The sequence below is a fragment of the Pistacia vera genome, unplaced genomic scaffold (genome assembly GCF_008641045.1).
Source record: "Pistacia vera cultivar Batoury unplaced genomic scaffold, PisVer_v2 Contig393, whole genome shotgun sequence".
NCBI classification, from domain to species: domain Eukaryota; kingdom Viridiplantae; phylum Streptophyta; class Magnoliopsida; order Sapindales; family Anacardiaceae; genus Pistacia; species Pistacia vera.
In genome coordinates, this window is record NW_022196216.1 from 654,730 (window position 1) to 719,316 (window position 64,587).

General features: G+C 34.5%; 6 protein-coding genes, 1 long non-coding RNA gene and 1 pseudogene across 9 annotated transcripts in view; 7 read left to right on the top strand and 1 right to left on the bottom strand.

The window, feature by feature from the left end:
• The window catches only part of LOC116141149 (DNA topoisomerase 6 subunit B), a 6,703-nt gene extending 4,184 nt beyond the window's left edge, over positions 1–2,519 (top strand). The window contains exons 13-20 of the mRNA XM_031426676.1: positions 51–136; positions 311–383; positions 829–920; positions 1,047–1,185; positions 1,262–1,356; positions 1,455–1,629; positions 1,752–1,894; positions 2,078–2,519. Of these exons, the coding sequence (XP_031282536.1) occupies positions 51–136; positions 311–383; positions 829–920; positions 1,047–1,185; positions 1,262–1,356; positions 1,455–1,629; positions 1,752–1,894; positions 2,078–2,081 (807 nt within the window). The 3' untranslated portion in view covers positions 2,082–2,519. The remainder of the gene's footprint in view (positions 1–50; positions 137–310; positions 384–828; positions 921–1,046; positions 1,186–1,261; positions 1,357–1,454; positions 1,630–1,751; positions 1,895–2,077) is intronic.
• Positions 2,520–3,259: 740 nt separating this feature from the next.
• LOC116141151 (uncharacterized protein YMR315W) lies at positions 3,260–15,134 on the top strand. 2 transcript variants are annotated; one of them, XM_031426681.1, is made up of 13 exons: positions 3,260–3,470; positions 3,574–3,714; positions 10,546–10,594; positions 10,875–10,892; positions 11,961–12,076; positions 12,144–12,257; positions 13,065–13,115; positions 13,610–13,698; positions 13,796–13,856; positions 13,940–14,017; positions 14,202–14,306; positions 14,579–14,707; positions 14,823–15,134. In XM_031426681.1, the coding sequence occupies exons 1-12, from the start codon at positions 3,351–3,353 to the stop codon at positions 14,705–14,707; spliced, it is 1,071 nt and encodes a 356-aa protein (XP_031282541.1). In that variant the 5' UTR covers positions 3,260–3,350; the 3' UTR covers positions 14,823–15,134. The 2 variants fall into 2 exon arrangements, with proteins under 2 accessions (XP_031282541.1, XP_031282540.1); XM_031426680.1 differs by having other exon boundaries at positions 14,579–15,134.
• A 5,926-nt stretch (positions 15,135–21,060) lies between these two features.
• LOC116141165 (FT-interacting protein 3-like) lies at positions 21,061–24,870 on the top strand. Its single transcript, XM_031426695.1, has 4 exons — positions 21,061–21,152; positions 21,403–21,426; positions 21,710–22,461; positions 22,858–24,870. Exons 3-4 carry the CDS (start codon positions 21,909–21,911, stop codon positions 24,621–24,623), a joined length of 2,319 nt encoding a protein of 772 aa, XP_031282555.1. The 5' UTR covers positions 21,061–21,152; positions 21,403–21,426; positions 21,710–21,908; the 3' UTR covers positions 24,624–24,870.
• A 5,358-nt stretch (positions 24,871–30,228) lies between these two features.
• LOC116141141 lies at positions 30,229–31,288 on the top strand. The gene is made up of 3 exons (XR_004129740.1): positions 30,229–30,328; positions 30,420–30,502; positions 31,170–31,288. It is a non-coding gene; the product is annotated as an uncharacterized LOC116141141 (long non-coding RNA).
• A 1,158-nt stretch (positions 31,289–32,446) lies between these two features.
• LOC116141125 (long-chain-fatty-acid--AMP ligase FadD28-like) lies at positions 32,447–35,204 on the top strand. The gene is made up of 4 exons (XM_031426661.1): positions 32,447–32,663; positions 32,742–32,920; positions 33,011–35,143; positions 35,193–35,204. Exons 1-4 carry the CDS (start codon positions 32,447–32,449, stop codon positions 35,202–35,204), a joined length of 2,541 nt encoding a protein of 846 aa, XP_031282521.1.
• On the top strand, positions 34,230–38,739 carry LOC116141154. The gene is made up of 2 exons (XM_031426683.1): positions 34,230–35,962; positions 36,045–38,739. The coding sequence occupies exons 1-2, from the start codon at positions 35,225–35,227 to the stop codon at positions 38,619–38,621; spliced, it is 3,315 nt and encodes a 1,104-aa protein (XP_031282543.1). The 5' UTR covers positions 34,230–35,224; the 3' UTR covers positions 38,622–38,739.
• Positions 38,740–48,614: 9,875 nt separating this feature from the next.
• Positions 48,615–49,814, bottom strand: LOC116141127 (annotated as a pseudogene).
• A 4,395-nt stretch (positions 49,815–54,209) lies between these two features.
• Positions 54,210–58,836, top strand: LOC116141143 (ETHYLENE INSENSITIVE 3-like 3 protein). Of its 2 annotated transcripts, XR_004129742.1 has the most exons (4): positions 54,210–54,584; positions 55,095–56,875; positions 56,979–57,051; positions 58,611–58,836. XR_004129742.1 is itself a non-coding variant. In XM_031426670.1 (3 exons), exons 1-2 carry the CDS (start codon positions 54,550–54,552, stop codon positions 56,863–56,865), a joined length of 1,806 nt encoding a protein of 601 aa, XP_031282530.1. In that variant the 5' UTR covers positions 54,210–54,549; the 3' UTR covers positions 56,866–56,897; positions 56,979–57,051. The 2 variants fall into 2 exon arrangements, 1 of the variants encoding a protein (XP_031282530.1); XM_031426670.1 differs by lacking the exon at positions 58,611–58,836 and having other exon boundaries at positions 55,095–56,897.
• The last annotated feature ends 5,751 nt before the right edge of the window (positions 58,837–64,587 follow it).

Below are 64,587 nucleotides of genomic sequence, written 5' to 3' on the forward strand. Positions count from 1 at the left end.
CATAATTATGTATATTGTGGTATGGCATGTTACTAAGAAACTGTTTTCAGTGTCTTAGTCCTGCAGGGGAATACAATCTCCGTCTAGGAATTATAAAGGAGCTGAATCCGGACATGGTTGCAACTTATTCAGGCAGGTTGTGTTTTGAAATCCCATTTAGTTAAATCCAGTTACTTATCATATATTGTTTTAGGATAATAATTGATATTTAATTAAAATAATTGTAATTGCAGCTTGAACTTCATATTTATCTGTTATGCATGAACATTCGTTCCTGAACTTCTCTTCTTTGTTTTAATAATAAATACAGCGCTCAAGTTTTCGAGGGACATCCATTCATTGTGGAAGCTGGTGTTAGTCTGGGTGGAAAAGATGTTAAGCAAGTTAGTGCTTCTCTAGTTACTCCTTAGTATTTGTCATACTTGTGTGATTACTGTGTGAGAGGAACAAGGGGAGACACCGTGCTAGAGAGCCTTGACAGTAACAGAATGAAATTATTTTCTAGGAAAGAAATAATGGCAGACTACATTGGTGAATGAAAAACTTTAGGTAGCAGATCTAGGCTTCCTGAGTGCACGAGTAATAGAAAAAGAAAATCAGAAGTTACAGAAAAGCGGAGAAAGTTTGGAGTGGGGACACTTGGGAGCCCATTTAGCGGATAAAATTGGTATTTCTGCTTATGAAATGAAAAAAGGCCAAATTTCCATCTCATTCTTAACCACACTCTATTGCTTGACGATTGGATTGCTATAGTAAAGAGCTCATCAGAATTTTATTCTCCGCTCTTTCAGTGTTTTAAAATCTGTGATGTTTCCATATAAATTGCAGGGATTAAATATTTTTCGTTTTGCAAACCGGATCCCTCTTCTGTTTGAACAAGGCGGTGATGTTGTCACTAGAACTGTGCTAAAGAGAATCAAGTAAGAATATTAGGAATATATTATTTGCATTTCTATCTTGTGTTTATTTTTTCACTCTTGGTTTTGGTACTAAGATACAAAAATATAAATTTAACATTTTTTTGTCTTTTGCTAAAAAAATTTCAGTTGGACCAATTACAAGATCAACCAAACACAGGACAAAATTGGCGTCTTTGTGAGTATTGTTAGTACAAAAATCCCCTTCAAAGGGACTGGCAAGGAGTATATTGGGGATGATATCCGTGAGATAGCTGCCGCTGTTAAGGTGGAGCATTTTCCATTTTTATTAAATGTCATTTACTGATTTAACAAGTATGCTGACCGCATCATTGTCTCTCTAGACTGCCATTCAGCAGTGCTGCAACCAGCTAAAATCGAAAATAGTGAGGAAAATTCAGGCTCGGGAGCAGCAGGAGAGAAAACGGAACTTGAGCAAGTAACTCCAATTACTGTCTGTTTGCTGTGCCCAGTGGTAGGCTTAATTTTTTTCTTTATGTTTGTACAAACTGTGATAAAATTTCTGTCAACTGGCAGGTATATACCTGATGCTGCAGGTGCTATATACAATGTTTTGAAAGAAATGTCACAATTCCAAGTATCAAAGAAGCGACGTTATGAGGAACAAGACACAGATCTACTTAAACATGTACACTCTCGGATGGTTACGAAAGAGACTCTCATACAAATGCTTGGTCAACATGTCGAAAAGGTGAGTTCTTGTTTACATGGTGTGCAAAAATTCAAAAAACTTGTTTTGAACATCTTTAATATTAACTTTTAGGTATAACTTTTGACTAACGTCCAGGAATCTAACTTTTGATAAATTTGCAGGTGGATTATGAGATGGCAATGGAGTATGCTACGCAGAGTGGAGTAACCGAGGAGCCAAGGGAAACCATATACCTACCGGCACTAGAAACAGACTGCAATTTCATCGACCTCCACAGTTCTAACTTTGTCTTCCGACTCATTCAGTAAGATTTTTTTAGATACATTAGCGCATTAGTTGTGAAATAATTGTTGTTGTAGATTACGTCTTACAATTCATCCTTCATTGTATATCTTATAAAGAAAATGAGACAATTGGCGCTTACTGTAACTTTCAGTAGCAGCATTACACGATTATAATGATGATTATATGAATTCTTTGAATACAGTTGAATCCGGTTGGTTGCTCATCCGATGTTGCATTTATTGGCGTCTTAAACAAGATCTTGAAGGAGAGATCATGAATGTGTGAGGGTGTTAATGAAGAATGTGCTTGTTTGTGAAATTCGTTAGGGGTGTTTGTGAAATTTATTAAAGCCAAAAAGAAATTTCTTTGAAGCTTCCTGGGAAGCAAACCAGCATTGGCTTCTATTGCTGCTTTCAAGAAATTATTGCCAGAAAATTAGGTAGAGAGAATAGTATTGGCCAATTTTTATTTTCAGATTTGCCTAAAATAAAAATTAGTAAAATTCGTTCGATTTTCCAGAAAACCCACTCAAAAAGCAACTGGTTCAGACCAGTTAACTGGTTTTGAACACCCCTAGTTGAGAGAATTTATAATTTTAAGTAAAGACATTTATTTACATATATTGAAGAAATGAGTGAATTATTCTTTGTTTGATTTATGTTTGACAATAACTTTTGTAGTGAGCATATGGTAGTTCTAAAAATACGATCTTAACTTTTATTTTTGTCAAATTGTTAAGTTATTCTGTTTAAATTTGAATGAAAATGTTTTTGTCATAATCTATTGATAATGTTGAAAGGTTAATATGTTTTTAAGAGATGAAATTGATAAAATTTCTTATAAATTTGAAGGTTGAATAGGTGAGCATTTCCTCCACCACTGGAGGTTAGAGTCATTTTTTAAACCAATAGATGCTGAAGAAAAAGGCCAAACACTTCATGTTTTACTATTAAAAAAGCATTTTAAAATTGAAAAACATAATTTGAATTCTATATTAAATATACCCTAATTAACTATTTTTTTTTAATTTAGAGTATCTCTTTATAAAAAGTTTTTTTTTCTAAAAAGTGACGTTTAGATTATGATTTAAAGGTTAATATGAAAAATTAATTTAATAAATACAAATTAAAAGATATGAATGATAGTACTAGTAACATCTCACTTTGTATAAATGACTTCGTACAAGGTTTGAATTTTTTAATAAGACATTTATCGGGAGAGAAACTTATGCACGTGTCAATAACACAAAATTTTACAGATATTAAAATAAAATAAATAAATAACATTAACATTTTCTATATTTAAAACTTTCTGACAAAATAATAGCTTACTCTCACACTCAAGTCTGAAGTCTCTGCAGGAGCTGTAAGTTGCGTTCTCTCTCAATTCTCCGTACATTTTTTATTCCTTTTATAATTATCCTTTCGAAGCAACATTTCGTTCTAGATCTCGCAGCTGAAACAAACCCCGTTAACATGACAACTACGCAAATCGCGATTCTCGGCGCCGGTATCTTCGTCAAAACGCAGTACGTTCCGCGACTCTCCGAGATCTCCGACATCGTTTCCGTCAAATTCATTTGGAGCCGCTCCGAGGTACACTAATTATCCAATACAATCCTTCACTTCATTTGTTCCTTTCTTTCCTTTATTAATTAATTAATCTATTTATTAATGTGAATGATGATTGGTGGAAAAGGAATCCGCGAAAAGTGCGGTTGAGATTGCGCGTAAGCATTTTGGTGGTGTGGAGGCTGTTTGGGGAGATCAAGGACTTGATCGGATTATTAATGATGATTCGATTCTTGGCGTTGCTGTGGTTCTTGCTGGACAATTTCAGGTTTCTTCTCTTTTCAGTTGTTTTTTGTTACTTGTTTGGGAACATTGTGCGGAGTTTTATCTCTTTCTATTTATTCCATTATGTTACTGTTGTTATGCCTGTCACCAGTAACTCTACCGTTGCCACAATCGATCACAGTGACCTTAAAGGTGTCATAATCAGTGCCAGTAACATTGCTGTTATCCTTAAAAACAGTACCGGTAAATTTACCAGTGCCACACACAACTATGGTAATGTTACCGGTACCAGTAATGTTGCTGTTATCCTCTGCAGCATCTGTCGTTACTAGTGGTTTGCATGATCATGTTGATGTTACTTGTGTCTCATGGTATCCAGGGATGTAGGGATGTAGCCAGGATTCTTCTGAGTCAGTAGGTTCAAAACAGGTACGGAGCCACATAGTGACTTGTGGGTTCAATTGAATCTACTGAATTTTTCAAAAATTTCAAAAAAGTATTAATAGTTTATGGATTTTATAATTTTAATCCCACTTAACTTCATGTTGACCCTACAAAATATATTAATTAATATTTTTTAAACTTCTCTTTTCTTTATTTTCTCTCTTTTGCTCTCATATTATATTTGTCTATTAGTTGGATATTCAAGAAAGACTACTCCTTTGGATTACAAGGTAAGATGAAACTAATTTTATTTTCACTTTTTACTTAAAATTAATTATTTTCTTTTCGCTTTCTTAATTGGTGAAAGATCATGAGTTATGAGTTTTTGTTGAGTTCAAAAAATGGGTTGAAATAATTCATAGATTTTGATGTGGGTTTTGATTTAATCTTGTTTATGTTGAGGTATGAGTTAATTAATTGTTGTTTTAAGTTGGGTTTGATATATTGTGGTTAGTTATTGACTTAATTTTGAATATGGTTTAAAGAATTGATGAAACCCTAAGTTGTAGAGATTTGAGGATTTGGTTTAATTTTGATATATTAGCTAATTGCTTGATATTTAGAGTTAGATTTGATGAGTTTTCATGTATTTATGAGTTGAATTTTATTGGGTTAGTAGAAATTGTTTGAAAAATCTAAGTTAGTTGAATTTTGATAAATTTGTGTTGTTTTTTAATTGTGATTGCAAATAAATTATATTTCTGATAATAAAAATTCTTTTATTTTTTTTTTAGTTACGGACAAGATTTTGATAAAAAAAAAAGTTTTCTAATGAGGAACCATCAATTGAACAAAACATAAAACGTCACGATAGTGTTCACAATGAGCCTATGGAATCTAGTTCAAGACAAACATATGTTGAGCTTAACTTGAGTAGACTTCCTGCAGATCTTGGATTGAGGATTAAAATTTTAGAATATCATCTTAATGATAGAGACAAAGTGAGAAGGGCATACTTGCAAAAATGATCTTTGTTTAGATAACTTCACTAATTTCATTGCATTAACAATATCTTGATCTTTTTTTTGTAAGGCATTTGATAATTTATTTGTAATGCCTAACACAGTCTTCATCAAATGTAAGCTAAATATGAAATCAAAAGACTGTATAAACTCTAACAAAGTAGAAGCCTGAGCTCTTTGTTTAGAATCTGAACCATCCTCAACAACATTATCAAGAACATCTACACAGATGGAAACATAACAATCAAAGCTGCAAGCGTACCATAATGTGAACCCCTACGTGTATCTCCTGCTCTTTTAAGTGTAGCTTCTTGATTCAATCCACGTCTACTTGTAAGTTTACCAATAGATAATGCTTCAGAAACATGAGCAGCTTGACGTTCTCGAAGGATTCTCGTCGCTTACAAGAAGCCCCAACAACATTTACTAGATCAGCTACCATGTTAAAAAGACTTCCAACTTGAACATCATTTTTTGCAATAGCAACAAGTGTAAGTTGAAACTGATGAGCAAAACAATGAATATAATATGCTAATTCATTCTCCCTCATGATCAAACTTTTTAACCCATTGAATTCACCTCTCATGTTGCTAGCTCTATCATAACCTTGCCCTTTTACCCTTGATACACTTAATCCATGCTTGGAAAATAATGAATCAATTGATAACTTAAGAGAATAAGCACTTGTGTCATTAACATGAATTATGTCAAGAAATCTCTCAACTACATATCCTTTTTTGTCAACATAACATAACAGAACAATCATTTGCTCTTTCACAGATATATTGCGAGATTCATCCACCAAAATTGCAAAAAAATCATCTTCCAGATCATGAATAATAGCATTAACAGTTTTAATGGCAAAAACATTAATAATGTCATGTTGAATATCGAGAGGTTAGCTTAACATTACTGTGAGCGTTTTGTCCAACAACTGCATGAATTTCCTTTTTGCAAGTATGTCCTTCTCACTTTGTCTCTATCATTAGGATGGTATTTTAAAATTTTAATCCTCAATCCAAGATCTGCAGGAAGACTACTCAAGTTAAGCTCAACATATGTTTGTCTTGAACTAGATTCCATAGGCTCATTGTGAACACTATCGTGACGTCTTATGTTTTGTTCAATTGATAGTTCCTTATTAGAAAACTTTCTTTTGATAAAAAACTTGTCTATAACTAAAAGAATTTTTATTATCAGAAATATAATTTATTTGCAATCACAATTAAAAATCAATACAAATTTATCAAAATTCAACTAACTTAGGTTTTTCAAATAATTTCTACTAAACCAATAAAATTCAACTCATACATACGTGAAAACTCATCAAATATAACTCTACATATCAAGCAATTAACCAATATATCAAAATTAAATCAAATCCTCAAATCTTTACAACTTAGGGTTTCATCAATTATTTAAACCATATTCAAAATTAAGTCAATAATTAACCACAATTTACAAACCCAATTTAAAACAATTAATTAACCCATACCTCAACATAAACAAGATTAAATCAAAATCTATGAATTATTTTAAACCCATTTATTGAACTCAATAAAAACCCATAACTCGTGAGCTTTCATCAATTAAGAAAGCTAAAAGAAAAGAATTAATTTTAAGTAAAAAATAAAAATAAAATTAGTATTATCTTACTTTGTAATCCAAAGGAGTAGCTTTTCTTGAGTATCCAACAAAAGGATAAATATAATATGAGAGGAAATAAAGAAAAGAGAAGTTTAAAAAGTATTAATTAATAATTTATTTTGTGGGGTCAACATGAAGTTAAGTGGGGTTAAAATTGCAAAATCCATAAACTATTAATACTTTTTTGAAATTTTTGAAAAGTTCAGTGGGTTCAATTAAACCGACAAGCCACTACGTGCTTGATGGTATCTGGTACTGATAGCAAACATTTACTGTTATCCTTTTTTACAGGGTCGAAGTTAGAAAATTAAATTTGATGGTCAAAGTGTAATATTCAATGAATGAGATGAGGGGCTTGATAAAAAATGAATTTAGGAAGGTACATTTAGGGGGCCAAAGTGTTAATGAATAAGGGGGGCTGAAATTAGGGATAAAATAGATAATATTTATATTAATCTTTTAAAATTGTCGTGGTTCACTCTTGCTTCCCGATTATGGGAATGTTCCCGATAAAAGACAACCATGACAACATTATGGGTACCATAAACGTTATCATTCACGATATCAGTAATGTTGTTGTTGCTATGAGTTCTTGTTGAACAAATTCAGGTTTCTTTTTCCTTTCATTCTTACTTTGTTATGCTCTAGTGGGCTAGCGGCCTGGCCTTACCCATACTTTTTACTCATTCTTATTTTTGTACAATGTTATATTATCGTGTTATTATGCATTTTATATCACTTATAATTTACCTATGATATATGTTAGAAAATTAAGAAAGACGCAGACTCCCTAATTTGATCCCAAGATCATGTTAACATGTTCATCGTTGCAATCACATTAATATAATTAACGAATTGTAATGAAGAAAATCACTGCATAAATACTTCCTTTCCTTTGTCAATCCTAATTGAAGCAGAAGTGTAGATTGAGAGAAATCCAGAAAAAACTTTTGTATTTTATATTAGATAGAGTAACAATTTTATTCAAAGAAAACTTTTTTATATATGTGGCAGTTGCCTTCATTGCAACTGTAGTATATTGGGTGGTAACTGCCTTTAACAATTGCTACAAGTGGGTCTCATCATGGGTGTCCCAATTGTGACAAATACCAAAGGCAGTTACCACCTAATATATAACAGTTGCAATGAAGGCAACTGTCATATATATAAAGAAGTTTTCTTTGAAGAAAACTGTTACTCTATCTAATAATATACACTTTCACAGTAACATTATCGATACCACAATTGTGAGTATTTTAAATACATTCAAACAGGATTTAACACTTTATGTAATATAACAAGTGCATTTACAAATTTAATCACATACTAAAATTCATGCTATCAAAATAAAAGTTGCTTTTGCTGTGATGGTGAAATTGCTACAAGGAAAAATTTGTGAGGATTCATTCTTGGTGTAAAGTTGACACGTTAAAAGCATTTTTGTAAAATTTCTTCTTGTTAAAGAGAGTGGAAATTCTAAAAAAAGCTCTTCAAAGGATAACACTAGTCAGAAGCCTTTTAAGAAAAAATAACAACTCTACCACCAAGACTGAATCCTCGCCAGTTTCTTTCAGTAGCTTCACCATCACAACGATAATAACTTATCTTTGAAAGCATAGATGATGGTATATGATTAAATTTTGTTACTAGTGTATGATCATTATAATATGTTACGGGTGTCGTAACCTATCACTAGGGGCGGACTTAGGACTTATGAATATAGGCCCAGACCTACTCTTAAATTAAAAAAATTGGAGGGTCGACTTGGTCAATATCTCTTTAAATTTTTTTAATCTGAGGCCTACCTTTACAAGGCTTGGGTTTGCCCATGTACGTAGAGGCTGTGTGCATCTTTAATCTAGATGGTTTGAGTTTTGATTTTAACAGCTGGATTTGGAGTTATACAACTTGAAGTTTGACTGCTTCACTAGTGATTTTAACGGCTGGATTCTTGGGTTTGCCCATGTACGTAGAGGCTGTGTGCATCTTTAATCTAGATGGTTTGAGTTTTGATTTTAACAGCTGGATTTGGAGTTATACAACTTGAAGTTTGACTGCTTCACTAGTGATTTTAACGGCTGGATTTTAAAAGCATAGATGTTGGTATATGATTAAATTTTGTTACTAGTGTATGATCATTATAATATGTTACAGGTGTCGTAACCTATCACTAGGGACGGACCCAGACCTTGTGAAGGTAGACCTGACCTCAAATTAAAAAGAAATTGATTATAGCTCTTCAACTTTTTTTAATTTGAGGGTTGGCCTGGTCAATAACTCTTCAATTTTTTTTAAATTTTGGGGTAGACTTGGGCCCACCTTCACAAGGCTTGGTTTCACCCCTGTACGTAGAGGATGTGTGGATCTTTAATCTAGATGGTTGAGTTTTGATTTTAACGGCTGGATTTAGAGTTATACAACTTGAAGTTTGATTGCTTCTATGGTGATTTTAACGGCTAGATTTTGAAAGCATAGATGCTGGTATATGATTAAATTTTGTTACTGGTGTATGATCATTATAATATGTATGGGTGTCGTAACCTATCGCCAAGGGCGGACCCAGGCCTTGTGAAGATAGGGCCAGGCCTACTCTCAAATTAAAAAGTTTTGATTATAGCTCTTCAAATTTTTTTAATTTGATAGTCGGTCTAGTCAATAACTCTTCAATTTTTTTTTAATTTGAGGGTAGACTTGGGCCTACCTTCACGAGGCTTGGGTCCGCCTTTTACGCAAAGGATGTGTGGATCTTCAATCTAGACGGTTGAGTTTTGATTTTAATGGCTAGATTTGGAGTTATATAGTTTGAAGTTTGACTGCATCTCTAGTGATTTTAATACATCTCTTTGTAAACCTTTATGTATTTTACTTGTCTTAGAGTTGTGATTGAACTCTAAATTTGTGTGGGATATTTTTGGTGGATTGTGGTTGCTGTAAACTCTTTTGATTATACTGGATTTAAGTGGATTGTTAGATTTCTGTGGTTTTTTGCTGTCTTCACATTGAAGTGGTTTTTCTATGTAAATATTTTCTTGTATTTCTTTGTGAATTGGATGTTATTTTCAACACATTTGCTCAAGGTTTTGCTTCTCATAGATTTATTCAAATAGGAAAGTATTGTATTATTGCATTCTTTCCTTTCAGCTTCTTGATATTGTATTGTTTTCTTTGCTCAAGGTATGATGGTTTTTTAAAAGTTTTTGTTGTTATCCTCTGCTGCACCAATAAAGTTCGGTTAACCGTTTCGGCACCGGTACTGTTTCCTGTGACATACAAAATTGCGGTAATAATGCTGGCTTTTTTCATGCATGTTTTGCGTCAAAGCTGTGATCCCAGTAGAAGTTACCACCACTACTGAATTATATATACTGGTTATATTACCACTATCTTTTAGGTCACTACTAAATTAGTGGTATAATGGCAACAATTAAGTTAGTGGCATTGTGGCTCCAGTATAGTTTTTTTATATTGTTACAGTGATTTTTTTTTTTTTTGTGATTGGAGAAAGAAATCATTGTGAGGATTAAAAAGTGATGAAAGAACCGTGTTTCCAGCAAATTGAAGTGAATAAACATGTCTGTTCAGTACTTTCCTTGTAATATATAATTGGAACTCAGAGTTCAATGACTTAGAAGAGAATGAGCTGAAATCTATTGTTAAGTGTCAAATTGGAATTCTTTTAGGATAGATTTTAAGCACACCCTCTTTGGATGACCTTGTTCACCTTCTTTACTAAACAACAGTATTACTTACTACAATCTGGTTGGAAGAGCTATAAATTATAAGTAAAATGTCATTACTTCCTTTTAAATTGATTCTTGCAGGTTGATATATCACTGAAACTTCTGAAGGCAGGGAAGCATGTCCTTCAAGGTGATTCCTGCTAACTAACTCTAAAGGGATGTAGTTTGGGTATATTTTATCTTTGTAAAATCCGAGTGTTTGTACCAGTTAACCTTTTATGTTTACGGACAAAAGTAGAAGAGATAGGGAGTTTTGCAGAGCTTTCATTGTATATTAGTCCTGTGCATAAATGTCTTATCATTGAAATATATCTTTTGCTGCTTCTGAATTTCTCCTTTGCGGAATCTACTAAAATTTCTCTTTTGTTTGGACACGCCGTGTTTGCTTGGCCATCTTGGTGAATCTGAAGAGAAACCAGCAGCAGCTTGTAAGTTCAATATTTAATTGACTTTTTCATTGTCCTAGAAGGAATTTTTTTTGGTTGGTTCTTTTAATCTTCTGCATTGGAATGTACATAATGTTATCTCGTAATGATTGTCTTTTTCTTTTTATAAATGATGTGTTAATTATGGTTAGTCACTATCACCCAGACAAGTGGAAGTCATGCAATTTTTAAAAATATGGACCATTTTTTAGACAAAGGTTTGCTACAGAATTCAACTTCTTTAAAATTCTTGACTTTAAACTTTTCATCAGACAAAATCTGTCATAGTAATAAACAGATGTGCTAAGAACATGATAAAATGTTTCAATATCAAAGATGTATCATTAGATCTAAAATGGGGATTACATTTCCATATTAGTCTCTTGTACTCGAAATCAAGGCTGGGAGCTGGATCATGTCCTTTTTTCTCGGACATCAAAATGAAGTTGAAAACATAAAAAATGATACTTCTGTTTATCTTAAGGAAGTCTACCCTTCTGATTTAACTTGGAACCTAGTCTTATCACCATCAAAAACAAATTGGTTTTCCTTAGTTTAATATTTCCTAGAAAGTATTAGGCGTCACCACAACTTGTAGTCCTTTCTACTCCAAGTTTGATGCTGCAACCCTGCTGAAAATTAATTATCAATCTAGGCATATGTTCCTGTTTTATGTGTTTCTTATAAAAATTAAATAAAAAAGAAAGATAGAAGAGAGGAAAAAAAGTCATCAGTCTAGGAATTGTTAACCAATTTGAGCTAAATTTTCATTTCAGATTTATATAACAGGGTACTTGTATCTCGTAACTTTTCCTAAACATTTTTTCCGGTCTTTATAATCTTCTGAGATATCTCAATCCAGTGTCACCACTTTCAAATTATTTTATCTTTTATGCTTTTTTATGAATCTTCTTTAAACACTACAATGAAACTTAACAGCCATTTTGTGTCCCTGTCTCATCTTCTGAGTTAATGTTATATCTGTAATAAGTTCTCCAGATAAATCCCTTGGATTTATGTTATATTTAAGAAATTTACCTTTAAGCCAATGAACATTTGTTTCATATGCAGCTATAAGTGAGATAGAAAAGGCATTGTCAGGCTACAACTCTATTCGTGCCAATGTACGTGGTCAACCAATTTGGGCTGTGGCAGAAAATTATCGATTTGAACCTGCCTTTGTCGAGGTATTTGTTTATGGCATCTGATTTCGTTTTATTTACAATTTACTAGATGCTGATTATTTCTTTGCAGTCCAAGAAACTAATGGCAGAGATTGGGGATATGATGAGTGTCCAAGTTATTGTTGAAGGATCAATGAACAGTTCAAATCCATACTTCTCAAGCTCTTGGAGGCGAAATTTCACAGTATGTATTTCATTGTAATTTCTAATGATCATAAAAAAATTTAGGAAATATGAAATGTGACTTGGACTCAGAAATAGGAAACTACGGAATTAGAACTTTGACATTAAAATACAATATAAGAGATTGGGACTTGGGCTTTCACTATTTAATGTGGTAAATTGACCTCGAATTTAACATTTATTTCAATCAAATCAGTAATAAATCCAAGATCAATATTGTTCGTGTTTTAGTTCTCTCTTGATATAAGAACTGGATAAAATATGTAGGGGCTAGGGGGTCAGTTTACAGTACTCTTTCTGAATTGAATAGCATATCTAAGCCAAAATTAAAAATCATAGATTGTTAATTTACACATCTGTCTCTTAGCTGGTTCTGTAGGTTGAAGACTTTAGAAACTACTGAGATACCTTCGACTACCAAAAGATAAAGAAGATGAACAGAACAGAACAGAGACTTAAGTTATCGAAATATTAAAAAGCATGAATTGATGTATACCAAAAATATCTAGTTAAAATACCATTTAAGCCCTATATTGAGTCATGACTGTGTCTTCTTGACTATAAGATGAGATACAATATGTTTATGATACCAAAGTACACATGGTCAGAATGCTTACTTCTTTTCACTTGTTAAGTAGAAAGAGTGTATTTGTTATTCCTCTTTCATGTATTATGTTGTTGCACATCTTAATAGTCCAAGAAATTTCTTCCATACTTGTTTATTTATTATGTCTTTCTCTGTTCTTATCATATTTATCTTTAATCCTTTCGTGTTATATGTTGACAAATGTATATTGATTTTGGGCAGGGAGGTTTCATTTTGGATATGGGTGTGCATTTCATTGCAGGATTAAGGATGGTAATCAGGAAATTCTTTTATACTCGATGATTACTAAACTATAGTTTGGTTTATTTAAAACACCATGTTCTCCTATTCTTACTTAGCTAATTTTGCCTTTTATCAAACCTAACGGCCACCCCATGCAAAAGCCTTCAGCTAGACATTGTCAAATCACCTACCATAACTCCACTTTGGTGGGCGCAACTCTGGGTAAATATGAAGTGGGATTCTATTTCCATGACACAGCTTTTTCTTTTTTGTTCGTTTTCTTGCTGCCAAATTTCGTCTTACTTGCATAACTTATCACTTTAGAAACCACATACTCATGTTATTGCAACAACCTCAGTTGAAGTTGTTTGGAATGGGCATTAATTTTGATGAGTTCTAGGTTTATTTATTAATGAGAAAAATAATTGAGGTTTAATTTTTAGAAAAAAAGATAGATTTCTTTTTGCACGCTTAAATAGCCATACTTGAATTCTGAATGTGATTTTTCTTGCTTTTGTGTGAAGCTCGTTGGATGTGAGGTTGTCTCAGCATCAGCCACGACCTGTCACGTGGACAAAACTTTACCTCCACCTGACATTATATCATCCAACTTGTAAGTCGTCTCCAGAATGATATATGATTGTTTAAGAAAGTCTTTCTGACAAAAAATGGAATCCTAAATATGAGTATTTGGAATTTCATTGTCTCAGTCAACTGGAGAATGGATGCTCTGGAGTTTTTGTGATGGTTGTTTCCAGTAGATCTTCAAAGGCATGTGGTAAAGTTATAGTTTACTTCCAAACAATATTTGTGCTCATTCATTACTCTTTACCTATAGTCTTTGGTAACTTCAGATATTCTGGCGAGTTGTTGGTTTGAAAGGAACGATACAAATTGAGCGTGGAAACCAAAATGGACGCCAGGGTTACACGGTATATTGAAATATTAATTCTTACTCTAGTGATGGTAGTTTATATCGTTGAAAATCATAAGTTGAAGCCAAAATGGGCTCTTTCGAAGTTTTTATTGTTCTGTTCGCCTTGAGACTGAAAACGGTTTTCTAGATCAATTGGTGCGAAGAGATGCTCTTATATTGATGTCTTACAATTATCACAGGTTTTATATTATACTGCTGATGGGCAGTGCAAAAGTTTCTTCTACCCATTCAGTGGAGTGACTGATGAATTTAAAACTTTCATACATGACATTCAAGAGGCTAAGGTACAATGGACGCTAATTTTCATGCTCATCTTCATACATCATTTCCTTCTTTTATGTTATGGAGTCTGATACAAAGTCGCCACTCTCATTCTTGCATTTCAACTTCTTTCCCATTGTTATTTATCTAAACGTCTTTGTTGCCCGTTGAGACAATGTAAGATCCTGATTTTCATTTTATGGTCTCAAGCTGCATAAAATTAAGTTTCTAGGTGCTACATTCTTCGCATGTATGACAAAGCTATCATGTGATCCTATTTCGCGCTTTGTTGCAGAAGGGAAATGGCCATGAAGTCGAGCCTCGCTTATCTTATATTGAAGGTGCCAGAGATGTTGCTCTTCTTGAGGCAATGATGGAATCAGGATCGAAAAACGGAGCCCTAGTTCACGTTAAAAAATTCTAGGTTGACTATCGAATCCTCTGCTTGGCCAACATCATTCTGTCCAGCTAGGAACATGATTCTTATGCTCAATATTTTTCTCCAAATTTCTGAGTTCATTCTTCATTGTAAGATTCAGGTTCAATATTGCAAACTCGAAGGCAGGATACGGCTTCTCTGTTAGATTCAATTCTACCGAATAAGATCAAATGTACGAACTCAGATTGGGAATGGTTGGTAAGAATTTGTAAAGTTTTGAGGAAAACAAAAAATATTTCAGTGTTGTACCATGTGAGTGGATGGGCAGGGGCCAAGAGGCATGCCCTGCTGAGCAAGAAATCTGGCTAAATCTTTAACTACGTTGATGGGCCACATTATCACACATCACGTACAATAATTAGCCAAACATGCCCAACATGAATAAACAACTCTGAATTTCTTTGTTGGTGAATTTTACGTACAATAACTTTAAGGGAAATGACTTTTAGGCCCCTTAGATTGATCAGTATCCCCACTTTTTAAATATGTTTTTCTTTTGACAATTTTAACCTTAATGAAATTATAATTTTCAAATAAACTCAACTTTAATTCTTAACCCTAACTCTAAATCTTCTAAATCATTGAAACATTTTTTTATTTAAAAAAAAATTGTTTGACGAAAATTTATTACTAAACTATGGAGAAAAGTAATCACATAGTTAGATAAATTTGAATCTTAAGAAGAAAAAATAAGTTTCAAATTTGAAATTGGAAAAAATAGGTACAAACAAAAACCATAATTAAAAAAAAAAAAAATTGATGAAAAGTAGTATAAACAAAAATTCTAAGTTAAGTTTGAAATTGGTGAAAAGTGATGTAAACAATAACCCTTTTGAAATTGAAAAAAAGAGGTGCAAACAAAAACCATAATTAAACCTAATTAAACAAGGATATTTTTGTTATTAAACAGGGTTTAAAAAGATTTTTTTTTTTTAAAAAAAAAAAATTATAATAGAAGTGTATTTAGAAATTGAAGATACTAATCAATTTGAAGGGGTCTAAAATTCACTTCCCTTGAAGCTATTGTAACATGAATTTTCGACACAAATGTATAGCGATAAATAAACTTGTGTTATACTAACTTAACCTAGTTTTAATGTAGTAATAATATTATAATTACAGATTTTTTATAGATGACACAAGTAGATTGAGAGAAAGAAAATGAAAAGATAATAATAATAGTGTAACATAAGTTTGTATAGTAATGTTTATTCATTTTAATGTTCACAAATCTACAATCAATGACGGTTGAAGGGCCAGTAGGGGCTGATGACCCCCTTAAATAATTCACCTCCTAAAATTAATTGTCTTGTTGGATCCTTTTTTAATGTTGAGTCGCCAATTTACAACTTTGAGATGAACATTCCACATGTTAGCAATAAATTGTTGAATGTAGAAATGAATGCATATTTGTAGTCTCTTTCACTTGTGCAACTTGGCCAACACAAATTTAACCAATCTAGGCTTTGTCTTCTGGTAGTTGGAGATCAAAGGAATAAAAGATTAATTGCGGGAACTTATGGTTGTTAATTATTATTGCATTACTTATTGTATAAGATTCTCCTAATAATGTTTTGGGTAAATACCCACCCTAATAATGATATTGAGTAAAAAATTAATTGGAAATTTAATGTGAGTGACTAAATTGAGTAAAAAAAATTTCATTAAATCTAAAAAATTTAATTCAGAAACACAATTTGCATTTAGCTATTTAGCTTGGTTCACCGATTTCAATCCTTGTGTAACACATCTTATATACAATCATATATTCTCAAAGTCCAAACTTGAATATATATAGTTTAAACTTTTGGGTCGAGTGATTCAGTTATTATAACACACGTTTGTATCACAATTACATCTAACTATTCTCAAGTCAATTAGATTATATTATATCAATGATTAGGAAAAATTATATTATAAGTTTGCGTTACAAATGCGGTAACCTTATTACGAAATATTATACGTGTTTTAAGAAAAAAGAAAAGACTTTGATGACGATAATATAACAAAACGGAATTGATATAAACTTATGATCTAACATTTAGTAGTAAATATAAATTTTTAAGAGCTTATAGTTGTAATGTAACTATCAAATGATATAATGAATGCAAGAGTTCAACAAAATTTTGTATTGAATAAATAAAATTAAGGTATTTATTTATTAGTATAATAAATTACTTGTTAAGTATTTTCAATAGGGTCATTTTCATTGATTGGAATTTAATGTGAAAATGAAATTCATTAATTTATTTTCCTTTCATCAAATCAATTCTTAAGGACACATGTTAAGAATACTAAAAGACAAAATATTTGCTTATTTTGATGTATATTATATATTAAAAAACAAAAAACATAATTTTCAATATATTGCAATGCTTAATTTTTTGTCATATACTGTCCTTCATACGTGCCTTAAGGATAGACATTGAGATAACCGTATAATTATAGAGTTACAAAAATACCCAAAAGAAAAAGAAAAGTGTCATTGATATCAAAATATTATCTTGTAAATAAGAAATAGACTTTTCAAACCAACCATGCCTACCACCATTTGTCAAACTTTATTTTTGCCAACCACAAATGAAAAAGATTTGACATAAATTTTTGGAACCCCATTCATTCATTCAATTCAATTGAAGAAGTTGAATGTTGTTTTCAAATTTCAATACTTGTCCCATGTTACTCCCAATCTTACAATTTTTCATATTTGGGTCTATTTAATATAAAAGCACTTCCTGACAAAACTATCTCGAATGCTTCTTCAACTTCTGGCTTTTCAGTTTTCCAACCTGTCTTTGCTTTTGTTTTTTCAAAGTGTTTTTGGTGTTTTCATAGCTTTTACACTTCACTTTTTGTGTCCATTTATAGAGATTAAATTACTTATGAGGATTTTGAATTGCATTTAGATTCTGAGAATTTGAATAAAAACACTTTTATCTCGAATTTAACAGTTAATTTTAGTAATAAAAGGTTGAAGATTTTACATTAAAAATAAAATTAAAATTGTCTATGTCTTATCTCATATCGTTAGTAAACTAAAGTTTGGATCAGTTTATAAACTTTGAGTTTCCTTAATTGAAAAATGTTACCTTGAATGAAAGAAACTTATTATATTAACAATACTCATTTATTAAATAATAAAACTTTTCTTAAAAGAAATAAAAACGAAAACCAATATCATTTTCTTTAATAGAAAGAAAATACTAATAAAGAGACAGTTTTTTATGTGACACATATACTATACAATTGGCTCATACACCACTCATCCGAAAAAAAAAAAAAAAATGTAATAGAATTTCTCTACAGTAATACACTAATACTCTATAGAAAAATAATATAATCATCGACGGTAATGCATCGAATTTGTATATCGAATGACGTGATAAAATCCTGATCGTTGATTAATTTTAACTTAATATTAATTAACGATCAAGATTTTACCACATCATTTGGTGTATAAATTTGATACATTACCGTTGGTGGTTATATTATTTTCCTATAGAGTATTAGTGTATTACTTAATATTAATCAACGGTAAAGATTTTATGGTATATAAATTTGATATACTACTGTCGATGACTATAACATTACTCATCTCTATGTAAGAATAACTTTTGTATAATCATAAAAAAATTTAATTCTAATTATAAATAACAAAAAAAGCAATAATTTGGTGGACGTATAAATGATATGTGCCATGTGTTATTATAATAATAACTTTTTTTCACCAATAACTGTATGCCACGTAGGCAATCATCATGCAAGAAATGACAGGCACGTTATGCATGAACATCTTTTTCTTCTTTTGTGACAGACAGTCATTTTGCTAAGTCCTACCGTTCAAAGCTCCAAATTCGTTAAGTACTTATGATTTCCTGCAGACCGATGCACGGTACACATAGTACGACTCACCCCTCGTGATCCCCCCATCTGTCTTTACTGGTATGAACCGTCAGATCCTCCGCGATCAACGATGACACTTGGCAGCTCTTGATTTGATCATGTGTCTACCTGACCATTTTGTCCTTTTGTGGTTTAAAAACTGGACCTGAGCAGCTGCGCTGGACTGGACCACACAGTATCCAAGGCCGTACACCGTATCGTTTGACGGTTTATAACTCGCGATATTTTCACACGAGAGTTATATCGTACTTTGAGATTTTGGTCGAATATAATAAATTAATAATCGGTACTTAATAAATTTTAAATTTTGAGTTAAATTTGTTAATATTGTAGTATTATTTTCATTCCCTTTTAAATTATATACCAACCAAATTTATTATATTATTTTTATAAATACTTATTTATATCTATCAATATTAAAAAATATTTTGTGCAAAAGATATGTTTATTTTTTCTTAATTATTATATAGTGTATGTATTTTTTTGGTTATTCCAAATATGTTTTTCTTTATTAAAATCAAATATTCTAGAGTAAAAAAAAATTTGTTTGGCCATCTAAAAAAAGCTTTAGTAGTATTAAAATACTCCTAGGTGCACCCTTTTATTTATTTTTAATAATAATTAATTAATTAATTATATAGATAGGGTTTCTTGCAAGAATGGGTATAAAATTTGAATTTAATGCTATGATCATAAATTTATTATAAATTATTGAAAAAGCAAATAAAAATAAGTCCCTCAAGATGTGAGACATGATTTGATAATGAATTTCATGAAATTAATTATTGAAAGCAATTTGAGTTCATTTAATAAGTTTTAAATTGATATAATTTAAAAATGTAGTCTCATGACATAGACTTGCTAATATGGAGCTTATTATATAAAAGTGTATTTTTATGTAACATAGTAGACTTCATATCACTATTATTTGAGTAAAATATAGTTGATTATATAGCTCTCACACCCACAACATATATTCTGGAACCAAATTAGGTAACTAATTTATTCATTTTTTATCATAATTATTTTGTACATTGGAACAAATAATCACTTATTCAAGTTCAATTTCATGGGATAAACTAATTTAAAAATAAATTGTATATTATCAATATTTATGTATACGTTATCGGTTATTATTCTAATATAATATAATAGGTTATGAGTTTATATTTCATATTGTGAGTCTTTCCATAATAATTTATACGTTAGGTATACTAGCATAATATTGAAAATCTTCAACTACTTGGCATAACAAAATTAAAATTTCTCTTAAAATTAATTTTTGACATAGACAATAAAATAATATTATCAAATTTTTTTATTTATATTTTATACATATTATATTATCATAATAAGACTTCTTTAAACAGAAAACACAAAAAAATGATGTAATATATTCTCTTTTTCTTTTTTGGGAAGTAGGAGATTCGAATCCGAGACTTTGCGTCTTTCATAATTTTTGAATTGATTATATAATGTCATTAATCATAATAGAGATAGAAATTAAAGATCAATCCATATATCCTTTTGATTCTATTAGCAAAGAGGAGTCGGAATAAAGCCAAGAAGTTAAAAAAAAAAAAAAAGTGATTCTCATACCCAAGAATGACGTAGTCATCACTTTGTAACCATTTAACCAAACCCACCAAACAAAGCCTTGGCCGACCACTGTCTTCCCACGTGTACCTCGGTTTCGTGTGATAAAAATTTTATTTTATAGAAAACTCCATTAAAATACTTTTAAATTATTTATTAATTCTAACCTTTCTGAAACACCCTTTTGAATTTTTTGAAAAGGCTCCATTTCTAATTACTTCTTTTAGGACTTGGTGTTGCTAAAGTACTAAAAATCTAATTATTCAAAAGTTTTGAAAAAATATAGGAATTAATTTGGAATATTCTAAGAGCCTTTAATACATTTTTTTTAATTAAAAAGATATTACAAATATTTCTAAAACTGGTCAAAACTTTTGAAAATTTATAAAAGGTGATGACACTATATATACCCAAAAATTTAATTCTTAACACCCCTTTTAATAATAATTAAATTATTAAAATTTCAAAAATTAAATATTTTAATAATTGTGAAGTAAATTCAATAGTTCAATACTTGATTGGACAGAAAATATAAAAAAATGTTAAAATTTGATAACAAATATATTTAGTAAATAAAAGCTAATAAATTATTTCAACAAAAAATATTTTCAGAAGTTAAAAAAATTAATATTAAAAATTAATGAAAAACCCATATTTAGTAAATAAAAAATAAAAAAGTTGTAAGTATATATATATATATATAAAGTTGGTACAAAGTAGGTTCTTGTGAAGAAGTTTAGTTTATGTAGATTTAGTGTGTTCCACTAGATTTCAACCCACATGCTCATTTTATTATTATTATTTATTTGATTTTTTTTCACTTCACTCTTCACACTGGCTATCTTTGTCTCTTCACTTCATTATTCACTCTACATTCCTTCCAAAACCTTTAAAATAATCTCATTCTTCATTCAACTTTTGAGTTTACAAGGTACATTTCTCCCTCTTTTCAGCATGCTTTTGCTTCAAGAAAGTGAAGTTAGTTTGGTTGTTGTTGAAAATATTGAATCTTTTGTTCACCCTTTTAAGTAATATGCAATGCATTGTTCTTGAAAGCTTTGAAAAGTTGAAGCTTTCTTCTTGTTCTAATTTTCTTGCTCAAGTTTTCTTTGAATGTTACTTTTGTTTCTGATCATTTTCATGGTGGTTTGTTTTGTTTTGTTTCTTTGTGGTTTTTTCAGTGTTAGATCTGTTTGTCTTGTGAGGTACGATCCCTGGAGTGTACATTTCTTTCTTTGTTTTATAATTATGCTAGTTTTGTTCTTCTGGGTATTTGTGTTGTTGTTTGGTTGCTGAGAAAATGTTTTCCTAGGAAAATAATCAAATGAGGTTGAGTTTTGAAATCTGCTTTACCGGTCTTTTGGAAGCTTGTTGCAGCACTGAAATGTTATTTTTCTTTTGTTTATTTCTTGTTTCATGGCTCTAAAATGGAGGGTATGAGTTATAGTTGTGACTCATGTTTTTTTTTTTTGGTTCTGATTTTTGCAGGTTTTTGGTGCTTTCTGGTCATTGATGAGGTTCTTTAATCTATTTCTTTCTCTTATAACTTACTTTGATAATTGTTGAGTGTCTGGTAATTCAAGCCATTTAATTATCTGAGTTTTGATTTTGTAAGTCTTTGTTGTATCTTGTGTAATTGAAAGTATCCTTCTGGGTGCTTCTGGTTTGTTAGTACACATTAGAGAAGATGCAGAAGCCTCCACAAGCTGTAGACTTTGCTCTGAAGGAGACCTCACCCAAGATTGGGGCGGGGGCGGGGGCGGTCACAGGTGATAAGCTCTCGTGCACCTATGACCTTGTTGAGCAAATGCAATACCTTTATGTCCGGGTTGTCAAGGCGAAGGAGTTACCTGGTAAAGATGTTACTGGTAGTTGTGATCCCTATGTTGAAGTGAAACTTGGAAACTATAAGGGAGCTACCAAGCATTTTGAGAAGAAGAACAATCCTGAATGGAATCAAGTTTTCGCTTTCTCGAAAGAGAGGATTCAAGCTTCGGTTTTGGAAGTGGTAGTGAAGGATAAGGATCTTGTTTTGGATGATTTAATTGGTAGGGTAATGTTTGATCTCAATGAAATCCCGAAACGGGTTCCTCCTGATAGTCCTTTGGCACCTCAATGGTATAGGATGGACGATCGAAAGGCAGTGAGGGTTAAGGGAGAGCTGATGTTGGCTGTTTGGATGGGAACTCAAGCAGATGAGGCATTTCCTGATGCCTGGCACTCGGATGCTGCAACAGTTGGCAGTGAAGGAGTTACAAACATTCGTTCAAAGGTGTATTTATCTCCCAAGCTTTGGTATGTAAGGGTCAATGTGATTGAAGCTCAAGACTNGAAGAAGAACAATCCTGAATGGAATCAAGTTTTCGCTTTCTCGAAAGAGAGGATTCAAGCTTCGGTTTTGGAAGTGGTAGTGAAGGATAAGGATGTTGTTTTGGATGATTTAATTGGTAGGGTAATGTTTGATCTCAATGAAATCCCGAAACGGGTTCCTCCTGATAGTCCTTTGGCACCTCAATGGTATAGGATGGATGATCGAAAGGGAGTGAGGGCTAAGGGAGAGCTGATGTTGGCTGTTTGGATGGGAACTCAAGCAGATGAGGCATTTCCTGATGCCTGGCACTCGGATGCTGCAACAGTTGGCAGTGAAGGAGTTACAAACATTCGTTCAAAGGTGTATCTATCTCCCAAGCTTTGGTATGTAAGGGTCAATGTGATTGAAGCTCAAGACTTGCTACCTGGTGATAAAAGTAGGTTTCCAGAAGTTTTCGTGAAGGCTATTCTAGGAAACCAAGCATTGAGAACTAGGATATCTCAAATTAAGACTATAAATCCATTGTGGAATGAAGACTTGATGTTTGTCGTTGCTGAGCCTTTTGAGGAGCCCTTGATTCTGACTGTAGAAGATAGGGTGGGATCAAACAAAGATGAAGTTCTTGGAAAGTGTTTGATTCCTTTGCAGAAGGTGCAAAGGAGATTGGACCATAAGCCTGTAAACACTCGGTGGTTTAATCTCGAGAAACATGTAAGTGTAGAAGGGGAACAAAAGAAAGATACTAAGTTTGCCAGTAGAATTCATTTGAGGATATGTCTGGAGGGTGGTTATCATGTTTTAGATGAATCAACACACCACAGTAGCGATCTTAGGCCAACTGCAAAACAGTTATGGAAGTCAAGCATTGGGATATTGGAGGTTGGAGTTCTTAGTGCTCATGGGCTGATGCCAATGAAGACAAGAGACGGGCGAGGAACTACAGATGCTTATTGTGTGGCCAAATATGGGCAGAAATGGGTGCGAACAAGGACTATTGTGGACAGCTCCGTTCCAAAGTGGAATGAGCAGTACACGTGGGAAGTTTTCGACATATGTACTGTCATTACAGTAGGGGTTTTTGATAATGGCCATATAGGTGGAGGTGGAAAGGACTCAAGAATCGGGAAAGTGAGGATTCGGTTATCTACACTTGAAGCTGATAGAGTTTATACGCACTCATATCCACTTTTAGTCTTGCATTCTTCAGGGGTGAAGAAAACGGGAGAAGTTCAGTTGGCTGTGAGATTCACATGCTTATCTTTGATTAACATGATGCATATGTACTCTCATCCATTGTTACCGAAAATGCACTACATTCATCCATTATCTGTTATTCAACTCGATAGCTTGAGACACCAGGCTATGCAGATTGTCGCTTTTAGGCTAAACCGAGCTGAGCCACCATTGAAGAAAGAGGTTGTAGAGTATATGCTTGATGTAGATTCACACATGTGGAGTATGCGGAGAAGCAAAGCTAACTTTTTCCGAATTATGGGTGTTCTAGGTGGGTTAATTTCTGTTGGTAAATGGTTTGATCAAATCTGCAATTGGAAAAACCCTCTTACAACCATTTTGATTCACATCCTTTTTATCATATTGATACTTTATCCTGAGCTCATACTCCCAACAGTTTTTCTCTACCTTTTCTTGATCGGACTATGGAACTTCCGTTGGAGGCCAAGGCACCCGCCTCACATGGACACGCGACTGTCTCATGCTGAAGCTGCTCATCCTGATGAACTAGATGAAGAGTTAGACACATTCCCGACTTCACGAGGATCAGACATGGTTCGCATGAGATATGATCGCCTGAGAAGTATAGGAGGCAGAGTTCAGACTGTCATCGGTGACCTGGCGAGTCAAGGAGAAAGGTTTCAGTCTCTGCTGAGCTGGAGAGACCCCAGAGCAACCACTCTATTTGTAGCTTTCTGTTTGATTGCTGCTATAGTTCTGTATGTTACTCCAATCCAAGTTATAGCCCTCCTCTTAGGCTTATATGTGTTGAGGCATCCGAGGTTTCGCCACAAACTCCCATCCGTTCCTCTCAACTTCTTCAGGAGGTTGCCTGCGCGTTCAGATATCATGCTGTGAGCACAACTGGATCACCCTCAGCTATGCAGATTCTGCAGCAGGGAAGAAGTAGTTCTTATTGCTGGTGGCAGATCTTAATTCAGTAAATTTCATGAATTGTAGTTTGCTTATGTTGTTTATTTAATTCTGTTCATTGATTAATATCGTTCATGTGTAAACTTCCAACTTTTTATCAGTTTATGCAACTCTGTCACCTAATTTATGTTAGTAATACAACTCTGTACCAATCTGATCGATGATAATGTTACCGTTTATTTGAACTTTTGCATCATGATGCAAAGGTAGACTGAACTATGATTCAATAATTCAGAATGGACTATAATTTAATAGTTCATGTCGGTACCGTTATCCTCACTTGGACTTATTTTTATCCCCATTTCGACCCTCGGATCACGGTACCAAATGTAGATTTGACTATGATTTAGTAGCTCGGATGAAGGTCAAAGGTAACGTTATCCATTACCTGGACCTCGAATTATAATACAAGAGTTGATTGAACAATGATTTTATGATTCATGTGAAAGATAACGTTACTTGGATAATGTAACTGTACTCCAATTTTTCTACACTTTACAAGGAAAAAAATATTGAGTATTGACAAATGGGTGCTCAAATGTAATGGGCCTTTCTATTTACTGGTGGCCTTTGAAGATACTTTTAGCAAGAGAGGAAGATTGTGAATATGAAAAGGGCCAAAAGGCCTACGGCTTTTCTAAGATTTTTATTTTCTTATTTCAAGTCCTCTAAACATGTATTATAAATCCATTTTTAATTTTTTTTTTTTAAATTTTATACTAATTTTTAAGTCACTAATAAAAACTAGTTTATAGTGACTCTTAAACCACTGCTAATTAATCACTATTTTCTACTTTAATTTCCAGCTTAATTAAAGTCTAAAGAGCACACCTAATCTTAATTTCTGACTTCATTTATTTAAAAGTGCTTTTATTGGAAGCATGTTTTCAAGGTTTTGTTTTGTAATATTTGGGTGAGAATTAGAAAAACTCATATCAAATAGCATCTTTCTTAGAAAAAAAACTTAATGTTTCTATTGGTAGCATGTTAAGAATATTAAAAATAATCAATTTTTTAATGTGGATGTAAAGAAGTTTTTATGTCGCGGTTCAAAAGCTAGCGATAAAAAAATTTAAGTTAATAATTAATCACTAATCTTTGATATGTACTTTAAAAACCTTAGGGTCTGCTTGAGAGTTTTTTTCTACTGGTTTTGAGGTGTTTTTAATTAAATTGATTTTGAGGTGTTTTAAAACCATTAATTGTTAAATTTTTTATGCACTAGTTTTGACTGGTTCAAAAACCTTCCAGAACCAATGTAGTGTATTTTTTAGAGGTTTATAACACCCAAATCAGAATGTTTTGGTTAGTTTTAAAATTTTATTCCACAAATACCCTATTCACTACAAAATTATCATAATTATATCCATTTTTTTTTAACCATATTATGCACGTCTTCAACCATATTAAATATAAAATAATTTTAAGCAATAATAAAAAAAATTTATTAAAATCTCATATCTAGATGCTTTTCTGGAGAAGTGGAGCTACAATTTTTCAATCATTCCAGATATTGCAAAGAATGGCAAAGAAGGATAATGAAACTTTATCATATTTGAAGTTATAAAATACTAATAAGTAGAAAATAAATAAAGAACTTTTACCTTATAATTGAAAAAACAAAACTCCCAAGAATTGGTTGAAGTTGGGTATTTTTACGGGCATATATGTAAATTTATCATTTAAAAAAACTATCAGAACCGCTGTAAAATAAATTCCCAAGTACAGTTTGGGTGTTTTAAAAACTGCTACTAAAAACCTCTCAAAACCGTTATGATGGTTTACCCTCAAAATTGCTACAATGGTTTATTCTCATAACCGCTATCATAAAATTCCCAAACAGACCCTTAAAATTTCCACACGGAGAGCTCTCCTCCTTTTTACGTCTCGACTCTTTGATCTTAAGAATATTAGTTTTAAGAACAAGTGAACCTAAAAGTAGACATCTAATGCATTTCATTTATTGAGCACGATTTTATGGTTAGTTTGTGATTCTTAGGTTTCAAAGGCACCCTTAGGGTGATTTTTTTTTTTTTTTATATAAAGTATTTCAACTGCCCATTTGCAATGAAATAATAAATAATAAATAATATTTAAAACTCGATAATATTATTGGATGGATAAATATTTAGAAGTCAGAATTTAATAATGTATATGTTTTTGCCACTCAACATTTTTGATGGGATAAAAGAGACCATGATACCTTAATTCAATAGTTTATAAAAATTGAGTTTTATGGGACAATTATTTATTTATTTATTTATTTTTTTGCTTTTGGAAAGTTAGATTACTTTATCAATATTTTATTATCTAAAATAGTTTTAAATTAAAAAAAAAATTGGGAAATTTATAGATGCTGAGAACCAACAGAGCATCAAGATTTCATGGCATCCATGATACCTTAGCTCAATAATTTAGAAAAATTAAATTCTCTTAAGTTCCTCTCATTTTAATGGGACAATATTTTTGTTTTGGAAAGTAAGATTACTTTATCAATATTTTATTATCTAAAATAGTTATAAATTAAAAAATATATATTGGGAAATTTATAGATGTTGAGAATCAATCGAGCATTAAGATTTCATGGCATAATTTTAATATAAAGCCACCCTTTATTCAAAGAATCAGAAAAAAATTTTGTTTGTTCTTTGAAGATATCTACAAGAAGATAAATTCCAAGGCGGGGTTGAGAGAATTTTTTAATTTGTTAAATTAATATTAAAAAATTATGAATTAATGCCAGGTGTTTGCTGCTTAATTAGACACTAATTACAATGCTTTAAAGTATAAGAATTGTCTAAAGAATATCTCTTTTCGTGATTATTAAGAAAGTTTCAGAGCGGCTGTTGTTAATTGTAAGCATACCAGGAGACAATGTTTTCAGGAATAAAATTTAGCATATGTTTGAGATTCTTACCCTAGAAAGAACTTAATTTCTTTTTATATATATAAAGTACTTATTAATTATTTATTCGATTCATGATTCGAAAATATATTTTTTAAAGTTAATATATAATTCAAGATCAAATGTATTTGATGTAATATTTAAAAGAGAAAACTACTTTTTCCCACCCAAGGTTTGCCTTAATGACACTTTCCTACCCAAAAAGTTTCAAAATACCATTTTTTCACTTAAAGTTTATATTCTCTTAATGTCCAATGTTGATTCTAGCTGATTCCGACGGCAAAAATTCTCTTCTTCACCACCACTTGAACCTATAGTCTTTTCTCTACAAATTCCATCTCACTTCGACACCTAATTTCTTACCGATTGTTAGCTACCGCAAAGTTAGAGTTTATTGTTCTTAGTTGATTTTCGATTGATTCTGGTAGTGAATATTCAATCGATCACCACTATTTGATCCATTTGCCTCCACTCTACAAAACCCTCTTACTCTGTCTCTTAGTAACTCGCCGAATGCCGACTGAGAAAATGAAATGTATTTTGAATATAAACTTTGGGTGGAAAAATGATATTTTGAAACTTTTTGAGTAGAGTACTGTTATTAAGGCAAACCTTAGGTGGGAAAAAGTCGTTTACTCTATTTAAAACCTGAAAATCTATGTTAAAAACTATAGAAAATTGAGTAGGTGGGAAGACTTTTTTTCTATTTTCTAGTTTTAATTTATAGTAGTTTTTAAAATTTGTATTTGGAAACAGATTTTTGTAAATATTTTAAACATAAATTAATTCTTTAGGAAATGATTTTCATATAAATTTATATCGGATACAATTAGTTTTCTTAATCTTATTCATACAATCGTTTCACCTAAATTTAAGGACGTTTATAACGAAGTTCTTTTTGAACTGCTCGCTCAATAACTTTACAATTAAATTATATAATTGTTATTTTATTTAAAAATTCATTAGGGGTCATTGTAAAATGCCGGATAGTACTATATATTATATAATGATAGTTATGGAAAAGTAATATAATTTTATTCAAATTAATCTTTATCCAATTATGAATTAGTTACTCAAATCTTACAAGAATAATTTGGTATATACTACATATATATAGAGACTTGTGTTTTGTCGAATTTAGAGGGTGTTTTAACTTGTTTGTTCAAAGTTCTTAGGTACTACAATCAATATATAATTTCCAATTAATTATTGCTAAACAAATAGTGATTAGCAATATTAACAGAAAATTTCATTGGAATTGACTATTACATGATCTATAATTAAGCTCTCTTCTTGTACTTTTCCATTGATTGTGAGTGATTACAACTAAATTTTAAATTACTAATATCTGATAATTAAACTATTAATGTTGTTTTCATGTTATTAGTCAAATTAAACACTTTTTTTTTTTTTTTTTTTTTTTGTGAGGATCGAGAGTGTCTGGACCAATTTATTAGCATCTTAATTAATCCTCTAGGACCTTGGAATTACCGACCGAGTAAAAACTCCAATAACTATCCCTATTAGCAACTAATGAAAGACTCAAACTTAGGATATCTTCAGTAACACACCCAAACGGTCCCTATTGAACCACTCAATAGTTAAATTAAGCACTTTAAAACACATGGATAAACTCTTCTCTTGCAATTTTATTTCTCTGCAAACATAGAAATAGTAATTCAACCAGACAGTTGAAACATCATTAATTTACCTAAATTATATTTCTAAAAAAATCTTGTGATAATGATATATATATTTTTTTAATTTTTTATTTTGTTAAGTACCCATCACAAACTTCAACTTTATAAAAGAATTTTAAATTAGGAGAGGATTATTAATTATCCAACTCAAAAAACTTCAACTAATATACACTACAATTCAACAACAATAATAATGTTAAGTTTAAGCAACATGAGTAATTTATAATGTATATGTACATATATTTATATATATAACATGATAGACAAATAATTCTTTTATGCAAGTGACGAGAGTATGCCATGTCATCACCTGTGTATGATATACGCATCCACATTATGTGATTGTATGTGCATTGAATGCAGGAAAAAATTATTTCATGATAGACAAGAATATAACTACAATGGTTTAAGTAAGATTTCAGCATATAAATTTAAACCTAAAAAATTATTGAACAAAATGATTATATAAATATGTCTATCCATCCACGATTTAGACGTCACAATGATATAATTTATGTATACATCACAATTAAATAAACAGATGTATTTTCATCCTATTAAAAACTTTAAATTCTTTGCAAAATTATATTATTGATTCGATAACATTACAATATAAACTATTATCCGATAAAAATTATGGATCCCATAATATCAACCAGCAGGAATAATAAACTTTGCATAATCTCACCTAAAACTGTCCAAAGACGTCCATGCATGAACTGTAACGTGCATTGAAATTGTCAAAAACAGGAGCACAAAAATGAGAATATGTGAAAATTCAAGATCAATATGCCCGGTGAAACCAAGAAAAGATTGCAATAAGATGAACAGTGAACTTTGTCTTGTTCGCGTTGGCTCCAAAAAGAATCTTAACTATTTAAATCCTCAATAATGCCTCCATTTTTACTCGTGGACATTTGGCTAACTTTTCAGCTTTTTCCTACGTACTTTGACGGGCTATTCTGCCTTTCTTCTTTCGCCATTTGGCACTAACTTCATTACCCTTTTCACGTTTTGCTTCCCAGGTTAGTTTTTTTCTGTTTAAACTTATTTCTTTTGATAGTTATAGCTCTTTCTTTTGTAGTTTCTTTGAACGTGGTGACAATGGCTTTACAGGAAGTGGATCAGCATTGTCAAATAATTGGCTCACCAGGCTTCCAAACAAGTGCCTTTACATGCTAGTGCTTCTATCTTTTAAGGTTTGTTAGTTTCTTCTGATATCCGTAAAAGTTTTACTAAAGCTCGTATTAAGAGAGGATCCTTTTTTTTTTTTTTTTTTTTGAAACATTAGCTCTTACTTCTATATTGATTCTTAAATACAAATTACAAAGTATAGTTCTATCTTTTAAGGTTTGTCAGTTTCTTCCAGAGTTCCGCGAATGTATTAGTAAAGTTCGGATCAAGAAAGGATCCTGATATTCTTTGAAATGTCTGCTCTCACTTCTACATTGATTCTTAAATGCAAAGTATACTTTTATCTTTTAAGGTTTTTCAGTTTCTTTTGAATTTCATAAAAGTTTTAGTAAAGCTCGAATCAGGGGAGGATCCTGATTTTATTTCAGAACGTTAGCTCCCACTCCTGTATTGATTCCTAAATGCAAAGTATACTCAATAGAGTTCTTGCTGCTGTTCTTTGAGTTTGTCAGAATTTATCAGAAGAGACAAGAATAGATACATCGTTTAATTCCATTTTTAACATGAATCTCTTCAAGTTTTTATCCTATTTAACTTGTATCTTATCTCGTTTCTTCTGCAATACCTACAAGCTATTTTGCATTGTTTTTTATAAAACTAATGTTTTTGGCTTCATTCACTCAGTTAACTTGCATTCTGATGGCCTTTTGATTCAAAACTTGCTGCTCGCAGGAGGCTTAAACTGCATAAAAATGGAGCTTGGAAAATCAATAGAAGATCAATTCTCCAAGCTGCATCCAAGCCTAGCAGTGGACACAAGAATTGGAATAGTAGGAGCAGGTCCAAGTGGCTTATCAGCTGCATATGCACTAACCAAACTTGGCTACAGAAATTTGACCATGTTAGAAAAGTATCACACGGTTGCTGGCATGTGTGAATCGGTCGAAATCGAAGGTACAAATTGAACAATTGTACTCCTGTCAATCTTAATTTTGTTATTCCAAGAGATTTGACTCTGTAGCATACTTGAATGAACTTCACAGGAAAAATATATGATCTGGGTGGTCAAGTTCTAGCTGCAAACAGTGCACCTGTCATTTTTCACTTGGCGAAAGAGACAGGTTCCGAATTAGAAGAAATGGACTCTCACAAGCTTGCCCTCATTGATGCCTCTTCAGGGGAGTTTCAGGACATCAAAGTTGCTGATGATTATGTGTCAGTAATCCAATTGACCTTGGAACTGCAGGTCAGTTAATTCTTTTACTGCAGGATTGTTTCCATATTTGAAATCTCAACAGCTAGTCTCATATTCCAAGCTGCAAACATACAGGATCAGGCGATGGATTCAGGTCGAACTGGGGTACACGCGGTGAGTGATTTTGCTTCAGACTTAACTCCAACGTACCTTGAAGGTCGCGGATTTAAATCTGTTCCCAAATCTGTGGCTTATGGATACACTGCATCGGGTTATGGATTTGTGCAAGACATGCCTTATGCCTACATTCATGAGTTCACGCGGACTTCCATGGCAGGGAAGATTCGACGCTTTAGAGGTGGATACACAAGTCTTTGGCAGAAGCTCAGTAAATATCTTCCAATTAAAGTACACTGCAACACTGAAGTACTAGCAGTTAGGCGCGATTCGACTAGTGTCAATGTTGATGTGAAAAATTCTGATGGGGAATGTAAGGTTATGGAGTTTGATAAAGTCATTATCTCTGGAAACTTTCCTTTGAAGAATGGCAAAATTTACAGATCTCCAACTTTGAAGTCTTCAGGTTAGTTGAGTTTTTATTTACTCCTACTTTTTATCGACCTATTTTTCCATTCGTTTATGTGTTTATGTCTGGCTGCAAATTTCTGCAGAATCCGAAACCGAAGTAATGGACATGGATGAGCTTGAAAAGGAGCTATTCAGCAAAGTACAGACAATTGACTACTATACCACTGTTTTAAAGATTAAAGGGCTAGAACATATGCCAATTGGTTTCTATTATTTTGGTGAATATATGGAGGATCCTGCAACGATTGGACATCCTGTTGCAATGCAAAAGTTCTTTGCTGACACTGATATTTTCTTGTTTTGGTCTTATGGTAATGCCGTCGATATTACTGGACAAACTGTCACTGAGCTTGCAGTCAAAGCTGTTGAAAATATGGGGGTAGAAGTTCAGAATGTGGTTCTACAACGGCGATTTAAGTACTTCCCACATGTTGGCAGCCAAGGTATATATACTCAATGATCTAGTTCGTATAATTTATTCCAGCCAGAAGAGGGACACTAATTCTTCAATTTTACCACAGATATGAAGGATGGATTTTATGAGAGGCTGGAAACTGAACTACAGGGTCGGAGGAAAACTTACTATGTTGGTGGACTTATGGCATTTGAGCTCACAGAGAGGAATTCATCCTATTCCATGGCTCTAATCTGCAAGCACTTCGCGAATGATAATTCTTTGCCAGAGCTTACATATGTTAAGGTAATTTGACTAGTAAAAAGTTAGATGTTTTGAATATCAGTAGCTGAAAAATGAAATCTTACATAACTCTTTAACATCATGTTTATGCAGAGTTTGTTCCCCTTGCAATCAGATAACTGGCATAAGAAATTCAAAGAATTGGGAGAAGTGCCGGGTGTGGAGTTCCCTCATCTGTCTACTCTTGATGGTTACTTGAAGCACTGGGGAACTCATGGAGTTACTAGAAGCAAAACACTCTATTCTTGGATTAATGAAGAAGGCGCAGTAGTGAGCCAGAGGACTTATGCAGAACTTCATGTTAATGCTTCTTGCATTGCGAACGAGCTCTTGTCAAGCCGGAGACCAGTTATCAAGCCTGGAGACAGAGTTCTCCTAGTTTATGTCCCTGGTCTAGATTTTGTTGATGCATTCTTTGGATGCTTAAGAGCTAAAGTTTTACCAGTTCCAGTTCTTCCTCCAGATCCCTGGCAAAGAGGTGGACAAGCATTGTTAAAGATCGAAAACATTGCAAAATCATGCGAGGCCAAGGCGATTTTATCAACTGTTGTTTATCACTCAGCGGTTCGAGCAGGATTTGTGAAGAATCTGGTTTCATTGACAGGAAAAAATGGCAAAGCAACAGCGCGCTGGCCTAATCTTCCTTGGCTGCACACTGATTCTTGGATCAAGAATTCTGATAACTTGATTCCAAAAATTATAGCTGATTTATCTGAACCTCAGCCAGATGATCTTTGTTTTCTGCAGTTCACATCAGGGTCAACTGGCGATGCTAAAGGAGTAATGATAACTCATGGTGGCCTGATTCATAATGTGAAGTTGATGCAAAGGCGATACAAGAGCACCTCAAAAACAGTACTTGTCAGCTGGCTTCCTCAGTACCATGACATGGGGCTGATTGGGGGACTGTTTACAGCTTTAGTTAGTGGAGGTTCAGCAATATTGTTTTCTCCAATGACATTCATCAAGAACCCCCTCTTATGGCTTGAAACCATGAGCAAATACCGGGCTACTCACAGCGCTGGCCCTAACTTTGCTTTCGAGTTGATGATCCGAAGACTCGATTCTGAGAAGAACAAGGCTCGGAACTATGACCTTTCTTCAATGGTTTTCCTTATGGTTGCTGCTGAACCAGTGAGGCAGATAACACTGAAAAAGTTCATTGGATTGACTAGTCCTTTCGGCCTTTCTCAAGAGGTGATGGCTCCAGGCTATGGCTTGGCAGAAAATTGTGTTTTTGTCAGCTGTGCATATGGGCAAGGAAAGCCAATTTTTGTTGATTGGCAGGGAAGAGTTTGTTGTGGCTATGTGGATCCAAATGATGAAGATGTTGACATCAGAATAGTCGATGCGGAGAGTAGTGAGGAGCTCAGAGAACCTGGAAAAGAGGGAGAAATATGGATTAGTAGCCCCAGTTCTGGAATTGGTTATTGGGGGAGAGAAGATGCCAGCCAGAAGACTTTTGGAAATGAAATTCAGAATCACCCTGGAAGAAAATATACCAGAACTGGAGACCTTGGAAGAATTATTGATGGAAAGTTGTTTATCACTGGAAGAATCAAGGATCTTATCATTGTAGCAGGAAGGAATATTTACTCTGCTGATGTTGAAAAGACTGTGGAGAGCTCATCTGAACATCTGCGCCCGGGTTGTTGTGCTGTCATTGGTGTTCCGGAGGAAGTCCTATCAACAAAAGGTATTTCAGTTCCAGATAGTTCTGACCAGGTTGGCCTAGTTGTGATTGCTGAGGTTAGAGATGGTAAACCTGTTGATAAGGATGTCACTGAACAAATTAGAACCCGAGTTGCAGAAGAACACGGTGTTACTGTTGCTTCTATCAAGCTGATCAAACCCAGGACTATAAGTAAAACAACGTCAGGGAAGATCAAGAGATTTGAATGCCTCAAACAGTTTGTTGATGGAAGTCTGAACACAGTCCCCGAACCACTTTTTTCGAAGAAAAAATTGGTCCGATCATTCACTACTGGAACATGTAAAGAAGGCAGAACACCAAGACCTCAGCTTGTGAGTTCTCCAGTGTCAGGACCTAAACTGACTAACAAAGATATTGTGGAGTTTCTGAAAGGACTAGTTTCCGAGCAGACAGGGATTCCTATCATAAAAATCTCTGCCACAGAAAGCCTGGTATCTTATGGAATTGATTCGATTGGCGTCGTTAGAGCTGCTCAAAAACTTTCTGATTTTCTTGGAGTGCCGGTTGGAGCAGTAGATATCTTTACTGCAACCTGCATTGTGGACTTGGCAAACTTCTCAGAGAATCTTGTAACGAAGTCTCAACCTCAACTCATGAACAACTCAACCGATACTCCAGAGCCTGAGATAGAATATTCTGAGATGGAGATGGAAGTTTCTAAAACTCGCCAATTTGGTATATGCATTTTCCAACTTCTGGCTCTTCTTTATGTTTCAGCCATGCTGATACTTCCTGCTTATCTATCAATTTCTGCTTTCATCAATTTGGTCTCAATCACACACTTGGGATATTTGTTCTCCTTGGTTTTTGCTCCTCTTGCTTGGATCCTTTGCATAGTTTCCACTTGCATTTCCATTGCTTTCTTTGGAAATTCTTTCCTGAGACCAAACTATATATTGAATCCTGGAATTTCCATCTGGTCAACGGATTTTGTCAAATGGTGGGCACTTTATAAGACTCAAGAAGTTTCTTCTAAAGTTCTTGCAGTCTATTTAAGAGGAACAGTTTTCCTGAATTACTGGTTTGAGATGCTAGGAGCTAAGATTGGATCATCAGTGTTGCTCGATACTGTTGATATCACAGACCCTTCTCTTGTTTCAATTGGAGATGGAGCTGTGATTGCTGAAGGGGCTTTGGTTCAAAGCCATGAGGTAAAGAATGGAGTCCTGAGCTTCCTCCCAATTAGAATTGGCAGAAACTCTTCAGTTGGCCCATATGCTGTGATTCAGAAAGGAAGTATAATAGGAGAAGAAGCCGAATTAGCCCCCTTGCAAAAGAGTGAACCAGGCAAACTCATATTCAAATCTTCCAAGGCAAACAGTGCTCAAAAGGTAAGTTAATTTAAAAACATTTCCACTTCATATTAGATTTTTGAATTTAAGGCTTATAATTCTCATTCCTCCTTGATTTCAGGGTACTGCAGTTCAGCCAAATGAGGCCATTTACCAATTCATGGGAATCTACATGGTCAGTTTCATCAGTACTTTAGCCGCGGCTGTTGTCTACCTCTTCTACCTTTGGCTGTCTCAAAAGCCGGCTTCTGTTCAACAATTTTCATTTCTTTGTATAGCCGGAGCCTTCCATTGGATTCCATTCACCGTCACAGCATATGCCACCATGTTCACCAGCATTCCTTCAAACCCAGCTTACTGTGCTATCTTAGTTGCCATTGCTTATTTGTTTCATGGCCTCGTACTCAGCTTCCTCACATGCATTTCAGCCCACTTTCTTGCTGGTAAAGAAGAGGAGAAACAATCCCACATGAAGGTTTGGCTTTGCAACCGGATTACCATCGCCTCTCATCTAAGATTTGCAAAGCTCTTATCTGGAACAGAAGCATTCTGTATGTACTTACGCCTTTTGGGTGCGAAGGTCGGGAAACATTGTTCAATCAGAGCTATCAATCCAGTTTCATGTCCAGAGAAAATTACAATTGGTGATGGTGTCCATCTCGGTGACTTCAGCCGGATCATTGCTGGATTCTATTCCTCTAAAGGGTTTACTTCAGGGAAAATTGAAGTGCAAGACAACTCAGTGATTGGAAGTCAAAGCCTAATCCTCCCTAATTCGGTAGTTCAAAAAGATGTTATTCTTGGTGCACTTTCAGTTGCTCCAATGCATTCAGTTCTGCAACAGGGCGGTGTTTATGTTGGATCTCAACCTCCAGTCATGATCAAGAACACAATGCATGCTTTGGATGACAGGATAGAAGAAATGGACATGAAATACAAGAAAATTGTAGGCAACTTGGCTGCAAATTTAGCAGCCACAACTTTGAAAGTTAAATCAAGATACTTCCACCGAATTGGTGTCAGTGGAAAGGGACAGCTGAAGATTTATGACAACATTGAAGGCCTGTCAGGTCACAAGATCTTCAATCCTGGAAAATGTTACCCTGTGGTAGTCCGGCATAGCAATAGCCTGAGTGCTGATGATGATGCAAGGATAGACGCACGTGGTGCAGCGATAAGAATACTTTCGGATGAAGTTGGTGCTACCTCCCCACTACTTGATCTTACACTAAAAACAGGCAAGGCATTCTATGCACGTTCGATTGCAGATTTCGCGACATGGCTTGTGTGTGGACTTGCCGCAAGAGAAGAGCATGTGAAGAGAGTGCCACACGTTCGCGATGCAGTGTGGATGTCCCTTCGCCATGCTGACTCGTACGCAGAGCTACATTATTACTCAAACATTTGTAGGCTTTTCAGGTTCACAGATGGACAAGAAATGTATGTGAAGTTCAAGTTGAGGCCTTATGATGAAAACATTTCTGAGGATTCTGGTAAAGTGGAGCCTGTTGGGATTCTTCCTCCGGAAACTGGGGCAATTCCGAGGGACGAGAAAGACACTCGCCCTTTGCTTTTCCTTGCTCAAGATTTCCAGAACCGAGTAAATTCTACAGGCGGTGTTCACTACATTTTTCAGCTACAAGTCCGGCCAGTTCCACAGGACGAAGCCGCTTGCGACATTGCACTTGACTGCACCAAACCATGGGATGAGACTGAGTTCCCATATATTAATGTGGGGGAGATTAGTCTTGATCAAAATCTCTCCAGGGAAGAATCAGAAACTCTTGAATTTAATCCCTATCTTCGATGCCACGAAGTTGATGTCATTCCAGCTTCATCTTGCTCTCAAAGTGCTTCAATCGATCACGGTCGTTCATTAATCTACGAGATTTGCCAGCATCTGCGAAACGGGGAGCCACTTCCAGAATCCTGGAGGATCTTCTTGGAGCAATCTGATGTAAAAGTAGACCTTTCAGGGTGTCCAATGGCAGCAGCCCTGGAGAAAAGACCTGAAGAGCAAGTGACCCTGGCAAGAAATTGGCACCAAACATTATGGTCCATTTTCGCTCAACCATTGCTACAAACAATCTTCCCATATTTCCTCTTATTCCTAACAATCCTTCCTCCGTTAAACCGGTTACTTCTCCTGGAAGCAACCAAGAAACTCCCACTGCACTGGTTACTTCCCATCTTTTGGACCTCTACCGGAATCCTATCAGCATTTGCTTGTGTTTTAGCCAAATGGGTTCTCGTAGGAAAAAAGAAAGAGGGCAAAAGCGCGAAGATTTGGAGTAAAGCTGTCTTCATGGACACGACATGGCAGGCTTTCAGGACTCTAGTGGGGGATTATTTCATGGAGCTAACAGGAGGGTCATTCTTATTCATTTTATGGATGAAAATGATGGGATCAGAGATAGAGATGGGGGATGGGGGGGCATATGTGGACAGCATGGGAGCAATGCTGAATCCTGAAATGGTGGAGATGGAAAGAAGGGGAAGTGTGGGAAGAGAAGCAGTGTTGTTTGGGCACATTTATGAAGGAGAAGATGGGAAAGTGAAATTTGGGAAGATTAGAATTGGAGAAGGAGGATTTGTAGGGAGTAGAAGTGTGGTGATGCCTGGTGTTAGAGTGGAGAGTGGAGGGAGTTTGAGTGCTTTGTCAATTGCCATGAAAGAAGAAATTGTGAAGTCAAGGTGAAGAAGAAGAAGATCACAAAAGCTTAGTTACTTTTTGTAATGGTGATTTATACTTCGTGGCTTTTTTTTTTTGTTTCCCTCAATAAATTAACCGCCAAAGCTTATAGAAATTGAAAAGTATAGTACTATAATTTAGTGAAATCCTTTTTCTTTGTCTCTTCCTCTCAAATTCTCTAAAAGAATACTCAAATAAATATTTACATTCATATATCTATTAAAAGAATACTCAAATAAATATTTACATTCATATATCTATTACTGTCGCTTAACCTTAAAAGATGAATTTGCAGCTTTTAGAAGGGGAGAACGACTTACACCTACCCAAAGTTTGTTGTAAAGACAAATTGGCACCCAAAATGTTTGAAAATAACAAATAGCCACTTTCCATCATGTTCTGTTAGGAATTTCTATTTGCTAAAGGACAACAATGGTAAAAAAAACTAGAATACCCTTGGAAGTTTGATATTATATAATATTTTATTAATTTATGGGGAGTCAACTAATTCAATTACGTAAACACCCACATCAATACATTAAATTACAATTATGAGTTTATATAACTTAACCTTGGGATTTTTGAAAATTGAGAGGCAACAAAAGACCAATTTGTCCCTATTTTGGTAGCAAAATTACAAAGTAAAAGAAACACAAAGCATGCAACACAATTAAAATGTTTCAATTGCGGCTTTAGCAATTTGTATTGACATTCTTCATGATTTAAAACAAATCCTTCTTTCGAAAGAACATAAAATTTGTAATAAAATTCTTCCAAACTTACAAATAACACAAAATATTAATTCAATACAGCAAAAGGAGTTTACAGTGAAGAAATACAAAAAAACAAGAAGCAATTTCAAAATGGTTTTGTTAGCAGCTCTTAAATATTAGCATAAATCTTCAAACAACATTGTATTTGTTGAGTTACATCTTCAAAAATTCAATTGCTCCTTAAGTCTGGCCTGTTGCTCTAACATAGGCTTAGAAATTGTTTCCTTCATGAGCTTCACCAATCTGATCTCCGAAAAAGTGTAGACAGACAAAGAGATACATCATGATTTTCAATAACAAAGCGAAAAGGATGGTAAGAAAATAGAAATGGAAAATGATAGAGTTACCGAAAGTTACAAACCGAATTTGTGCACCGAATGACATGGCAAAATCCCGACCATTGATTAATATTAAATTATAATGAATCAACGGTCTGGATTTCGCCATGTCATTCGGTGCACAAATTCAGTGCACACCCTTCGGTAACTGTATCATTATTCAATAGCAATATAGCTACATCAGATAAGATTAAGAAAGAGTTCACAAACAAGACTAAGAGTAAATTATAGATGTTGCCAGAAAATTTACAATAGCAAATTGATGTGTTAATATTTTATCTTTTGATGTAATTTTGAATAACACCACATGAATAAAAAACTTTTAATTGATTTATAAAATCTCTTGAAAAACCTCCCTATAATTATATAGGTTTTTTTTTTTGTCACAAAGTGATAGTCACAAAGATGTGTAATGAGAATGAATATTTCATATAGAGGAGATTTAAGTGCAAATTTATAAATTTGATGGACTTTATAGATATTAACCAAACTATACGGGAAATCATATCTTATCCCTAATTAAGTTTTCATTTTACAAACCAATTTTTCTAAACAAATTTACAAGATAAAATTACTAAAATTTTACTTTTAAATTACCTAGGATAAATTAAAATAAATAAATGGTGGATTCAGCAATATTTTTGATAAAATTATAACTCCATTTTTTTTCTTTAATATAAATTTTCTTCCCTTTATGCCAAGGAAAAAATTAATTAGAGGAATCATTTTTTTTTAATAAACATTCCTTATTTTGATTTGTTGGCTAATAAAATTCCTTGTAGAATTGTCATTTAATTGAAAATTTTAAATTAATGAAGGGGAATATTAAGTTAAATACACGCATACATTAATTAATAATATTATATATTACACTTTTTTTTTTCAATCCATTGACTTCAATTTCATGTCAAATGCATACTCTATGGTCAATTATTTGTTTATTTATTTATTTTTATAAATAAGTTGTCACCATTGACTATAGTACTATACTCTTGTGATTAATAATTATTTGACTTCTTATTTAGAATTTTCAATACTGGTTCTAATTTAATATATTTTGCAATTACTTGAAATAATTATGTAATTACAAAATGACCCTTGGATCACTTCAATAGTTAGTGAACCACTTTTAAGTCTTTTAACTATTGGAGTGATCTAAGGGTGTGTTTGGTAGAGATGGCAATGGGCCCGATATTTTCGGGTACCCGACCCAGCCCAAAAAGGTCGAGCTTTACCCGATGTTCGCGGACTTGGGCTTGGGCCTGATTTTAAGGCCCGACCTCAAGTACAGGCCAGGCCTGGGTATGTCTTTAGGCTCGGCCCGGCCCGACCCGACAATTTTAGTATTACTTTTTCTAAATTATTTTTATACTATATATTTAATTATAAGATTATCCTACATATATATACCCATTTTTCCCAAACCCTAATCTCATCTCATTTGATGAGTATTTAAAAATAAATTAATATTTAAAAACTATTTTTAGAATTAAAAATATAAAAAAAATTTAAAATTTATTATTATTTAAATATTCAAATTATAAAAATAGGTGGGCTTGGGCCGGGCCTAAGGTTACAAAAAACTTGTCGGGTCGAGCATGGGCTTTACCTATCATACCCATGACGAGCCCAGGCCGGGCTTGGGCCTTTGTCATGAGGTCGGGCTTGGGCCTAGGCCAAGGGGTACACAGTCCCGGCCTAGCCCATTGCCATCACTAGTGTTTGGTTGGGGGTAATCTCCCATTACTGGAGTAATGTCATTTTATATTATTTGATTATCACGTTTGATTGTCAAGAAGTATAAGATTCTGGTAATCTTCTAAAACCAATAGTAATTACTGTTGGTTATATAAATAGTATTTTAAAATTACTTGGTAATTTTAATTTGTTACAACTTTACACTTAATTATTAAAAATTTTAGACAACAATGCCCTTAATTTGAAATTAATTTACATGAACTCTACCATTACAATTTTACCCCTAAATAATTAAATTTTTGGATAATAATGCCCTTGTTTTAAAAAAATTTACAAGGCACCCAAGAGGACCGTTGATAGCTGGTCACCACCGTCGGCCAACGTCGCTAGAATGGAGCATGAACGGTTAGATCTAGCCAGCCGTGCTCTATCTGGCCAGCCGTGCTCTATCTGGCCAGCCATGCTTCTATCTAGCCATTTTTTGCCAGATCAATGGCTAAAAATGGTTAGATGGCCATGGATCTGGACTTTAACTATGCGTAGCCATCAGTATTAAGCTTGATCTGTGCTGATTTCGGCATCGCAGTCAGCCCTAATCACCAGCATCTTACTCCTCTCGTTTTCCTCTTCAAATTCCACCAAACCCCACCACCAAAGCTGCCCCTAACCGCCGGCAAAGCCCACTGCTTTTTGACATGATTTTCCTTTTTCTCTACGCTTTTCTAGTCGCATTTTCCATTGGAAATCACCCCACTTGCACCGATTGATTCCACTTCACCTCCTTTTCAAAACCCCTCAAAGAATATCTCCATTGCACTTCTTGATCGAAGGCCGACGATGATTTAGGTGGCCAACAATGGCTTGGATGGGTGACAGTGTTTTTGTTAAAAATTAAACTTTTATGTGGCTGGGGTGTTTTAGCTAAATCTAAAATCTAAGGGGATAAAAATGGATTCAAAAAATAATATTATATTAATATTTAAAAAGAAGGACAATTTAGTAATCTATATAACATACCCACCAATTTATTCCTTCTAACCAAACATATCAATATAACATACCTACCAATTTGTTCCAACGTAACTAAACACATTTCCCTAAACATTCTCAGTAATCTTCAAGGTAATTTATCTTTCTAGTAATACAACATTCCTAATAATATAACATTTCTTGAACCAAACGCATTCTAATAGTCATTTGTGGTGGATAGGGTAACATTAGCTCCTTTACAGTAACACATATTGTTAAAAAATTCATACACATTAGTAATGCTATCAAAGTAACATAAATGTTCTTGAATTGAAAATATTAATTAAGAAAATTATATTTAAAATACTAAATATAATGGTTAAATAGATATATAAAAGAGAAAATAATACATATATACAGACACTGATACTATATCATATATTTATTGACTTATGAGTTACAAGGTAAGAAGGCATCATTAAATCAATTAATAGTTCTCTAATTAAAACGTTTGAACATTAGTTTTGTTAAGATCATGCTTAAATATTATTACAGAATAAAGAGTAGAAATTTAGAGAAGAAGATGCTAGAGAGTAAAGTCAAGAAGAAGATTTTAATTCACACTCTTTTAGCCTTACATCCGTGCTATTTAAGTAAAGTGTAATGTAAAGTGGTTAAGTAAATAACCACAGTTACACAACTATTGGTTTACTAACCACAGTTACACAACTAACCACATTTCTAACTAAACTATATAACTGAATACTTCAATACCCTCCCTCAAGTTGGTGGGTGATAAACCCCTAACTTGCTTAAAAGATGATTATGAACTCTACTGCTAAGAGTTTTAGTCAAGAGATTAGCTCGTTGTTCTGAAGTAGGAATATGAGCCAGTTTAATCAACCCTGCCTTGACCTTGGTTTGAACAATATGACAATCGATATCTATGTGTTTGGTCCTCTTATGGAACATAGGATTAGAAGCAATGTGGTTTGCTGACTGATTATCACAACGAAGAGTGACAGGAGCCAAGTTTGAAAATCCAAGTTCAGAAAATAGCTAAAGATACCAAGTAATTTCACAAACAGTAGAAGCCATTGCTTGGTATTCAGCTTCAGATGAAGATTTAGAAATAGTAGCCTGTCTTTTAGATTTCCATGATAAAAGTGAATTACCAAGGAAAATGCAGTAACTAGTAACAGACTTCCAGCTCATAAGGCAAAAGGCCCAATCTTAATCACTATAGGCTAACAAATTCAGAGGAGTAGTAGAGGGGAAAAACAAGCCCATACCTAGAGCTGATTTCACATATTTAACTATCTTCATGGCAGCTTGCATATGAGATTGCTTGGGCTATTGCATAAATTGACTAAGGAGATGAACTGAGTAGCTGAGATCTGGTCTAGTCATACAAAAATATAAAAGTTTACCTATAGTCTTTGATATGGAGTTGGTCAGATAATGGAGCATCATCACCAATATTGAAGAGTTTTTCATAAGCTTGAGAGGTAAACTTTGAATGTTGCTCCAAAGGTACTATAGCAGGTTTGGATGATGAGAGACTAGATGTAGAAATCAATTCAAGGGCATACTTCCTCTAACAAATATTGATACCCTTAGAAGGTCTTGCTACTTCAAACCCCAAAAAATATCTCGAAAGCCCTAAATCCTTCAGTTTGAAAAGAGAATAAAGTAATGTTGTGGAATCATTGATAAAATCCAAGCCATTCCCTTTGATAACGATATCGTCCACATAAACTAACAAGATAACTAATTTGGTTTGATGTCTCTTAATAAAGAGAGAATAATCAGAATGGGACTGCTGAAAGCCTCCAGAAAAAAGGGCAGAAGTTAGTTTATGATTCCAAGCTCTAGAGGCTTGTTTCAATCTATAAAGTGACTTATGCAACCTACAAACCAAATTTTGACCTCCTGTTTTCATAAACCCTTGCGGTAAAGTCATGTAAATTTCTTCATGTAAATCTCCTTGTAACAAGGCATTGTCCACATCCATGTGATGCAAAGGTCAATCATGCATAGATGCCAAAGCCAAAACAACCCTAATAGTCACCATCTTTACCATAGGTGAAAATGTCTCATCATAATCTATACCAGCTTGTTGGGTATAGCCCTTTGCAATTAAATGGGCTTTATACCTTTCCAAAGAACCATCAGCCCTATATTTCAGTTTATACACCCATTTACAACCAATGGCAGTTTTACCAGGCACCCATTTACAACCAATGGCAGTTTTACCAGGAGGCAAAGGTACCACAGACCAAGTAGCATTGAGTTCTAAGGCTTTAATTTCCTTTTGCATTACATTTATCCAATGAGAATCTTTAGAGGCTTGGATAAAATATGTAGGTTTAGTGAGTGATGATAAATTAGATAGATATGCTTGATAGGAAGGAGATAGACGATTATAGGATATAAAATGGGAAATGGGATATTTAACCAATGCAGTAGTGGATTTTTGTGTAATGGTTGGACAAAGAAAATCAAAAGTCCATATAGGAGGTTTGGATGGTTTGGTTGATATTCTAATAAAAGGTTCATGGGTTAAAGAAGTAGATAAAGGATTTGGATTAGTAGGCAAAGCTACTATTGGGGAAGCAGAAGATGATTCTCTGACTTGATCATGAAATATGTCTTCATTTGCAACATTAAAAGGTGCTGATGATGAATGTGATGGAGAAATGTCTACTTCCATAAATGTTTCAGGTAAGAAAATGTATTTGGATACTTGAGAATAGTGAAATGGAAAGATGTTTTCATAGAAAATTACATCCCTAGTAACATGTATTGTATGAGATGTCAGATCATATAGAATGTAACCTTTTTTACTCAAAGAATATCCTAAGAAAACATTTGGAGAGGACCTTGGAGATAGTTTGTCTTTAGGGGATAAAATAAAAGAATAGGCCAATGATCCAAGCACTTTTAAATGGTCAATTTTAGGCTTTTTATCAAAGAACTTTTCATAAGGTGAACAACCTTTAAGAACTACAGTGGGTAATCTATTAATGAGATACACTACAGTTAGGACACAATAACCCCAACAACTATTTGGAACTTTAGATTGAATTTTGAGTGCCTTGGCCATCTCTAAAATATGTCGATGCTTTCTCTCAACAATACCATTTTGTTAAGGTAAGTATGCACATGTACTTTGGTGGAGAATCCCTTTACTACTTAGAAACTTAGAACAGGGTTTGTTAAAAAATTCAAGACCGTTATCTGTTCTAATACATTCAGGTGTTATTTGGAATTGATTATGAACCATTAACAAGAATTGTTTAATGGTCTGAAAGGTATCTGACTTAAACTGCATCAGGAAAACCCAAGTGATCTTAGAATGGTCGTCGACAATGGTAAGGAAATATCTTGCATTCCCATTGGTTGGTGTTTTTTAAGGACCCTATACATCCATATGTAGAAGGTCAAAATTATGAGCAGAGGTTGAGGTACTTTAGGGAAATTGAAGTCTAGTCTGTTTAGCTAAAGGGCAAATACTACAATGAGGTTGAGGTAGCTTGGTTGTATGCAATTTATTATCTATCACTTTCATCACTGAGTAAGGAGCGTGTCCTAGTCTACGATTCCATGTTTCAGAATCAACAGATAAACAAGATATGGAAGAACAAACATTGTAATCTTTATTCATTTTTGAAACAAGGTTTACATCATGATTAGAACATGATTTCCTACAAATAGTTTTATTTATCAAATCTAAGTTTGATATAGTTGATTTTAATTTTGAAAGAGGAACAAAATAGTATAACCCTTGACTATTTCTACCAATCCCCTTCAACTTGCCACTCCAAAGGTCCTGAATTAAGTAAAAATTAGGATAAAAAGTCATTGAACAATCATTGGAAGTAGTTAATTTTGAAACTGAAAGAAGATTGTACTTAAAATCAGATAATGAAGCATATTTTTTAAACAAATATCATTATTCAAGTCAATAGAACCAGTGTGTTGTATATTGGTTTTGGTACCATTAGGAAGACCTGCAAGAGAACTCGTGGATGACTCAATAGCAATAATTAATTTCAAGCCATAAAAATCATGCGTCATGTGATTTGTGGCCCTTGAATCGATTACTCAATTTTCAATATTGTGACAAGAGTACAAAGAAGTGAAAGTTCTACCAAATTGGTTGTGGGAGCAGTAATATTCTCTTTTCCCAACAATTGCAAGAGCTACTGCCTGCTGGTATTGTTTTGTAGATAAGACCGACACAAGATTATTACCATAATTGATGCTGTCAATGACTACATTTGAAGTTTGAGTATGCACTTGATTAACTGAAGGCTTGGATTTTATGCCACTTTTTCCTTTCGTGCCAGGTAGATGACAATAATCACCATTGTTTTAAAACCCGACCCAGTCTGGCCAGTTTAACCGATTGAACTGGGACCCAGAAGCTTCGACGAGCTGAGTTTATGTTTTTCCTATTCACCCAAAACCCTAAGATTTGGGAGGATGATCGATGAACAATTGCTGGCCAGAATGTTGGGGCTTTTGAAGAGAAACTGCCAGTGAATGCAATGGTGGTGACGACGTTGATTTTCGGTGAGTAAATCAACCGAAAATCGAACAAAACTGGCAAAGGAAACAACCGGCTTTTGCTAGCAATTGGCAAGGCTAACGGGGTGGGGTGAGGCAGGTTTTGGTCGGGAGGAAGAGGGGAGTAATTTATGGGTGATGGGGAGGGTTGTCGACGCCGATGTCGATGAGATCTGGCCTGAAATGCTGACGCTAGCGTCATTGAGATTTGGCCGAAATTGAACCTATTTCGGCCAAATCTTGGGTATATTTTAAGGGGAATAGGCTCAAGGGACGATTGGGGTTACATCTGGGGTGTCGCTGCCACCAACTAGTCGTTGGCCGATTTGTATTTGGGGTGTGTTTGCTAAATTTCAAACCTATAGGGATGAACTGTAATTTTTAGAGGTGTATTTGCTTAATTTTAAAAGTTTTTGTCAACCGGTTTGACCAACAAGTTATCGGGTTTCACTCCGAGTTGGGTTTTAAAACATTAGTCGTCACACTCAAAATAAGGTTTCTTCCCTTTGTATTTAGGATTCAGATTTTGATTCTTCTAACCATTTTGTGCATAAAGAGCAGTTGTCACTTCTGAGTTAACATTGATACCTGCCAAAATTGACTCTCATCTTGATTCACCACCGAGTAAGCTTGCTTAACTGAAGGCAAATGTGTCATATGGAGTATTTGACTTCGAACCATTGAATAAGAATCATTAAGTCCCATTAGAAATTGTAGCAATTTCTGTTGATTTAAATGATCCAGATAAGATTTTGCAGAGGCACTATCTGGAGGTGGTAAATTGATCAATGAACTTTTTTCATCCCAAAACACTTTCAGCTTGTTGTAATAGACTGCTACAGAATTAGTTCCTTGGACAAGATTCACAATTTCCTGATGAATACCAAATACTCTAGTTCTATTTACCTTGTGATATTGTTCCAGTAAATCCTGCCACGCTTGATATGCACTAGTTGGATACACAATTCCATTGAAAATGTTTTTTGAAACTGTATTAAAAATCCAAGCCAATACTAATGAATGGCATCACTCCCATTGTGTGTGTAAAACAGGATTGAAAATTGATTTCTCACAAGAACCATCAACAAAACCTAACTTTTTTTAAGCTTGCAAAGACACAGTCATTGCTCTACTCCAAATGAAATAATTTTCACTACTAATAAGTTGTTGTGAAATCAAAACCGAACTTGGTGTGTTAGAGGGATGAATAAAAAGAGGCAAATTTGAGTCGATTGCAGCTGTGATTGATGCTTCTCCATTTTTATTCATCATCTCTAATTTTAATGGTTAAAATGAAGTAATCTGATCGAAGAAGTAATCTGATTTCAAGAAAAGTTTAAAACTCAAGCTTGATCAAGAAGCGGAAGAATTTTGATTGAAGCTCTATGCTCTGATACTATTGAAATAAAGAGAGCTTTGAGGAATCATATGATTGTATATTTCTGTGTGTCTCAACCATACAAAGGAGGCCTTTATATATAGTGGAGAAGGCCAAAGTTAATAAGGAAATACAATATATGGAAAGATTCTAACCTAGCATAATTATAGGAAAAATCAAATATTCTAGGGATACTATAAGATACTAATGTATATATACTAACAATATTCTAGAGATATTATAAGATACTAATATATACTAACATCCCCCCTCAAACTCTTGGTGATGAAGTCAATTGGAGTTTGGAAACAAGATCACCAAGTCGACCAGGTGGATGGGATTTCGTGAAAATATCAGCAAGATTATCTTCAGAAGAAACTGAATGTAATTGGACGACACCCTGTTGAAGATGATGGCTGATGAAGTGACAATCAATCTCAATGTGTTTAGTACGCTCATGAAACACATCATTATGCGCAATCTGGATGGCACTACGATTATCACAGTGAAGAGGAGAACTTATTGATTGAGGAACACCCATATCTTTCAAAAGCTAGCGTAACCACAAAAGTTCAGATGTTGTAACAGCAAGAGCACGATACTCAGCCTCAGTGCTAGAGCGGGCAACAACAGACTATTTCTTACTATGCCAGGAAACCAAAGAAGTACCAAGTAAGAAACAATAAGCAGTGGTGGAGCGATGATCAATAGGATCAATAGCTCAATCTGCATCAGAATAGGCCTGTAGCTCAAGAGAGGAGTGGGATGAGAAGTGCAGACCATGAAACATAGTACCCTTGAAGTAGCGTAGAATTTGAGGAACCATAGCAAAATGGGTAGATCGAGGTGCACTCATAAACTGACTGACTAGATGACAGCATATGAAATGTTAGGCCTGGTGACATAAGATAAATGAGACTACCAACTAACTGGCGATAAAGAGTTACATCTGTAAGTGGAGAACCGTTAGTGGCTAGAAGCTTAGTATTATACTCAAGTGGACTCGTGACTATCTTGCTGCGTCAACCCAGCTTTGGAAAGTAAATCAGAGGCATATTTTGCTTGAGTGAGATAATAACCATCATGATTTGAAGTAACTTCAAGGCCTAGGAAGTAGTTAAGATGTCCCAAATCCTTCATCTCAAAATTCTGACTAAGAAAAGTTTGAAGATCTCGAATACCAAAAATATCATCACCAGTAATAATCATATCATCTACATAGAGAAGAAGAAGGATAGTATGCCCCAGTAGTGCGAAGAAAGAGTGCAGAATCATATGGGCTAGAAAGAAAGCCTTGTTGAGAAACCACTAACAGAAATTTCTCAAACCAAGCTCGAGGAGCCTGTTTGAGCCCATAAAGTGCGCGATGAAGACGACAAACTTTATTTAGAGGATGCTCATAGCCAGGTGGAGGCTACATGTAAACTTCTTCAGTAAGATCAACATTAAGGAATGCATTTTTAACATCCATTTGAAAAAGTTCCCAACATCAGACAGCAGCAACTGCAAGTAAAGATCTGACAGAGGTAAGTCTAGCAACAGGAGCAAAAGTCTCCTCATAGTCAATCCCATACTCCTGGGTGAACCCTTTAGTAACAAGTCGAGCTGTGTAGCGTTCAACTGATCCATCTGCTCGAGTCTTGATTTTATAAATCCACTTGCATCCCACTACAGTTTTATCATGAGGCAAGTCCACCAGATCCCAAGTATGTGTTTTGACAAGAGCATTCAATTCATCAGACATAGCTTGCTGCCAAAGAGGGTTAGTACGAGCCTCACGATAATTGTGAGTTTCGTGGAGGGTGACAAGGACAGAGAAACAGTGATAATCATGAAGATGAGCAGGAGGAACACTTACCCCGACTGGAACGACGAGGTTCAGGGAGTGGAGAAGATGGAGGAATGGGTGGTGTGGCAGGTGGTCCATCAAACGCATCAACTGGATTAGGTGCAATAGTGGAAGAACTGTCTGAGGAGCTTGGAATCTCTACAGAAGAGTCATAAAATAGAGCAATAGAGGGATCAGTGAATATAAGTGAGTGGTTAGAGGAGGAAGGGGAGAACGTGGATATGTAGTAAATGGTTTGTGTTCCCAAAACTCCACATGACGAGAGACTCGAAGACGTTTGGAGATAGGATCATAACAACGATAACCATTTTGAGTTAAGCCATAACCAAGAAAACAGCATAACCGAGAACGGGGTTCAAGTTTGGTCCGTTCATGAGGAGGAAGAGTAACAAAACAAGCACAACCAAAGACAAGAAGTAATGAATAGTTAGGAACCATACCATAGAGAAGCTCATAAGGAGATTTGTTGTGAAGTATAGGTGAGGGTACCCAATTGATTGTGTACATAGCAGTAAGAGCAGCTTCATCCCACAACTTTTCAGGTAAAAAAGCAAAAAGTAAAAGAGCTCTTACAATATCAAGGATATGACGATGTTTTCGTTCGGCACGACCATTTTGTTGAGAGGTATAGGGATAAGAACGATGTGACAGTGTGCCTTGTTGATTCAGGAACTCAAAGAGAGTTTTGTCATTGTATTCCATGGCATTATCTGAACAAAAAACTTTAATGGTACGAGAAAATTGAGTTTGTACCATTTTGTGAAAAGTTTGGTAAACACGAACAAGCTCATATCGATGCTGTAACAAGTACAACCATGTATAACGAGAATAATCATCAACAAAGATAACAAAATAACGAGATCCCCCCTCAGTAGGAGTGGGTGCAGGACTCCAAATATCAGAGTGAATCAAATCAAAAGGTGCAGTCGAAGAAAAGTCACTTATATTAAAAGGTAAATGAGTTTGTTTGCCAAGTTGACAGGAAACACAATCAAAAGACTCAAAACCTATAGAAACTAGGTGACCATGGGAGGCCAAAAGACGAACATGAGGTATAGAGGCATGACCCAACAGAGAATGCCATAATTAGGAAGAGATGGCAGGAGCAACAATAGAGCGAGACAGATGGGATGGAAGCCACAAAGAAGCGAGCTCGAACAGACGTCCAATCTTATGGCCTGTCCCAATGAGTTGACCCGTTTGTGGATCCTGCACATCAACACCAGCATTAGAAAAGGTAAGTTGAGGACCTAATTCACAAAGTTGACAAACTGAAAGAAGATTTAAGGATAACTTGGGAACAAGATAACTGTTGTCAACAAATAAGATAGGAGAGGAAATAGACCCAATGTGACTAACAGACAAATGAGAACCATCAGTAGTATATATGATAGGATTGGGTGACAAAGTAGATTTTTGTGAAAAAATGGTGGAATTAGAGGGCATGTGATTACAACATGTAGAATCAAAAAACCAAGGAGATGTACCTGAGGTGACAGACAAAGCACTAAAAGACCGGGATAAAACCTGATGAATTAATGCCTTAATGTCAGTAGCAGTGAGAGTAGTGGACACTGAAGAAGGCTCAACAGTAGACTCAAGAGCAGAAGGAGCAGTTGGAGCCACGACAGCAGCTTGCAACCAGAGGGCCCGAGACTGATTTTTGTTCTGCAATTTTTGACATTCCGTAACAGAATGACCTGGACGTTTGCAGTATTTGTAGAAGACAGTCTTTGAGGATTGAGAAGGGAAAAGACCCGAGGCTGGAGAAGATCCAAAGGTAGTCTTAGGGATGGTAGCAACAACTGAATCTGGAGTTTGCATCTTCATGGTTGAATGACGATTTTCTTCGAAAATAAGTTCAGTAATTGTAGCCTCAAGAGTGGGAAGAGGTGTGCGATGCAAAAGAGAGGCCCGAGTAGATTCAAAATCCTCATGAAGTGCCATCATGAAATGCATAAACTTACGACGATCATGGTAGGTTGCAAACAACGCAATGTCATCGGAACATTTGAGTTGCGGATCTGCAGCAGACAACTATTCCCAAAGATTATTAACTTGAGAATAAAAATCAGCAATGGACTGACCTGATTCCTGATGCATCTGATAAAGCTTAGTCTCAAGCTGGAACTGCAACGAAGCATCATGAGTGCAGTTGTATCGTTTAGCAAGAAAATCCCAAGCAGCTTTAGCATTACCAAGCTTGAGAAGCAGGCTATTGATGGATGGAACAGAAGTATTGATAAACCAAGATAATATTTTATAATGAATACTATGTCAATCTTCAAGCCGACATGCAAACTTATCAAGACTCTTACCATCTTGTTGCTTGGGGGCAAGAATATCATCAGAAACATAACGCCATAATTTTCGTCCTCTAAGAAATACTTCCATATTTTGAGCCCACATATTATAATTTGAGCTATTTAAAATGGTATCAATAGGACGAACAATGGTATCAAGGGTGGGAGAGGTGTGAGACATACTTTTTTTTTTTTTTTTTTTTCCAACGGTCAACGAGTTAATGGTCAATGACTCAACGGTCAATGAGTCAATAAGTGGACCTGGGCTGGACTTTGAACCAAATGGGCTGATTTATAAAAGAAAGACAAATGGGCTAGAAAGGAAGGCTTACTAGGATTGGGCTTGAAGTTGGCTGTAATAGGCTTGAAGTTGTCTGCTGGAGATTTGTGGCGCATGCAGAATATTCAGGAGGCACGTGGGGGCGCATGTGGAAGCGGAGCGGGAAAATCTTGACACAGAAACACCGATAAAATTCTCAAGACTCCGTTTATGATCAGATTTGATAAAAAAAGGAAGCAAAATCGGATGTAAAACCACGAAAGGAAAGATTATAACCTAGCATAATTACAGAAAAAATCAAATTTTCTAGGGATATTATAAGATACTAATGTATATATACTAACAATATTCTAGAGATATTATAAGATAATAATATATACTGACAGATACCATGTTACAGAGTAAAGAGTAGAAATTTAGAGAAGAAGATGTTACAAAGTCAAGTCAAGAAGAATATTTTATTTCAAACTCTTCTAGCCTTACATCCGTGCTTTTTAAGTAAAGAGTAAAATAAAGTGGTTGAGTAAATAACCACAATTACACAACTATTGGTTTATTAACCACAGTTGCACAACTAACCACAGTTCTAACTAAATTATATAACTGAATACTTCCATAAATATTATTAGACTCGTTTCATTGAAATGAAATGATATTTTATAATTCAAATCTAAGTATCGCATAATTAATTGCACAATATCATGACTAGAAAATATGATATATATATTTTACATTGGAAAAAAGTTAATAAATTTAAACTAGAGTTATATATATCTTAATTTAAAACTCGTTACTTTCATATCATTCATGGAAGGAACAAAAAGAAGCATGTGAGATTGATTTATTCTAATAATTATATAGGGGTAATTAAATAGTATTTATTAACTTTAACCCTCCATTAAATTACACTAAACAAATAAATAATTAGAACCTTTAACTTCCACTTTCTGAATTTTAAGTACGACCACATTTTGTGGTGTGCACTTTCAAAAAGGCAAATCAAAGAGTTAAATACATTTTGGTTCTTGAGGTTTGGCCTCAATATATGAAGGTCTAGTAAAATCTGATACTAACACTTAGATCCTTAAAATTTATTGTAAAAGTCTATACCCATAATATATTTTCCAAACTAAAAAATTAATTCAGTTATAAAAAAAATAAATGGCTGCTAACTGATAATTTTTGTTAAAATTTAGAACAATCCCATTAATTATAAGAAAATAAAAATTAACAAATTAAGGTATTTTAGATATTTACATAAAAGAAAATTCAAAAGCTTTACCTGAGGCTGACACAAGGATCTGAATGTTACTATCAGATTCCCAGGGACCAAACTGAGATGTACACTTTCCAAAAAGGCCAAAATTAAATGGACCAAAAAGGTTGACCATACATGATATAACAATGCACATGGACACCCGTGATTATTGCTCTCCGAGGTGGCAAATTCTGATAAGAACTCTGAACTTTGTTTGGCCGCCTCTCACAAATCGCTTGGTCTCGGTTTTCGTATTACATTCCCCGAATCGTTTTGTCTGTCGAAACCCACTATTCCGGCTCCGTATTCCTTTTTGGGACCGATTCGATTTGATTCAATTCCATGCAGTTCAATTCATTTCTATCTTTAACGTGACGTTCTCTCTCTTATTTCATCATCTTCCGTGAAGAACCAAAGCCAAAGTTGAAGAGAATTAAATTAAAGACTGAAAAGTGAAACCCCCAATTTTTCTAGGGTTTGAGAGGTTCATTATTTTGTTTTCGTGTGGAATTCTACATGGGTGAATATGAAGAGATTGGAGCTGATATTTGGTAAGAAACGATGCCGATTTGTTGTTCCTTTTGTGTATTGGATCATGCCCATTTGAGTGTTTTATTCGATTTTGTTATTGATTGTTGATGGAATTGTCATATTCATGATTAAAGTTGGGTCTTTTGTTGCTGTTTGAGATTGTTAGTTATCTGGGTTTTGATTGAATAGGGTAAGATGTTTTATTTTGTTTGGTTGGTTAGAAAATGTGGAAAAAGAAAAGGAATTTGAGTTGTGAGTGTATTGTTGTTGATTCTGTGGGTATGAGATGTTCTAAGACTTTTGTCTTAGAATAATATGGTTATGTTATATGTGGGTTAGGTGAAGTGGCTAGACTGAGATCTTTAATTTTTTTTTTTTTTTTTTTCATTTATATTGAAGTATGATAATTCATAAAGTTTAAAAGATGGATCTTTTCCTTTAATAGACCAGAAATAGAGAGCTGTTATTGTAATTTTGATTTAATGGGGATTTTCTGATAATCTGATGGTTGTGAACACTTTGGATGACAGCTCGGATATTGAAGTTGATGATATAAGGTGTGGAAATATAGCGGAAAAAGATGTCAGTGATGAGGAGATTGAAGCAGAAGAATTGGAAAGGCGGATGTGGAAGGACCGAATCAAACTTAAAAGGATCAAGGAAAAAGAGAAGCTTGCGGCGTTACAAGCTGCAGAGAAGCAAAAACCTAAGCAGACAACTGATCAGGCTCGGAGGAAGAAAATGTCTAGAGCCCAAGATGGAATTCTTAAGTATATGTTGAAGTTAATGGAAGTGTGCCAAGCACGTGGGTTTGTCTACGGGATCATTCCTGAGAAGGGTAAGCCCATGACCGGTTCGTCTGATAATATTAGAGCTTGGTGGAAAGAAAAGGTAAAGTTTGATAAGAATGGCCCTGCTGCCATAGCAAAGTATGAAGCAGAATGTTTAGCCATGTGTGAGGCAGAGAATAATCAAAATGGGAACTCGCAGAGCATTCTTCAAGATCTGCAAGACGCAACTCTAGGTTCTCTCTTGTCTTCTTTGATGCAACATTGTGATCCTCCTCAGAGGAAGTACCCATTGGAGAAGGGAATTCCACCACCTTGGTGGCCTACTGGGAATGAAGATTGGTGGGTAAAATTAGGGCTACCCCATGGTCAGAGTCCTCCATATAAAAAGCCACATGATCTGAAAAAGATGTGGAAAGTAGGGGTGTTAACAGCAGTGATAAAGCATATGTCTCCTGATATAGCAAAGATCAGGAGGCATGTCCGTCAGTCAAAGTGCTTACAGGATAAGATGACTGCAAAGGAAAGTGCAATCTGGTTGGGGGTTTTGAACCGGGAAGAATCTCTCATCCGGCAACCTAGCAGTGATAATGGAACCTCTGGGATAACTGAAATGCGTGTGGATGGCAACGGTAATAAGAAGCGACCTACCATTAGTAGTAATAGCAACTATGATGTTGATGGTATTGATGATGGTGTGGGTTCTGTCTCATCCAAAGACAGCAGGGAAAATCAACTGATGGATGTAGAGCCAGCAAGTGGTCTTGGCAATTCCACACCCCCTCCTGGCCAAGAAAATAGACGGCAACCAAAAAAGCGCAAGACAGGTGGACACCGCGGGAAACCAAGGCCTGCTAATCAAGCGCCTAGAATGTCTCACAATGAGTGCCAACATGATGAGCCAAGAAGAACTTTGCCTGACATAAATGATACTGATATACCCCTTATTGATTACAATACACATGATAATCAACAGGAAAACATTGCAGTCACAGCATTGAGGCCCCCAGACGTAGGTTTTGAGGGCTCAGCACCAATAACAGCATCTGGGTTCAACAATTTGTCCCTTGTTCCTTCTGCCGGTCTTGTTTCTACGCAGAGCATGTATGTGGACGAAACGCCTATGCTTTATCCCATGGTGCCAAATGCTGAGTTACAACGTGTTGCTACTTATGATGTCTATAATCCATCATTTGAAGTGGGACCTGGTCATGATTTGACGCATGGTCAGATGGATATGAATGTGTCACAGATTAGGCCAAAGGTTGATGGAGGCTATGTAGAAGCATTAGATAGAAATGAAAATGGCATTAGCACTGGTGGACTGGAACCTTATATTAAAGACACATTTCAGAGTGAACCAGAAAGGCCTGTTGATACATTTGGACCTTCAATTGATAGCCCATTGATTGATTTCGGTGGACTCAGCAGTCCATTTTATCCTGGAATTGACGGCACAAGTATTGATGACCTCTTCTCTGATAATGACTACCTACAATACTTTGGGGCATGATTTGCAAATGGTGATACTTCTGAGCTTGTAATGTGAGTGAAGTTCTCACTGACCTTATTAGTCATGTTTATTGATCTTATAAGACTTCTTTTGATGTTCTTCTTATTGTTCAGGGCTGCAAAAACGTGGCACTCATTGCTGACCTGGTTGAAGGACCTTTCCTTAGCCATTGTTTTGTGAGTACAGGTCAAGACTGTAAGTTATGAACATAATTTTAATTCTCTTGTGCAACTCATTGTTTTCAGAACAAATGAACGGAGGCATGATGACTTCTTGTAAATGATCAATTTGTTAGACTGGCGAAATGATTAAATTATAATAATTTCTAATTTCTCTGGAATTCCTAATAAATAAGCTCATATTGTGTTCTTTCATGTATGATGCCAATAGATTTCTATTTTTTGTTTACTTCCTTTGATGACTCTTCTCCCTTCAGTAACTTATATTGATACCTACAATCATTGTTTTCTTGTGCAAACTTAAGCTTCTTTGTTACCCTAATTCATTGATGCCGGAGCTCTGATATTGCTGGTGTATCTTGTCATATCACATTTATTAGTTTTGTAGGATTTAATCTTAGCTTAGTGTCTGTTCAGGATTCAATGGCAGCCGACAAAGAAAGGTTTTACTTGAATCTGGGATTTGTTATCACTAGATTGACTACCCTGGAGAAGATCTCATGCAGGGTCAAAAAAAGTCTGATATGTACCTGCCAACTAATTTAGCCAGCTTGAAACAGTTTGGGTCTAGGTTGAATTTTTTCTATTGTGTGAAACTTTCTAGCATGAAACTAAAGTCTGATGATGTACCTGCCAACCAATTTGCATTGCTTATGCAATAAGAAACCGGTCTTATAGTCCATTCTGGGCGCATTTATATCCATAGTACCTGAAATGATCATTAACATTAGTCAGCGTCACCTTCAAAAAAGGATGAAATTCTGATGTTAAACACTGTTTAGAGTATATTGAACCATAGATAGTAATCTGACTCTTATAATTCATATGCATTTCTGTAATTAGATAATGTAGTCTTCAATAATAATACATCATAGGGGCTCAATCTTTATGTTTCCTACCATTTTTTTTATTTACTGTGGTGTATTTTACTAAATTTTTTGTTGTTTTAAATGATGTTGGGAAAAATTAAATTGGTTCTTTTAGAAGTGTAAGATAGTTGATGAAGTTATGTAAATCTATTTCCATGTGAATCTATTTCCAGAATGAACCTTAATTTCGATCCTAGTAATTTATAGGTAGTGGGTATTCCTATGTTTGGGGACGAGGCTGTGGTGATAAAAAGAAGTGGCCGAGCTATTTATCCTTTTATCAGTGAATGGATACGAGGAAAAAGTAAATTGTGTTGCTAATCTCCTTTGCTCTCATCCCTCCCCTTCTTTTTTTCTGGGTGTAGGGCCGGTGACGGGTTGTTTTGATAAGACTGCTTTTACTATTTAGATTAGATCAATCTGTTCGGCTGTATCTCCTTGACATTTTGGCCTAGTAAGAAACCAAATAGTAAATATTGCTTGCTTGTAGAGGAGAAGGAAGAACAGAATTTTGTTTAGGAGTGATGGTGGTGGAAGGTTTCAGTTTGGTGAGATAGATGAGCAAGCCGGATGAAGTAGTTAGGTTTCTAATTCTAATTCTAAATGTCGGTTTAATCATGTAATCATGAGTGAACTAATGAAGCACTGATCCGATAACGAAGATCGCTGTTTCTAATCCCCTTGTTTTTGCCTGCAGAAAAATGTTTCTTAGCTTTCCGGTGAGCTTCTTATATTGACTCCTATGAAGATAAGTGTTTTTCACTTGCATTTTCTTTGGCTGTAAAATCCTTTAAATTGTATAAATTGTTCTGGTTTTTCTTCATCATTTACTTTAATTCTGAACTGTCAGACATGACCAAAGGAAGTATATTCTGACTTTTCTTTGATTAATATATATATCCAGATTGTTTCAAACTCCGAATTTTCGCTAACAGTGTCTATAGATGTTAAAAGAAATAATTTTCAATATGAAATTTTTTGACTAAAATCTTATCTTATCAGAGTTTGTAATTTTTCACGGGTTCTTTTATTTATTATAGTCATTTGGGTGAATGGGGTAACATTAGCTCCTTTACAGTACATATTGTTAAAAAATTCATACACATTAGATACTATCACAGTAACATAAATGTTCTTGAATTGATAATATTAATTAAGAAATTATATTTAAAATACTAAATAATGGTTAATAGATATATAAAAGAGAAACAAACATATATACAACACTGATACTATATCATATATTTATTGACTTTGAGTTAGAGTAAGAAGGCATCAGTAATCATTAATAGTTCTCTAATTAAAACGTTTGAATATTAGTTTTGTTAAGATCATGCTTAAATATTATTACAGAATAAGAGTAAATTTGAGAAGAAGATGCTAGAGAGTAAAGTCGAAGAAGATTTTATTCCACACTCTTTTAGCCTTACATCCTTGCTTTTTAAGTAAAGAGTATGTAAAGTGGTTAAGTAAATCCCCCAATTACACAACTATTGGTTTACTAACCACAGTTACACAACTACCACATTTCTAACTAAACTATATAACTGAATACTTCAATACCCTCCCTCAAGTGGTGGGTGATAAACCCCTAACTTGCTTAAAAGAATGATGAACTCTACTACTAAGTTTTAGTCAAGAGATTAGCTGGTTGTTCTGAAGTAGGAATATGAGCCAGTTTAATGAACCCTGCCTTGACCTGGTTTCAACAATATGACAATCGATATCTATGTGTTTGGTCCCTCATGGAACAGGAGTTAGAAGCATGTGTGTTGGCTGACTGATTATCACAATGAGTGACAGGAGCCAAGTTTGAAAATCCAAGTTCAGAAAATAGCTAAAGAGCCAAGTAATTTCACAAACAGTAAAGCCATTGCTTGTATTCAGCTTCAGATGAAGATTTAGACAATAGCCGTTTTTTAGATTTCCATATAAAAGTGAATCCCAAGGAAAATGCGTAACTAGTAACAGACTCCTCGTCATAAGGCAAGAGGCCCAATCTTAATCACTGTAGCTATCAATTCAGAGGAGTACTAAAGGGGAAAAACAAGCCCATACTTAGAGTTGATTTCACATATTTAACTATCTTTATGGCAGCTTGCAATGATTGCTTGGGCTGTTGCTAAATTGACTAAGGAGATGAACTGAGTAGTTGAGATCTGGTCTATTCATACAAAATAAAAGTTTACCTATAGTCTTTGATATGGAGTTGGTCAATACTGGAGCATCATCCCAATATTGAAGAGTTTTTCATAAGCTTGAGAGGTAACTTGTGAATGCTGCTCCAAGATACTATAGCAGGTTTGGATGATGAGAACCAGATGTAGAAATCAATTCAAGGGCATACTTCTTCTGACAAATATTGGTACCCTTAGAAGGTCTTGCTACTTCAAACCCCAAAAATATCTCGAAGCCCTAAATCCTTTAGTTTGAAATGAGAATAAAGTAATGTTGTGCATCATTGATAAAATCCAAGCCATTCCCTTTGATAACGATATCGTCCACATAATCTACCAAGATAACTATTTTGGTTTGATGTCTCTTAATAAAGAGAATAAAAGAATGGGACTGCTGAAAGCCTCCAAAATAAGGGCAGAGTTAGTTTATGATTCCAAGCTCTAGAGGCTGTCTCAATTTATAAAGTGACTATGTAACCTATAACCAAATTTTGACCTCCTGTTTTCATAAACCCTTGCGTGAAGTCATGTAAATTTCTTCATGTAAATCTCTTGTAAAAAGGCATTGTCTACATCCATGTGATGCAAAGGTCAATCATGCATAGATGCCAAAGCCAAAACAACCCTACATCCCATCTTTACCATAGGTGAAATGTCTCACTAATCTATACAGCTTGTTGGGTATATCCTTTGCAACTAAATGGGCTTTATACCTTTCCAAAGAACCATCAGCCCTATATTTCAGTTTATACACCCATTTCACAACCATGGCAGTTTTAACCAGGAGGCAAGGGTACATAGACCAAGTAGCATTGAGTTCTAAGGCTTTATTTCCTTTTGCATTACATTTATCCAATGAGGATCTTAGAGGCTTGGGTAAAAGATGTAGGTTGTGAGTGATGATAAATTAGATAGACATGCTTGATAGGAAGGAGATAGACGATTATATGATATAAAGGGAAATGGGATATTTAACCAATGCAGTAGTGGATTTCTGTGTAATGGTTGGACAAAGAAAATCAAAGTCCATATAAGAGGTTTGGATGGTTTGGTTGATATTCTAATAGAAGGTTCATGGGTTAAGAAGTAGTAAAGGATTTGATCAGTAGGCAAAGCTACTGTTGGGAAGCGAAGATGATTTCTATCTTGATCATGAAATATGTCTTCATTTGCAACATTAAAAGGTGCTGATGATGAAGGTGATGGATAAATGTCTACTTCCACAAATGTTTCAGGTAAGAAAATGTATTTGGATCTTGAGAATAGTGAAATGAAAGATAGTTTCATAGAAATTACATCCTAGTAACATGATTGTATGAGATGTCAGATCATTAGAAGTAACCTTTTTTACTCAAAGAATATCCTAAGAAACATTTGAGAGGACCTTGGAGATTTTTGTCTTTAGGGATAAATAAAAAATAGGCCAATGATCCAAACACTTTTAAATGGTCAATTTGGCTTTTTATCAAGAACTTTTCATAAGGTGAACAACCTTTAAGAACTACAGTAGGTAATCTATTAATGAATACACTACAGTTAGGACACAATACCCCATAACTATTTGGAACTTTAGATTGAATTTTGAGTGCCTTAGCCATCTCTAAAATAGTCGATGCTTTCTCTCAACAATACCATTTTGTTGGGTAGTATGCACATGTACTTTGTGGAGAATCCCTTTACTACTTAGCAACTTAGAATAGGATTTTGTTAAAAAATTCAAGACCGTTATCTGTTCTAATACATTCAGGTGTTATTTGAATTGATTATGACCATTAACAAGAATTGTTTAATGGTCTGAAAGGTATCTGCACTTAAACTGCATAAAGAAACCCAAGTGATCCTAGAATGGTCGTCGACAATGGTAAGGAAATATCTTGCATTCCCATTGGTTGGTGTTTTTAAGGACCCCATACATCCATATGTAGAAGGTCAAAATTATGAGCAGATGTTGAGGTACTTTAGGGAAATTGAAGTCTGGTCTGTTTAGCTAAGGGCAAATACTACAATGAGTTTGAGGTAGCTTGGTTGTATGCAATTTATTATCTATCACTTTCATCACTGAGTAAGAGTGTGTCCTAGTCTACGATGACATGTTTCAGAATCAACAGATAACAAGATATGGAAGAACAAACATTGTAATCTTTATTCATTTCTGAAACAAGGTTTACATCATGATTAGAACATGATTTCCCACAAATAGTTTTTATTTATCAAATCTAAGTTTGATATAGTTGATTTTAATTTTGAAAAAAGGAACAAAATAGTATACCCTTGACTATTTCTACCATCCCCTTCAACTTGCCACTCCAAAGGTCCGTGAATTAAGTAAAATTAGGATAAAATGATTGAACAATCATTGGAAGCAGTATTTTGAAACTGAAAGAAGATTGTACTTAAAATCAGTAATGAGCATTTTTTAAACAAATATCATTATTCAAGTCAACATAACCAGTGTGTGGTATATTGGTTTTGGTACCATAGGAAGACTTGCAAGAGAACTCTGGATGACTCATCAGCAATAATTGATTTCAAGCCATAAAAATCATTGTCATGTGATTTGTGGCCCTGAATCGATTATCCAATTTTCAATATTGTGATAAGAGTACAAAGAAGTGAAAGTTTGCCAAATTGGCGTGGGAGCTGTAATATTCTCTTTTCCCAACAATTGCAAGAGCTGCGTCTGCTGGTATTGTTTGATATAAGACCGACACAGATTATTACCATAATTGAGTGTTAGTGACTACATTTGAAGTTTGAGTATGCACTTGATTAATGAAGGCTTGGATTTTATGCCACTTTTTCCTTTGATGCTAGGCAGATGACAATAATCACCATTTTGTTTTAAAACCTAGTCCGGTCCGCCAGTTTAACCGTTGAACCGGGACCGGAAGCTTCAACGAGCCGAGTTTATGTTTTTTCCTATTCACCCAAAACCCTAAGATTTGGGAGGATGATCGGCGAACAATTGCCAACCGGAATGTTGGGGCTTTTGGAAGAGAAACTGCCGTGAATGCAATGTGGTGACGGCGTTGATTTTCGGTGAGTAAATCGACCGGAAATCAACAAACTGGTAGAGGAAACAACCGGCTTTTGCGGTGATTGGCAAGGCTAACGGGGGTGGGGTGAGGCAAGTTTTGGTCGGAGGAAGAGGGAGTAATTTTGGGATAGGGAGGGTTGTCGACGCCGGCGTCGATGAGATCTGGCCTGAATGCGACCTGACGTCGTGAGATTTGGCTGAATTGAACCTATTTTGGCCGATCTTGGGATATTTTAAGGGGAATGGCTCAAGGGACGATTGTTGCTTATGCATCTGGGGTGTCGCTGCCACCAACAGTTTGCCGGCTAATTTGTATTGGGGTGTGTTTGCTAAATTTCAAACCTATAAGGATGAACTGTAATTTTTAGAGGTGTTTTGCTTAATTTTAAAAGTTTTTGTCACCGTTGCCGATGGTCACCCAGACCCAGCAACTTTCCGTTTTCACTCTGGTTGGTTTTTACAACATGGTAATCACACTCAAAATAGTTTCTTCCCTTTGTATTTAGGATTCAGATTTTGATCTTCTAACCATTTTGTGCATAAAGAGCAGTTGTCACTTCTGAGTTAACATTGATACCTGACAAAATTGACTCTCATCTTGATTCACCACCGAGTGAGCTTGCTTACTGAAGGCAATGTGTCATACGGAGTATTTGACTTCGAACCATTGAATAAGAATCATCAGTCCCATTAGAAATTGTAGCAATTTCTGTTGATTTAAATGATCCAAATAAGATTTTGCAGAGGCACTATCTGGAGGTGGTAAATTGATCATGAACTTTTTTCATCCCATAACGCTTTCAGCTTGTTGTAATAGACGCTACAAAATTAGTTCCTTGGACAAGATTCACAATTTCCTGATAATACCAAATACTCTAGTTCTATTTACCTTTGATATTGTTCCGTAAATCCTGCCACAGCTTGATATGCACTAGTTAAAATACACAATTCCATTGAAATGTTTTTTGAAACTGTATTAAAATCCAAGCCAATACTAACGAATGCAGCGCTCCCATTGTGCGTGTAAAATAGGATTGAAAATTGATTTCCACAAGAACCATCAACAAAACCTAACTTTTTTTAAGCTTGCAGAGACACAGTCATTGCTCTACTCCAATGAAATAATTTTCACTACTAATCATTTGTTGTGAAATCAAAACCGAACTTGGTGTGTTGAGGGATGATAAAAAAAGGCAAATTTGAGTCGATTGCAGTTGTGATTGATGCTTTTCCATTTGTATTCATCATCACTAATTTTAATGGTTAAAACTGAAGTAATCTGATCGAAGAAGTAATCTGATTTCAAGCAAAGTTTAAAACTCAAGCTTGATCAGAAGCAGAGATTTTGATTGAAGCTCTGTGCTCTGATATCATGTTCAGAGTAAAGAGTAGAAATTTAGAGAAGAAGATGCTACAGAGTAAGTCAAGAAGAATATTTTATTCCACACTCTTTCAGCCTT

What these genes read in the sequence shown, in the direction of transcription:
- LOC116141125 (XM_031426661.1), top strand. Translation starts at nt 32,447, where the DNA reads ATGGAGGATCCTGCAACGATTGGACATCCTGTTGCAATGCAAAAGTTC. An exon ending in CCCACATGTTGGCAGCCAAG is followed by an intron (nt 32,664 to 32,741) that starts GTATATATACTC and finishes ATTTTACCACAG; the next exon opens with ATATGAAGGATGGATTTTAT. An exon ending in CAGAGCTTACATATGTTAAG is followed by an intron (nt 32,921 to 33,010) that starts GTAATTTGACTA and finishes ATGTTTATGCAG; the next exon opens with AGTTTGTTCCCCTTGCAATC.
- LOC116141154 (XM_031426683.1), top strand. Translation starts at nt 35,225, where the DNA reads ATGAACAACTCAACCGATACTCCAGAGCCTGAGATAGAATATTCTGAG. An exon ending in AGGCAAACAGTGCTCAAAAG is followed by an intron (nt 35,963 to 36,044) that starts GTAAGTTAATTT and finishes CCTTGATTTCAG; the next exon opens with GGTACTGCAGTTCAGCCAAA.
- LOC116141151 (XM_031426680.1), top strand. Translation starts at nt 3,351, where the DNA reads ATGACAACTACGCAAATCGCGATTCTCGGCGCCGGTATCTTCGTCAAA. An exon ending in TTCTTGCTGGACAATTTCAG is followed by an intron (nt 3,715 to 10,545) that starts GTTTCTTCTCTT and finishes TGATTCTTGCAG; the next exon opens with GTTGATATATCACTGAAACT. An exon ending in TTTCCAGTAGATCTTCAAAG is followed by an intron (nt 13,857 to 13,939) that starts GCATGTGGTAAA and finishes TGGTAACTTCAG; the next exon opens with ATATTCTGGCGAGTTGTTGG.
- LOC116141165 (XM_031426695.1), top strand. Translation starts at nt 21,909, where the DNA reads ATGCAGAAGCCTCCACAAGCTGTAGACTTTGCTCTGAAGGAGACCTCA. An exon ending in CTCGGATGCTGCAACAGTTG is followed by an intron (nt 22,462 to 22,857) that starts GCAGTGAAGGAG and finishes ATGCTGCAACAG; the next exon opens with TTGGCAGTGAAGGAGTTACA.
- LOC116141143 (XM_031426670.1), top strand. Translation starts at nt 54,550, where the DNA reads ATGGGTGAATATGAAGAGATTGGAGCTGATATTTG. An exon ending in GAGATTGGAGCTGATATTTG is followed by an intron (nt 54,585 to 55,094) that starts GTAAGAAACGAT and finishes TTTGGATGACAG; the next exon opens with CTCGGATATTGAAGTTGATG.